This window comes from Zingiber officinale, chromosome 5A (genome assembly GCF_018446385.1).
Source record: "Zingiber officinale cultivar Zhangliang chromosome 5A, Zo_v1.1, whole genome shotgun sequence".
NCBI lineage: Eukaryota > Viridiplantae > Streptophyta > Magnoliopsida > Zingiberales > Zingiberaceae > Zingiber > Zingiber officinale.
Genome location: NC_055994.1, coordinates 114,503,702 through 114,562,496, shown reverse-complemented (window position 1 = coordinate 114,562,496; position 58,795 = coordinate 114,503,702). Strand labels below are relative to the sequence as shown.

The following is a 58,795-nucleotide window of genomic DNA, read 5'->3' as shown; positions in this document are numbered from 1 at the left end:
CATGCTTAAATAAATTTCAAAAATCAAAAGTTAGAATTTATGGTAAATTAAATTGGTATATCAAACATCACCAAGGTCAACTTAGAAAAATACCTAAAGGATATATAGCCTCTAAGTTTTTAACTAACTCAATAGGAAGAAACCTCTATTGGGTTCCAAAATCATATCTAGAGTAAAACTTCTGTTAATCAAGGCTTTCAGAAGAAATTAAATATTAAAATTCCTTAAAATGCTTTGTCTAGAAGTAGTTGATGATTCAATAACCAAGAAAGCTTGGTGCCTCACCACAGCCTGGAAGCTGATTATTGAATTAAATATTTAATTAGCAATCTGATAAAGCATAAAATATTGGTTAATGCTTTTAAAATTCTTGTCAATTATTTGATTTTTTTTAACTTAAAAATAGTGTTAAAAGTTTACTTTAACTTAGATAGTTTCTTTACTTCATTAACTTGGAAATTAGCCTCCTATTTTTTGATATGATCAAAGGGGGAGAATTAGTAGTACAAGTTCAGGGGGAGTTAATTTTTTTTTTAAGTTATTTTTTTGAATTTTGATAGATAAATTCATTCTATACTTAGTATTGTAATTTATTTTTAATTGCAAACTTTATGCTTGAAATGTTAATTTTGTAATTTCTTTAAATTACTTGTTTAGTTTACCCTAACTTGAACTTGGGTTGATGCACATCAAAAAGAGGGAGATTGTTGAACCCCGTGATTGTTTTGATGTGATCAACCAAGTTAGGTTATGTCCTGTTTGATTTTTAATCCCTGTGTCTAAGTGTGCAAGAGCTTAGGAGCGCAGGAAGTCGAGCGGAAGATGCAGCTAGCAAGAAGGACGACACGGGAAGGGAACCGACGAGCTCGGTGCGTCCGAAGGACGAAAGAGATACAGAAGAGTACTTCGGTGGGCGGGAAGAACGTGCGCGACGTTCGAGGGATGAGAAGCCGGGACAGAAGCCTGCTCAAGGAGAAGGCCAGAAATTAGGTTCGGGTGAACCCTATTTCGGTTGGCCGAAATTACCCAAGCGATCGGAGCTTCGGAAGAAGAAAAAAAAGAGAAGCTGGAAGCTATTTATACTCTGCAGGTTGAAGGCACCCTCAACAGCATTATGACTTATGACAGCTATAACTGGTCATTCTATAGACATCACAGATCAATGGACCAAATTTAGTAGGTCACTATTAATTAATTGATGAGTCTCCATAAATTCATTAATTTCAAATTATATAAGTGACCATTGAATTATTAATAGAGTTTAGGGCTTATTAGCTGCATCGACATTAGCAGCTACACGTTGTTACAGCTTCTCCCGACTAGCTGCTACAACGTGCAATGGCTATAAGGCACTAAACTCTATTAACGTGTAGCTGCTAATGTCGATGCAACCAATATGCCCAAAACTCTATTAATAATTTAATGGTCACTTATATAATTTGAAATTAATGAATTTATGGAGACTCATTAATTAATTAATGATGACCTACCAAATCTAGTCCATTGATCTGTGACGTTCATAGAATGCCCACTTATAATTGTCAAACTATAAGACTAGTCATACCAGATACCAGTTATAAATCATGACCCGTGAATATTGATAAAATTTTGCTTTGTTAGAAGGGCATGTCGGTCTCTGGGTGGCCGTCAAGAGGGGATGAATTACCTGAAATTAAAAGAAAATGCTTTGTCAATCTTTTGGACTAAGTTAGACAAACACTTGTTTATAAATAGAAAGTAAATACATAAAATAAAGATAATGATACAAATATTTACTTTGTTTGTACTCAGAGAATTGCTAATCCAAGGTAAATACAGCTTACTAAAATTTCCTTCTCCGAAAGGAGGAGTAGTATCTTACAATGTTGAAAGCGTAGAAAAGTAAAGAATAGAACTACAAGTTGAAGTACAGAAGTTGTTTATAAGTGTTGTTCTGAAATATTGAGACTAGAGCTCTATTTATAGTCTGCTGGTTAAATATGACCATTTGCTGTTTTGATAGCTCCGAGCGTCTGGGCATGGATAAAACTTTATCCACGTAGTAACAACTCTGCCTTCTCAACGAGGCGGGCATCGACGCACCCCTGGGCTGACCATGGGGGTTTGGGCGCTCGGATGCTTCGGCGCCTGAACTGGGACCAGACGTTCAAACAGTCAACATCTTATTGACTGTCCGGTTCTCCTCTGATCCGGCTCCATTCACTTGAGTGATTTCGACCATCTGGAATAGGGTTCACTCTAACCTATTTTCTGGTCTTCTCCTCCAGCAAGCTTCCACTTCGGCTTCTCATATCTCGGAAATGTCGCACGCTTCCTTCTCGTCGGGCAACATACTCTTCCGCAGTACCTCATCCCTCGGGCGCACCAAGCCCATCGACTCTCTCCCGTGCCATCCTTCTCGCTAGCTGCCTCTTTCGCTCGACTTCCTATGCTCCTAAGTTGATGCACACTTAGACACAAGATATCAAATAATAATAGGAACCAACTTAACTTGGTTGATCACATTAAAATTACAATAGGAAACTTATAATATCTCCCTTTTTTATATGGATCAACCCAAGTTAAATTACGGAAAAATAAAACATTAAAGTAAATGAATATGCAAATTAAAATACTAAATATGCAATTTAAAATGTACCTCCCCTTGGATTTGATCAATATTTCTCCTCCTTTGATCATATTAAAAATAGGGGTTAAAAGAACTAAGGGTTACACAATTAGTAATTAACACTTAAAAAAAAACTAGATTTTGTGATTTATAAAGCAATTTTAAAAAATAGTTTTAAAATTATTTGTACTTGCTAAAAAATTCTGAAAATTTTTATAACGGTTAAAGAGACATATTCAAGGTGGTGATAAAATTTTCACGAAAAAATAAAATTAATTTAAGTAGTAATAAATTATTTTTGAAAAAAAAGATGTATTTTCCTAAAAAATTACTTAAAAATATTTTCAAACCTCGAAAAATCTTGAAAAGTTTTCTGAGAATGTAAAAAAGTATGTACTTTTACAGAAAAAATAAATTTTTAAAAATTTAATATTTAAGAATTTTTAATATTTAAAATTAGCATTTGGATAAATAATAAATAGAAAATTCAATAACAGTTAAAGAATTTTAAAAATATTTTATTTGACAGAGAAAATGATATTTTATCATAGAAAAATGAAATTTTCAAAAAATATTGCTACGAAATAATTTTAAATTAAAAATATGTCTTTTATTAAAAAATTCATAAAAAATAATACAACGGTAAAAAAATTTTAAAATTTTTTCTATAAATAAGTAATGAAATTCTCTTTCTTAAAAAAAATTAGGATCTAATTAGGTTTGAGCAAAAATTGTGTGAAACAATTTATTTGACAAAGTTAGACAATTTTAGGAAAAAAAATAAATCAATTTAAAATAAAAATATGCATAAATCATTTAAACTAAGAATAATTTTGAAACTTGATATAAATTCCTTCATACTGGATTGATCAAATACTTTTTAGGACTATACCTTTTTATTACTTTTCTGATTTGACCTTCGTGGAATCTATAATACCAATTTAGTGCTTCATAATTTCTAAAATTTGAAATAATAACATTTGAACATGCAGAATTTTTAAATTTTCTATTTATTCTTTTAAATCTATATTTTCAATTTTTAATTTATCAATATCTTCTATTAAACATAATTTTGTTAAGATTCTTTTTATTTCAAAATTCTCCTTTTTCAATTTTTCAATTTTTCATTTTTGGTTTTCAATTTACACATTGATTTAATACCAAAATATAATTGATCAGTAGGTAAGAGACATACCTCTCTTACCATGTCGGATCTAAAGCTAGATTTTATCCTGCATCAATGTATTCATTTGATGTCGTTCCCCCTTCATCAATGCTAGCTTATGAGTTGCTTTGTTCTTCATGACTAGCTATCAGTGCTAATCCAACATATGCTTCTATTTCAGACTCGAATGATGAACTCTCACCCAAGTGGCCTTGAGATTTTTGTGCTTGTTTCATTTTGACCCTTTTTCTTTCTCCTTTTTGAGATTTAGATAATTTTCCTTTATATGTCCTTTTTGGCAATGATAGCATTGAACCTTTCTCTTGTTTCTTGGATTTTTTTTTGTTTGCATTTCTTTAAACTTGTTAGATTTTAAAAACTTTTTGAATTTCCTTCTGATATATGTTTCTTGGTCTGCATCAATATCTGAGTTTGATTCGGGTTCATCCTTCTTGGTGGCTCTTAGTGCCAGGTTATGACTTGACTCTTTACTTGTCCTTGCACATCTGGATTCATGTAATTCTAAAGTTGAAAATAGTTCTTGTAAGATACTTAGCTCCAAGTCCCTCGAGATGTAGTAGACTTCTTTGATTGAAGTCCATTATGGGGTTTTGGGAAAGCCGTTGAGCACGTAGCGTATCGAGTCCTGATTAGTTACCTTTTGTCAAGGTTAACCAGTCCGGTGATCAACTCTTTGATCTTCGCGTGTAGTTGGGCTACCTTCTCACCTTTTCCCAGATGAACATTTGTTAGTTGATTTCTAAGAAGGTATCATCATGCTTGCTTCACTTCGGATGTTCCTTCATGGAGCTCCAGAAAATTTTCCTAGAGTTCTTTAGCTGATAATTAGCTTCCGATGCGGTTGACTTTTTGAGGCAGTAATACACTTAGCGAATGGTATTCTACTCTGCTATTTGCTAGGAAAACACTTGATTCCTTATTTATCCATTGATTTTCTTCTTTCACTTCTCCATGATGATCCGTAGGGACTATAAAATCATATTTTATTATTTAAAGAATTTCAAAATTAGTCCATATGAATACCTCCATCCGACATTTTTAGTGTGTGAACTCCCCCTCGAATTTTGGTGAGTTGAGACTTGGTCTGGCCATTGATTTATTTGCTTCGGTCGGTGGCCAGTCCTTCTAAAACATCCCTTCTTTGATACCAATTGTTAGTCCCCGGGTGGTCGTCAAGAGGGGGGTGAATTGCTTGAAATTAAAATAATATCCTTTCTCAATCTTTTAGACTAAATTAGGTAAACACTTGTTTATAAACAAAAAGTAAATGCATAAAATAAAGACAAAGGCATGAATATTTACTTGGTTAGCAATCAGAGTATTGCTAATCCAAAATAAATGTAGCTTATTAAAATCTCCTTCTCCCAAAGGCGGAGTATCCTCTTACAACGTTCAAAATATAGAAAAGTAAATAATAGAACTACAAGTTGAAGTATAGAAGTTGTTTATAAGTGTTGTTCTGAACTACTAAGACCAAATCTCTATTTATAGCCTGCAGGTCAAATTTGACCGTTTACTGACGTGGTAGCTCCGGGTGCCTGGAAGGGCTTTGGGTGTCTGAGCATGGATAAAACTTTATCTGTATCGTAATAGCTCGATCTGGATAAATTCATCTTGGTCTAGGGGTCAGACTAGGTCCGAGCACCCGAATGCCCTTGCTCTGCCTCCTTGACCAGGTGGGTGTCGAGGCGCCCCTATGTTGACCCAAGCAGTTCGAGCGCCTAGATTTGGTCCAGGTGTCCAGACAGTCAACATCTTGTTGATTATCTGATCTCCTCCGTTCTAGTTCCATTCGCTTGGGTGATTTTGGCCATCCGGAATAGGGCTCACCCCAAACTCATTTCCTAATCTTCTCTTCGAGCAAGCTTCTACTTTGGCTTCTCGTCCCTCGAAAACACAGCGTGCTTCCTTCACGTCTGCCTGCGTATTCTTCCACAGCACTCGTCCCTTGGATGCACAAAGTCCGTCTACTCTCTTACGTGCCTTTCTTCTCGTTAGCTACATCTTTCGATCTACTTCTTATATTCCTAAGTTCCTGCATACTTAGACACAAGATATCAAACAACAACATGACCTAACTTGACTTGGTTGATCATATCAAAATCACAACGAGACACTTACAGAGTAACTGTGGACTCATGAATACAACTATTCCCATATTGAATAGCATAGCGCCTCTATTTTCCTATATCACAGAGGGAGGCTCCTTTCATGACATCGAAAGGTAAACGATTAGCTTATTAATGGATTGGCACCATTTTTCCGACACTACCTTCATCCTTTCTTTCATGGCATACACTGTAAATCTTGAAGTGTTTCTTCCTCCTAAAGTGGGAATGACAAAGTGGTCATATTACTTTTCACGGTCTAGTGTAAACTTCCATATTCGTAAAGGAATATCTTTAATGTGAACACCAGTGTCTAGCCCCAATCAACATACGTTGATGAGGTTAGGTCGCTCATGGAGTGGTCTAAGTTTGTCAAAAATCTTGTGTACGTGACAAAGTGCATTAGGAATGCCCTGAGGAATGCTCATGGAGTAGCTAGAGGATAATTGCCTCCACAAACTTCTGCTATCTGCGACCAAATGACGTGAGGGAGATGCAAAATAATAGATGTTGTTTGGAGTTTAGAATACTGTATATGTTGATCAAGGATGGTCGCTTATGGAGAACACTATGGACGCAGATCAACCAATATGAAACTAATGTTATATAACATTAGAACAATTTGATCACTCATGGGGGTTCAGAACACTATGAATATTGTGTTTAATATTAAATTGACGATATAATTGAAATATATTGTAATCGAAATACAATTTTATTGACAATATTTTGTCAAGTTGGTATAAATGTATTATATAACTATTATAAAAAATGGTTAAATCCATTGTATACCATATGTAAATATATTGTCAAGCTGGCTAGTTGCACATTGTAGCACCTAGTCGACACTAGCTGCTACACCTTATTTTTCTACTCCCGAGTAGCTGCTATGTAAAGTACGGTACCTAAATAGTAATTAAATAATATGGTTAAATAAACAAATAATCTTAACAGAATTTTTAGAAATTTTTAAAAAATTTATGAAAATTCTTTGGAGCTCGTATGACGTGTTTGAAGGGGATGCATTTATAGGTTTGGGAAAAGCCTATTCGGAATATCCAAAAGTGGAAGTTGATTGAGGAATGTACTTAGAGTTTGATTAAACAAAACCCTAAGTTCATTTTTCCTATTTGTTCTCGCCGAAACTATTCTTCTTCCCGATTTTTCCTTTCTCTTCCTCGCATCAGCGTCGAGCCTCTTCTCTTCCCTAACCAACGCGTCGTTGCCGCAATCCCAACCCGATCGTCTTCCCCATGCATCGATCCCTCTTCTCCCATGAAGTACAAAACCCCGATCCCCTCTTTCCCTTCTTCATCCGACTCCTGCCACATTTCCCTCACGCAATCTTTCTTCCTCGACTATCATCGGCGCCGATTGCCGGCTTGTCCTTGTGCTCTAGCTTCCCCTGCCGACGTTGACTACTATCTAGCGCCGTCGACACCACAGATCCATCATCAGCGTGTCGTGCCCTAGCACTGGCGCATATCTAGCACACTCTTCTTGAGCGTTCCCTAGTGTGGATCCACTGCCCCTCTTCCGATACGGAGTTGTTCCCTAACTTCGATCCACCGCCAGCCTATCCGTGCTTTACTCCTTGAGTGCCATCGCCACTCGGCCGTCGACCATCAGTCTTGAACCGACCACGAGAAGGTATGATGTGCCCTCTTTGCTTCTGCATTTCCTCTGGTTCAACCCCTATTGTTGACATTGGGTTGTAGATATACAACCATAAACTCTACCAAACCCCATCCACCATAGTAGCCGGCGATCCCTCAGGTGTTGAGTGTTGTTGATCATATTCATAATTTTCCAAGGAGGAAGCCAACCTACGTGCCGAAGAGGTAAGGAAGTATGTAGATTAAGCATAAAACACTACAAGTTACATGTTGTGTAGGGTAGATCTGTTGGTGATGTTAATTCATATAGAAATCTAGAAAAAAAATTGTAAGGAATGGTAGAGGCTGTTGGGATACTTTCTTACGAACAGATTATTGTATGCCAACATGAAACCATTCCATTGCAATTTCAGGGGCAAATTCATATGTGGTAATCTAGTAAGTTTATGGTTAGTTGAAGGTCAACCTTATTAAGGGGTTAAACTAATCTAAGGAAGATGATGGATTTATTAGAGTGAAACCAATTTAACTCTAGTTGAGGTGGGTAATCAGTAATCATATTTGATTATGGTTATCCTAAATAGGTTTCGGTATGTGATTTAACTATTTAATTTATATGTAGTTAGCTAAAGCTGTATATCATGTATTGTAGGACTTTGATTCGAGACGGACGTCTTGACATAGGATTTCTGGATACGATCTTCTTTTAAGGTGGGTACCTCTGACTTATCTCCTTGATATGGTCATTTTGATATGTATAGTAGCTTATAGCTAGTAGTAATGATTGTGTTTACTTCTGCGTTGGTATGCCACTTCTTGGTCCTTGTAGTCTACCTGTATTTCTATTTGTTATGCATTCATTCTTATATTCTCTTGTTTGTTGTCATGCTTACTTTTGTTCATAGAAATAGTGACATACATTGCCCTACTATGTAGTAGTCTAGTTATTTGACATGTCTGACTTGTATACCTAGTTTATTGTTACCTAAATCATTGTATGGATTTATTTCCTTTTTGGTACATTTTATATAGAGGTGTATACTATCAATATTTACATGTTTAATATTATGCACCTTCTTGCATGATTGCATGCTGAGCGATTATCGACTCCATTGTTGTTGAGCACATCGTCAGTTACATGACCTGCGCACACACAACCACTCATGGGTTAGTGGTATTTCAGACAAGGTGTGTGTTGCAGTTTGCTCTGTCAGGGCTTCGCTGGTCCGCTCATGGGTAGCGATGACTACAGCGTGTAGTGGGCAGGGATCCCTCCCCTTGACTATGATATAGGGAGATGAGAGCATTGAGCTCCCTCACTATGTTTGGGGTAGGAGGATAAATATACTCCGACAGCATCCTGTCCACTCGGTTACTCAGGAGTAGTGATGACAGAGTGCATAGTTGTCATAACTCTACCCACTCGGTCTCGCCATCAAGTGTGAGATGGCTGACTAGCGTCAGGGGTGACAGATGTCATTTTTGCATCATATGCACTGGATTGCATTTATTGTTTGTGTTTGCTGCATTATGTATGTTGTATTTTGGTGGTTGCATATGATTGACATGTATACAGGTGACATCTTGTATCTGGTCTGACGACCCTTATTTTCGAATAGGAGGTTCTGGTGAGTACAATTTCTTCAACCTTTTCAGTCTGCATTTTTTACTTTTGTTCAAAAAACCGTACCGCATGATTATTACTGTTAGTTATATCTTATTATGCATGTCTATCCGGTATCCGTTGAGTTGTTGAATTCACACCATTGATTTATTCCTATTTCAGTTTGATATCGCTTGGAGTATCCTGCCTACCGGTCCTACGTCACATCCAAGGATGGTTTTGCTTCTTACTTTACCCGCTTTACGAATTTGTGGACTTAGTGTAGTATAAGCTAGTTTTTGTTTTGGAGTTTGCTATGTGGAGTGGTATTTGTTTTGTTGTGGTTGTGTAAGCCTAACCGACTAGCAGTTTTTGCTGTTTTTGATTTGTATAAGCCTTCTTTCCTTTTGTTTTTCGCTGTGTGTTTTTCTTTTACTTTAGTACAGCCGAGTGGGCTGTTTAATATATATAACTGTGTGGTTGTGATATTTTGTTCCAACCGAGTATGCTGACTATATAACTGAGTGGTTGTGTATATATTCCAGCCGTGTGGGCTGATGTATTCTTGTGGATATATGTATGCTTCAGATTGTTACAGACACGGGGGAGTTGTTGTCGGATTTTCATCTGGTAGGGACTCCTCTGGGGTGTGACATGCTACGTCTTGTAGCAACTACTGACAACCAATTGTTGTGATTATTTTTTGGGGTAGATGTTAAACACCGTGTTTGAAATTGTTCTCCAATATTTTCAATCACATAATAAATTCATTTTTTATATATTATTGATATTTTATTTCTTAAGTATGTTGTCGTATCATGATGTAGTAAATTAAAGTGGACTTATGAGTCATGATCAAGCTTATGAACAGCGAACGTGCGGTCCACATTATAGCAGCTAGTGTGAGTTAGCATTTATATCAATGTATAACAACCGAAACAACATTTCTAGATAATACATTAATGCAATAGGAGGAGTTTGTGAAATTTAATTTTAATCAAGTTGATGTTGTAGTAGTTACAAGTCCGTAATTGCTACAACATAGACTTCATGTTGTAGCATCTGCATATCCATAGTTGTTGCAATACAAAGGGAGACTTTATGTAATACATCTCAGATTATTAATGGAATAATAATATAAGAATTATAATAGAAGGAAAATGTCTCTCAATCTTGGTTATTTTAGGAAAAATATGATGGTGTGAATATATCTTATTGTGTGTAAAAAATCACAAGAGGAAGACTTTAAAATATAAAAGGAAGGAAAATGTTTGTAATTTCTCTATTATAAAAGAGAATTTCTCATTATCGCCAAGGGACTATATACATACACCACTCTATATACAAAATATCATAATAGCTATTGTCAACGGTATCATAGAGGTTTGTCAAATCCATCTATAATAACTAATAGTCGCTCGCAGAGTTTGGTAAACTTAGGTTCATAACTCAAAAGGCATGTTGTTAGAACTTGCAACAACAAAGATAATTATAAGTCAAAATTTATCAAGATCTAGTACTAAAGTGAAATAAAACTTTAATAGTACCAGCTATAAATGTCAAATTTTCTTCATATGATTTATCATCGTTGGTATGATAATTCTCTATAGCAGTTGATCTAACAATCGACTTGTCATCGTATTTACTATTAATTAATAAAAATCATTGATTCAGGAAAAAAATTGTACTACAAATGCATAATTAATGGACGTATACCCTTGGTGCAAAACTGGACAGTTGCCCTTGTTGTGTGAGACACCTTGATGACTACATCCACGGTATAGCCTGAACATCAAGGTCGATGTCTCTTTTGATGATTTCAATCTCTTCCCACAATCCTTTGCATTTACTAAAGAAGGATCAACAATAGAGGAGGCTCCATCCATGGATTTCTTCCTTTGACTTTGATTATCACATATTCTATTAATGTTCATCTCTTAAATTTTACTATATATACAATCGAATTATACATCTAAGAAGTTTTCCCCCTCATCAGTCAAAGATACATCATCAATCAGCACTGAAGCTTTATAGAATAACCTCGAGTGTTTTGATATCGAATTCACATTTGGATTATCGATGAAAGTTTGCCCACCCAAAGTATATATTGCTCTAACCTTTGCATTTCTTGTCCATCATTTGAGTATGTACTTATCAGGCAATAGAAACATTTGGTTGATACAAAAAAAGCTAACATATGCCTACATGGAATGCCCTTAAACTCAAATTTCCTATAGCTACAGGATATGTACTCCATATATTTGTCATGCATGAGCACCCTTGGTTTTGCGGAAGAACCACTTTGAAAATTCATGACAAGATAAACCACTATTTCACCACCTATAGATGCTTGTTGCATACAATAACGATGACTCACACTTATTTCACTTTGAAAATCCAACCATTTTTTTGTGTATAACTTAACCATTTGAGTTTCCGTAAGTCAGTTTGTCTAAACCTTGAGATGTTTATTTATACCAATATGATCGACAACTAACTCATTGTATTTTTAGTGTAAAATATCCAATTGAAACGCGTGATAGAATTTATCAATGAGTTCTTATTTGAGATATAATTTTTTAAAAGTGAATGTGAGCTTTCAGATTGCTGACTACTTAATATTTCAGCAGAAAATACATGGCTAAAATATAATGGGATCCACCTTTGTCGTAATTCATATATCAATGACAATCAATCATTTTTCTCCAAGCTAGAACACTTGATAACTTCTTCCCATGACGTTTCAAATTCATTGGGTGTTGAGGAGTTCACAATGACATCCTTTATGATTTGATAGTAGTTATAAAAAGTTTAAAATTTATTTAGTATATATCATAAACAATATCGATGCAATGACCCTCATCAATATTGGATCTTGATCAGTGATGATCACAGTTGTGAACATTTAGGTATCACTTCTATGAACTTCTTAAGCAACCAAACAAAAGACTTAGTTTTTCATCACTTAGAAAGCCACAACCAAACATAGTGATCCGATGATGATGATTAACTCCTACAAAAGGGTGCAAAAATCAACTCATATTTATTGATGTTATACATCGTATCAAATATAACTACATCACCAAAGATGTTATATGACCTCTTAGATACATGATCCACCTAAAAACACCTAGTGTATGTGTCAGTTGAATCAGTCTCATAATCAAAGAAAAAGGTTAAATCCTTCTCTTTCTCATTTGCAAATAACTTGATCAGTGTTTCAACACTAATATCATTTTTTTCATCCCTTATATCTTTCTCAAAGTTTCTAATATCTCTTTATGTACAACCTAGATTCTTAGGTCCTCCATAATCTATCTCCAATAATTGAATTTGTTGACAAGTTGACATATTTTCCTCTGAAAACTATTTAGTTAATACTTTTTTGGTTGCAGAAACATGACGATGTGAGCATAGCAAATGCACCTTTAAAGGAGTGGAGAGTGGATGATTATGACTTTCCATGAACTTTATGATAATCCAATTTGGCACGGTCTGTTCTTTAACAAGTGAAATTTTTTACTTAATCCAGTCCTAACTTCGCCATGTGCTCTTTCTTTTTTTACTTTGATCTTGTGCTTCTTTATCCCTTTTATCATTTGTATGTCCTTCTTTAAAACATACAAATTATTTCCATCTAACTTCATTTATCTTCTTATTTTTCTTGCTATTGCCTAATCTGGCACTAAATCTGGCTTCTTGTGCATATCGCCTATAGAACAGAAATACCTCCTCCACTAATACAAATTCCATCACAGTTCTTGGTTTTTGATTTTTAGCAACTTGGGGAATATATAGTTGATTAGCAAAATAGGTTTCTTTCATTGCTAGAGAATGACATATTTAGTTCAAAATAAATTTCAAATTTTTAATGGTACATGAAGAATAATAAGGAGAAAATATAATATAAAGAAAATTTTTAAATGCTCGTAGAAGTAACTACGCTATTCTAGAAGCCGATTTAAAATCATATAAACCCTAAAAGTTTAAGCCCAAATTACTATCTGAAGAGTCAAATTAAAATAACTTATGATAAGGATGAAGATTCGAAGATGAAAACAAGCGTCGCGGTGAGGTTGATAGATAAAGTGAAGTGGTGACTCACAAACTTAGTATGGGTTAGTAGTGGTCGTGGAAACACGGGCAAACAGTTAATTAGTCTTTCACTTTCACATTGTAGTAATTACACAGGAATAGTTGCTACATGGTGTAGTAGCAACTACTAACTAGTTGCTACAACGTGCAGCAGTAGTTGCTGTTGGACCCCGTGGAGGTTTTGATGTGATCAACCAAGTTTAGGTTAGGTCATGTTTGTTTGATTCCTGTGTCTAAGTGTGCAGGAACTTAGGAGCGCAGGAAGTCGAGCGGAAGACGCTGCTAGCGAGAAGGATGGTACGGGAAGGGAGCCGACGGGCTTGGTGCGTCCGAAGGACGAGAGAGCTGCGGAAGAGTACATCGGTGCGCATAAAGAACGTGCGCGACGTTCGAGGGATGTAAAGCCGGGACGGAAGACTGCTCGTGTAACGACCCGCCTTCTACTAACTAGGCTGTGAGGCCGATCGCTACATTATGCTGTGCTAAATTACTAATGCGGAAATCTGGATTGATTAAAATTTTGCTAAACTGATTACTGTAAAATCTGAACTTAATATTCTAGGTGTACCTAGGAGTTGTACACATGCTAGGGAAGATAATCTACGCCTCTCGGATGTACTGCTAGCTGTAATCAGGCATTTCAATCGATCCATGAATCGATTGGGCTGTCGGATCAATCCAGTGATTGATCCAGCTTGATACTGGCACGGAGAAAACCCTGGATCGGTCGGCTGACCGATCCAGAAGCTATATCGCTTCTGTATGCGGCTGGATCGGTCTACCGACTGATCCAGGAGTACACTGATCGGTCGGTAGACCGATCGGTCGGCTGACCGATCCATAGCAGACGCTAACTCTCTGTTCGCGACTGGATCGGTCAGCTGACCGATCCAGTGGCACAACCCAATTCTGATCGATCTATAGATCGATCTGGTTTCTGATTTCGAATCAAAACCCCTGATTTCAGCACTAGTTCATGGCAAAATCTCATATAAGAGTTCTAAAATCAATTGAACTAAGTTCTAACATCTATTAACTAGCATTCCAACATAATTACTAACAACTTAAACAAATCTTCCATGGTTTAAACATTCTAAGGTCTAAAAGTGCATAAAGGTACTTGAGAAAAGAAACTAAGTTCTTAATTTGCTAAACTCCCTAAGGATCTTCATTCCAGGTTCCTGCCACACACACCATCACTGCATTGACCTTCAGCTTCCTCTGCTAATCCATTTTCCCTTTACCTTTATCTGCAGTATAAGGAAAAAGTATCTGTAAGCTTTAATCTTAGTAAGAAACCATCTACCTCACAAAAACATGCAACGATGCAATCATGTCTTTAAAGAATGTTATTTACAAACATGCACTGAATTTGTTAAAGCATGGCATACTGCAGTTACATGGCATAAATACTGAAACATGGCATGCATAATAAAATCTAAGCATGGAGCTTAAGCTGAAAATAGTAACTGAAACTGAGCTAAAACTGAGCTAGTATTGATCTTAAACTATAATCACATAACTAGATTATGAGTTTGAAAGCTATTATCATAATAAGTGAAAATAGTAATCATGCTGCTTGCCCGGCAACTATACTTGCTATTTGCGCATCCCTAACTAGACCGGGTTTGCAAGTCCGCATTTAGTAGGGTTTACTAGGTTATCTGAACCTAGGGACTGTTGGAAGCCCAAGTGGACATCTGGACCATTCCATTGAAAATAAAATCTTGAATATAGCTACTAATTGCTTATTTTCTTGTTTCTAGGTTATCCGAACCTAGAGCTAGGTTATCTAAACCTAGAGGCGTGTAGGAGCCCACCCATTGGACCGTAGTCCCATGTGTTGAAACTAGACTAATATACTGATTTAAGTGCTACTAATGCATTTAACTGAGCTGTTAAAAATATCTGAGGTGGTATTTAGCTACACTAATCATTTTGTCGAACACCTGGTGTGCTCCAACTCTCCCCTCTAATAGGGAGACCACCTCTAGGCACCCGACAACGTCTAGAGCCTCCAACTGAAGGAGAACAACGTGTCTGGCCCATCTAGAGGTGCTCATCTAGATCCCTAATCTGTTAGGAGGGTTTAAACACACCCCGGGGTGCCGAAAAATCTGCATATAGCTAAACTAAAGGCATGCAATCAAACGAAAGCTACTTATACTGCAGGTGAGGGGTTTCTTACCTCTTACGCTAATTTCCTTACAATTCTATTCGCTAGAATTCCGGTGGAGACGATCTTCTCGCGTCTATGCGTTCCCCTCGCGAAGAAGAGCGTCCTCGTGCCGGAGTTGTCACCGGAAGATGACCTTGGGGCCCTAGGGAGGGAACCCTAGGATTGGCGCCGAGAGGAAGAAGAAGAGGGAGAGGTGCGGCGTGAGGTTAGGGTGAGGAGGAGAAATTGCTGAACCAATTCAAAATAAACCAAACCCCACTTAAATCTTCTATTTATATTAAGTGGGTAACTCGGCCCAACATAAATATAAATATAATTGACTCCCCTTTCTTTCAGCACGGCCCTGCTGGGTTCAACTAGCTACTTAAGTGGTCTAAAGGCTTAGTGGACCCGAGAGGTCCCGGGTTCGATTCCCGCTTAAGCTATTTTGCTTTTCTAATTATTTTTGCTACTTCCGCTACTCTAAAAATTCCGGAAAAACATCTAAAAATTCCAGAATAATTATAGAATATTTCTAATATAGTTTTGAGAATTTTCGGGCGTTACAATCCCCCATACCTTATAAAAAGTTCGTCCTCGAACTTAGAATAATTCTGGGTACTTCTGTCTCATGCTGGCTTCTGTCTCCCAAGTTGCCTCTTCTACTGCGTGACTGTGCCAAATAACCTTGACTAATGGTACTTCCTTGTTCCGTAATTTCTTAACTGCTCGATCTATTATCTGAATAGGCCGATTGTCATAGCTGAGGTCTTCGCGGATCTGTACCGACTGGGGCTCTATCACCTGGGTCGCATCTGGGGTATGCTTCTTCAGCATAGAGACATGAAATACATTGTGGACGGCTGACATTTCCTGGGGTATCTCTAGCTCATATGCTACCTTGCCCACTCTTCTGCTGATAAGGTATGGTCCCACATATCTGGGACTTAGCTTGCCCTTCTTCCCGAAACGCATTACTCCCTTCATGGGAGCTACTCTGAGGAACACTGAATCCCCAACTGAGAACTCTAAAGGTCTGCGCCGTGTATCAGCATAGCTTTTCTGGCGGCTCTGAGCTGTCTCTATCCTCTGGCGGATCTGCTATATAGCTGCTACTAGATCTGTCTGAAGCTCTAGTTCTTTCTGTTCACCACTCTCATACCAGCAGATTGGAGATCTACACCTCCGCCCATAGAGAGCCTCATAAGGTGCCATACCGATAGTGGCCTGATAGCTGTTGTTGTATGCAAATTCTGCTAAGCTAAGATATTTGCACCAACTTTCCTTGAAGTCTAGGGCACATGCTTGGAGCATATCTTCGAGTACCTGATTTACTCGCTCCGTCTGACCATCTGTCTGAGGATGGAAGGCTGTGCTAAATTTTAATTTCGTGCCCAAAGCTGACTGTACACACTCCCAGAAGTGTGATGTGAACCTACTGTCTCTGTCTGAAATAATGGTTCGTGGGACTCCATGTAGTCTAACGATCTCCTTGAGATACAACTGAGCTAACTGTTCCATGGAGTAGGATATCCTGATAGCTAAGAAGTGGGCTGATTTAGTCAACCTGTCGACTATTACCCAGATGGTACCAAAACCATTCGTGGTTCTGGGTAATCCCACTATGAAATCCATAGAAATGTCTTCCCACTTCCATTCTGGTATCTGTATGGGCTACAAAACTCCTCCTGGTCTCTGATGTTCTGCCTTAACCCTCGGCGAGTTGGCGGTCATGTCGAGGCGATGTCTCTCTTCATCCTGTGCCACCAAAAGCGTTTCTTCAGTCGATACATTTTGGTGGAGCCAGGATGTATGCATAGAGAGTCTTGTGAGCCTCATCTAGGATTTTCCTCTGTAGTTCCTCCCGATCCGGAACACATAGCGGTCCCAAAATACAACACCCGCTATCTGATATTCGAACTCTCCACCTTCGATTCCGCTAAACCTTGCTTGATCCTCTGAATTTCGGGATCCCTGAGCTGTCTGGATGTCACCAAGCAAGGAGACTCTAATGTCATAGTAGAGAGCTGTCCGACTATGAGTTCGAGGCCGAAATCTCCTTCTGTAGGGGCGGTGACATGGTGCTAGAGATAATAGGGTAGTGCTGGACTTTCTGTGAGGGCGTCTGCTACCCTATTCGCTTTCTGGATGGTAGAGGATATCTATGTCGTAGTTTTGACCAGTCCTAGCCATCTGCGGTGTCGCATATTCAGATCCTTCCGGTGAAGAAGTACTTGAGACTCGATGATCTGTACACTAGAGCTCCATACAAGTAATGTCTCCAAATCTTGAGAGCGAACACTACTGCTGCAAGCTCAAGGTCATGAGTAGGATAGTTCTTCTCATAATCCTTGAGTTGTCTGGAGGCATAGGCGATCACCTTGCCATCTTGCATCAGCACTGCTCCTAGTCCCAACTTCGAGGCATCACTATATATGTCAAAGCTATCTGCATTTTCTGGTAGAGTCAGAATAAGTGCACTGGTCAATCTTCTTTTCAGCTCGCTGAAACTGTTCTCACAGTCCTCTATCCACTGAAATTTTCTATTCTTTCTGGTAAGAGCTGTCACTGGGGAGGCTATCCTGGAGAAGTCCTCTACGAATTTCCTGTAGTAACCTGCTAGTCCCAGAAAGCTACTATAACGTAGAGCAATTATTATAGGATACCTACTACATTGTGTAGCAGCTATTGTTGAATAGCTACTACAAGGTGTTGCAGCTACCCGATTGATACCTGATACATGTTATAGTATTTATAACTTAAATAATAAAACATTAAAATATATCAAACATGCAAATTATAATACTGGATATAAAAAATTAAAACCCATATAAATATAAATGTCTACTAACTATTTAGCATCATCTAAGTAGTTACCTTGAAAAGACTTACCATCAAATGATTTGTGGAAAATGATGCTTGGTAAGTTTTCTACAAATTATATAACAAAAAATGGTAAGAAAAGGTCATTTGGAGTGTCGAAGTAGCTGCTACAACGTTATAGCAGCCACACTATGGAAGTAGGTGTTACAACATTGTAGCAGCTAGCCGTCAAAGTAGCTGCTACAACATTGTAGTAGCTAGTCGTCGAAGTAGCTGCTACAACGTTATAGTAGCTAATATTCCAAGTAGATGTTATAACATTATAGTAGCTAAGTTTCGAATTAGCTGCTGCAACGTTGTAGTAGCTACTTGGAATGTTAGCTGCTATAATGTTGTAGCAGCTAACCGTCGAATTAACTACTATAGCGTTGTAGCAACTAACATTCCAAGTAGTTGCTACAACATTATAGCAGCTAACCGTCGAATTAGCTGCTACAAGCTAGTACAATGTTGTAGCAGCTAACATTCCAAGTAGTTGCTACAACGTTGTAGTAGCTAGCTATAAAATTAATTAATAGTTTAACATTTGGGAGTCAGGACATCCAATAAAGAGAATCACGTATAAATAGTATATAATAGGAATAGAGGGAATTACAACTTAAAATGAAACGACTTATCAAGTAGCTACTACACGTTATAGCAGTTGCTACAAAGTGTAGCAAGTAACCGTCAAAATAGTTGCTACAAGGTATAGCAGCTAACTGTCGAAGAAGCTGCTATAACATGTAGCAACTAACTATCCAAGTGGTTGCAGGCGTCGGCTTTGCACGTTGTAGCACAAATCCTTCCTTTTAATATATGTTAGGATCACGACAGAAAATTACAACTTAAAATGAAACGAATTTTCATTGATTATAAAATATGGGAATTGATGTTTGTCAAATTTTCTAGAAATTATATAAGCAAAAACCGATAAGAAACAGATAGGTCTTGTACGTTGTAGGATATATTAGCTTTACCAATTCCAACACTAAATTTGTTCACTAATATCCAGTTCATTTACCATACTATATTTAAATTTAAATTTACGTAGTTAAAATAAATTATTTGAGTCCACTCACATATTTTTATTAAAATAGATTGATTAATTAAAGTATTTTAAAATAAAAGAAATAAAAAGACGAAGACTATTTGAACTTTTTATATAAAAGAAATATGTCTTTGATCTAATTTTCATTTAGTCCATTAATAAAAATTTAATTCAAATATTGCTCTATTTGAAAGTTTTTTTTTATATAAAATCTATGTGCTAGGGGAAAATGTGGGCTTAAAAAAAAAATCAAAAGACAAATCTATCATATAGTTTTGGTCAGCGCCACCGATTCATTCCTTCACTTCGCCAACTATAACTCCAGCTCGAATTATAAAGCAACATGCTGTGTGTGGGCATCCCAATTCCCAATCCTCCGTTATCCTCGTCATCTCCTTTCCAGCCTCTCGCCATGGACACCGTCCTCGCCATCTTCGCCCCGCCCATCCTCTCTTCCTCGCGCTCCTGCAATCCGTCCTTTGCTATCCCCATCTCCCTCCCCAAACCTTTGTCTTTCGCCACCTCTTCCCTCCCGCGCCTTCACTCACCTCCCTCGCGAAACCCGGGGCCTTTCCGTGCCCAAGTTAGTGTCTCCGCTGCTCAGAAGACGAAAGATAGGTTGCCAGCCGACCTCATTGTGTCGGAGACCAAAGGGCCTCAATCCACTGTCTGTACCTTTCCTTTTTCTACCTTCTAAATCGTTTTTACTTCTAATTGATCTGATAGTCAAGTGGAAGTGGTAGTCTTGCTTCAAGGCTATAATTTTCTTACTTTCTACCTATCTTCTCGTATAATTTGGAAATATGTTTGTTTGTTCATCTGGCAATTGAAATGAAGAGGCAATCTTGCTTCAAGGCTATAGCTTTCTTGCTATATCTCTTCCCCTTGCCTGAGTGCATTCAATCGATTGTTAGTCCTACAAGTTCACGAGAATCAATTAGTCAAGGAAGTATGGTTATGTCAATTCCCTGATAGCTCATCTTATTTGCAGATTAGGTTAAGCGTAGAAGTTCCTCCAGCAATAAGCCAAGAATGTTACGGAGAAGTCTTAGATGAATTTTCTAAGAAGGCAAAGGTATTATTTTCAGTATGCATTCATTTAAGGGGTCTATTTCTATTACAGGATGAATAGGAATTCATCTGAAGGATAATTTTGTACTTAAATTGTTTTCCATTTTCTGTTTTGATCATTATCACTCTATAGTAATCAGAAAAATTTGAATATGCTACCTAACTTTTACTAAGCCCTCTGGGCTCTGACATATACTAATCTTAAATTTCTTCTTTCTTTCTTTGGAATATCAAGGAATTCAATATTGTTCTCCCCTTTTATCTTTTCATCCGATCCAAGTTTGTTGACAGTTATGTTTTCCAGTACATGCTATTTACTTATTTCCACTTAAAGCATGATTGGAATTGCTTGTACTGGGGAATTGTTTAGTCATTTCTATGCTGAACTAAAGTTGAGAGAAGACCATGCTAAGTAAAAATGGCCTTTTAAATGTCACTGGAAGCTTCTTCTCTTTTTCTACCTTCTGTCTCTAGTACTAGATTCTAATTCCTTTATCTATCTTTTCTTCTTGAATAGTCATTATTGAAGTAGTATGTTGTGATGCCATGCAATTCCTGATAAAAAACCTTATTCATACAGGTTCCTGGCTTTCGGCAGGGAAAGAAAGTTCCAGAAAATATTCTTCTAAACTACATTGGTAGACAGAACATTCAACAAGCTGTAGTTGAGGCAACTTTGAAAAAAACTCTTCCACATGCTATGTCTTCCGTACGTGAACATAACATTAGCTTGCCAACTTGTAGTAGAAGGCAGTCATTTATCCATTCAATATTATGCCAAACTTCTGTTGAAATAACGGGTAGAGATTGTTGTCATACTTTTTTATGAATCCACTAGCTTAAATCTTTTTAATTGGTAGAAATTACCTTCAATGTCATTATTGTTTTAAGTGCCAATCCCTAGAAGTGACAATGGGCATGGGCTGAGCGAGATGTGGTCAGCCTGCATTCCATGCCTAATATCACGCCGGCTTAGAAATGAATGGGCTGGGTTAGGTTAATCTAGTCTTGAGTTGGCGCGACAAGTAGGTTTGGAAAGTTTAGCATGCATGACATGCAAGACTAAAGCTAGTATGGTGCACTTTTACACCTTACAACAACAACCAAACCTTATCCCACTAGGTGTGGTTGACTATATGGATCCTTTTATGCTAGCTATATCTCCTACTATATCATCGTCTATACTTAAAATAAATTTGATCTTGTTTTATTGTTGCTAACCAAGTCTTTTTTGGTCTTCCTCATTTGATATGTGTGTTTGTCATAGTTTCACATTGCCTAATTGGAGCATTTATAGGTCGTCTAAGTACATGCCCATACCATCTTAAACGTATCTCTCAGAGTTTTTCCTGAATAGATGCAACTCCGATTCTCTCATTTATTATTCAGTTTATCCTCGTATGCCCACACATCCACCTTAACATCCTCACCTCTGCAACTCTCATCATCTGTTCATATGCTCGAGTCTCAACATTCAGCTCCATATAACATAGCAGATCTAACTGTGATTTTATAGAATTTTTTTATAAATTTTAGAGGTACTTTACGGTCACATAAAACACTTGACGTTCTCCTTCATTTCAACCATCCTGCCTGTATTCTATGGAAGACATCTCTCTTTATCCCTCTGTCATTTTGCAAAAATGATCCTAAATATTTAAAACTCTCATTTTTGGGCAACTCATCATCTCTTATTTTAACAATTATCTCATTACATCTAATATTGGTAAACTTAAATTCTATATATTCTGCCTTTATTCTACTAAGCCTAAAACTTTTGCATTCTCGTGTTTCCTGCCAAGATTCTAGTTTAGCATTTACTCCTTTACGTGTTTCATCTGCTAAAATAATATCATCTACGAATAACATGCATCACGGTATTGTGTCTCGAATGTGTGTAGTGAGTTTGTCCATAATTAGTGTAAAAAGATAGGGACTAAGAGCTGATCCTTGATGTAACCTTATTGATCCTGTCTGAAAATCGGGAAGATGGCTAGCTAGGGATGTGGCTGTTGACTGATGTAGACCGCGCTCCACTTTGCAACAAAAAAAATGTCAGTGCCGAGCTAGGGAAGGGGTCCGGGCGTTGACCCTTCGACGCTCAAGCCCGTCACCAGAAAGAGGGAAGAAAACAGAGCAACAACAAACACATGTGCGAATAGTGAATAACGTGTACCTCCGCTAGTGCATGGAACCTCCCTTTATATAGCGCCCCAGCAGGCAACGTACATGTTCCTCGAGGCATGGACACGTTCTCAAATTTGTCCTACGAAAGGACCTGTCAGGAAAGTACCTCTGACGCTATACCTTAACAAGGGATATGGGCCAATAGAAGCTTCCGTTGTACGATATGTCGGTTGACCATGCCTTGTGTCAGCAGCACTATCTTCCAGAAGGATATTAAGAGATACGTCAATGATCCTTCTGCTCGGCTGAGCGGGATAGCCGCTCGACTAGGAACTCCTCCGCTCGGTTGGACTAGGTTGCTCTTCCTTACGATAACTGGGTACAGTGGCTTGTCTCCCCCGATCGGGCAGGTAATCCGGTTTGCTTAACGTTCCGCTGATCCACACTAAGTGTTTGACGATCTTGCTGTAGTGCTCCTAGCCAACCGGACATTCTACTCGGACAAGCTGTTTGCCGATCGGGCATGTCCTGCCCTCGATTGGCCACTGCAGGAGAGCTCCGCTCAACCCACTTTGGTGAGCCCATTGGTTCTCTGACGTTGACCTCTTTGACTTTGACCTCTACGTCGGTTGCTATCTCCGTCCTTTGACTCACACTTAGTGGGCCCCTCTTTATCACTATATCATAAACCTTCTCCTCAAGTATAGTTGAAGGAGGCTGTAAGCCCGACTGACTGGACGACAATGCTTCAGGTGATCTTCCACCACTCGGACACTCTTTGTGTCCTGGCTACCGGTCGGCTCATATCTTCTAATCGTCGTTCGACCTGAGTTTATCAGCTTGAGCCCAAGCGCAGTTCGACTATAATGAGCATCGAAGTTTATTGTTGACTCGGAGATCTCATTCGCCGATCGGCCATTCCTTCCTCTGCGAAGCCGATCAGGTTAATGACGACAACACTTAGCAAATTTTTCCATTTTTCTACGCTTTCTCTTATGAGTGCCCTTTCATAGTGGCTGACGTCTTCTAAATTTTTGGAAGACTGTGCAAATCTTTGAGCATTATGGCCGAGCACGCGGTCATGCCTTTTAATTAAGTCCCATTAATGCCTTCTGGTAGCCGACTGCCATGTGCCCCCCTCACTGTCATCGCATGCTCGACGTGACAGACGAATATCTGCTGATGATGTGACAGACGTCTTTTCAAATTCTATGGCTAGATCTTATCCTGATTTTATGCAACCCTTGATCGGACGGCTCGGAGCAATCGACCGCGAGGTTTATAAAACCTCATTTGCTCGTCGTCTCCTTCACATTGTCTTTGCTTTCATTTTCGAGCACGCTCTGTGATGCTTCCCCACCTCATCTTCGTTGGCGACCTTTCTGTAAGATTCTTCTTTCTTTCCTTCGTTAAATCTGTGCGTCGCTTCTTCTCGATTTCTTTATTTTCGATGGCCGATTCTCCGCAACCTCCTGTGTCTGTTCCCGGGCTCTGGTACACTTTCACTGAGTCCAAATTTAATAAGGACGAGATAGACCAGATGAAATCTACCTACCATTTCCCCTCTGACTATTAGATAGTCATTCCCTTCGCCTATGACCGGCCCCACGAGCCTCCAGATGGCTTCCTGTCCTTCTTTAAGGACCAGTTTATGCCGATTTTCGATTTCTCGTTCATCCTTTCTTTTCTGTCATCTCTAAATATTTCCACACCTCCCTACATTAATTAGTGTCGAACTCGTTTAGGTTACTCTGCGGGGTTGTCGTGATATTTCGTCTGCACGACATTTCTTTAGTGTCTCGGGTCTTCCATTACTTTTATTATCCTAAATTGTCCGAGCTAGGGATCTTTTTGTTCCAAGCCCGAGTCAGCTCTGTTTTTTTTGATAAGATGCTTTCCTCCAATAAGCACTGGAGGGAGCACTATTTTTTCGTTCGCCTTCCCGTTCGGCTAGACTTCCCGACTAGCTGGCAGATGAAAGTGATGCAGCCTCCGTCGCTCGGGAGATATCGAAGCTGATCGGACTATCACATCCATCGATTTTTGTTGGAGGGCGTCCTATACGTCTTTGAACTGAGCCCGAACCGCATGTGGCTATCATCCAGCCTAGGTATGCTTTTTCTTCTCCTTATCTTTGAATCTAACTGATTTTTCTTCTTTTTTTACTGCCAATCATGCTGAGGGTACGTCTGAGCGGTAAGAGCAGGCTTGCGGACGGAGACATAAATGCTGCAAGCGTGGTCGAGTTGAAGAGTCTCGGCCTACAGCTGGTCACCCATTCTGACGATCCGATCGGCGAAGTAGGAGGGACCCATGTGCTGACCAGTGATGCTGGAGCAAGTCAGACGGCAGCTAGCGATGCCGCGTCTGATACAACATACCTGCCTTCCAAACGACCTTCCATGTTGCTGATTGCGGTGCCCTCAGAGTCGACCACATTAAGCGAGCCTCTAATATGACGCAAGAGGCATCATGGGGAGACTTCTTCCTGATCGACCACTTCCGCCTTGCAGACCCCCGCACGTACCGGTTCGCGCGTCTCCTCCAAGCGAGGTGAAATTTCATCACCCGCCTTTCTCGAGCCGGCGGGCGTCTTAATCCCTATAACCATATCATCCGACCGGACACCATCTTTGTTCGCGTTGCCGTCGGGGACCATATGCACTTCGCCTGTCGCGTATATGCTACCACACTCCTCGCCGGCAACACAAGTATCCATCATCCGACCATTCTTGATGCCCAAGTCCACGGGCAAAGTGACTTCCGAGACCTCTAGTCCAAGCGGCTAGAGGTATATAACGATCATCATCCACTTGCCCGTTGCTGAATGGAGTCAATCGGACGACGCTGAGGCCCTTTCCCTCGAGCACCAAATTCGGATCCAAGGGTCGCTAGCACAAGTGTGGGCCGATGGTAGGGCCCGCACGGCGGTCATCTCCCCGGGGAGCTCGCGGACAGCCACACCCGAATGGCGGGGTGTGTATATTGCTTCTAGATTTACTTGCTTATTACTCGTTTGACACTTACGATCTTATTGCCACCGCAGTACTAGGTCAAGAGCCTGACCATGTGCCAAATGCTAGCATTTTTGGAGCACAAAGTCCAACAGCTTCGCGCCTCAAGCGACATCTCTGAGGCCTCCCGTGCTCAATTTGAACAGTTGAGCGCCGAGGCGGTTAGCTAAAGGTCGATCTGCAGAAGAGCTCTGAGCAGCTGCAGGAGGAAAGGAGCAGGAGCGTTGAGCAGGCTTTGCAACTGGCGAGGCTCAACAAGCAGGCCAGCTCCTTTGAGCCGAAGCTCAATTCTGCCAACGCCAGGAAACTCCGAGCCATTGAGGACCTGGATATTAAGAACAAAGAGGCTCAGGTCTTGGCTCAGAATCTAAAGGAGGCTGAGGCCGCTTTGATCACCGAGTGGGAGAGTCGATCGGCTGAACAAGCTTCAATGAAGGTCCAGCTTGCCGCCAAGGATGCCAAACTGGCCTTGTTAAGGACCTAGTTGGAGGCATCCCGATCGGCCTTCAAGATCTATCAAGAGGGGGAGGCCGGCTAGTTCGAGGTTTTCAACGTGATTACCTCCGCTCAGACCCCTTTAAAGATCGGCTCACGGACCGAGCGCTATGCCTCTTCAACTTCGGCATTGATGGGACCCACGACCAGCTGAAGGACGACATCTATCTTCCTACCGCAGTGACTAACAAGATTATTAATTGGGAGAAGCTGACCGATTCGCTGCCAGACGACGTGTTGGATTATCTCAAGTGACCTCCCCTCTTTGCTTCGCAGGCCTCCTTTTGTACTCATATTATATGCTATGTATAAAATTTTCTAAATATTAATGAATGTACGTCTGTTCGACACTTCTTCTCTCTGTCAGATTTTGCAAGTATTAATGAGTGCATCGTCGTTCGGCTCAAGTGGGGTTGTGTACTACTTAGCATTTTGTGAAAATTTTCTAAGCATAATTCCCCGCCATTCCGATCGTCAATGTAACTGGTCGCTGAGATGTTCGAGTGATCACTTCAACGTTGTCGAACAACCATATTTTAGCGAAAAACTGCTGCTTCTAGCCGCAACTCGACTTCTTATCATCTTTATTCTAGGCTTTCATAGCTGACGATCGGCTTTATTTGTCGTAGGCTCGGGTTTATAGCCACCGCTTGGCTGTTGTTGGCAGAGACTCCGATTTATAGTCACAAGAATCTGGAACACTTGGGATTTTTATTCATTGTCTTCTTGCATCCACAAGATATACATTTATACAAGTACTTCTGGATTTAACCAAGCACCTCTCACCCGGTCCTATAAGGTTGGAGATGGTTTATGCTCCAGGGCTGATCTGGCTTTCTTCCATCTTTGTCTTGCAAATAGTAGGCTCCTGAACGAAACTTCTGGATGACTTTATAAGGTCCTTCCCATTGGGCCTCCAACTTGGTGACGTCGTCGACCGACTTCACTCTTTTTCACACCAGGTCGCCGACCTGGAATGATCTTGGGATCACCCTCCGGTTGTAGTTCTGCTTCATACGGTGCCTGTACGCCATGAGCCGGACGGCGGCTTTATCCCACGCTTCGTCCACCAGGTCGAGCTCCATGAGTCTTCGCTCGACGTTTTCATCATTGTAGAGCTGCACCCGATCAGACTTTACTCCGACTTCCACTGGAACCACTGTTTCACCTCCATACGCCAGATGAAATGGTGTGATGCCGGTCGCCTCTCTTGGTGTGGTACGATGGGCTCACAAGATGCTAGGGAGTTCATCAACCCAACTACCTCTAGTGTAGTCGAGCCGAGCTTGTAGCCCTCTCAGGATTTCTCTATTTGTGACTTCCGCCTGACCGTTTCTCGGGGGATAGGCTACTGAGGTGAAAGTTTGCGCAATGTCATAGCCTTTGCACCACTCTTTTGAGTTTTCGTCCAGCGAACTGTCTTCCGCTGTCTGAGACGAGCCGACGAGGGGTGCCGAACCGATATAAGATATTCTGTCATATAAATTTGATGACCATATGCTTGGTTATTTTGGCTAGTGGCTCGGCCTCCGCCCACTTTGAGAAATAATCTATTGCAACTAGTAGAAATCTTCGTTGCCCGGTCACCATGGGAAATAGTCCAATGATGTCTATGGTCCATTGGTCGAACGGACAAGACACCGTGGATGCCTTCATCTCCTCGATGGGTCGGTGCGGGATGCTATGATATTTTTGACATGATAAGTAGGTGACTACTGTTCAAGTGACGTCATCCTTTAAGGTGGGCTAAAAGTATCCCGTCAGCAGGATCTTCTGAGCCAGCGATCTGCCGCCCGGGTGACTTCTGTAGGAGCCTTGATGAACCTCCTTTAATATATATTCGATGTCCTTTGATCTGACGCACTTGAGAAACTCTTTTATATAGCTGATCCGACGCCTTGAGAAAGCTCTTTTATATAGCTGATCCTCGATTAGGGTGAACCGCCCGACCCTCTTTTTCAACAAGCAAGCTTCGTCTTGATCTGCTGGCGTGACGCCCGATCGGAGGAACTCTATCAGTGTTGTACTTTAGTCGCTCGGGAAGGTTACTCCATCTATCCTATCGATGTGCGCCACCAGTGAGACCTGTTTGATTGGCTAATGTGTCACGATTGGTGATAACGAACTGACTAACTTAGCCATCTCGTCCGCGGCCTGGTTGTTCGACCAGACGATCTTCTGTATAGCCACTTCTTAGAAATTTGCCTTCAACTTCTTAAAAACTTCTGCATATAACCTGAGTCGGGAGCTACCTATCTCGAATGTGCCCATTAGTTACTGAGCCGCCAACTGAGAATCCGAGTGCATGAGAACTTTTGTTGCTCCTACATGCCCAGCTGCATGTAAGCCGACTATCAAGATTTCATACTCAGCCTTGTTATTTGTAGCTCGATAATCCAGCCGCATGGACAATTGCATCCTGTCTTCTCGCGGTGAAATCAAGAGAATGTTGATCCCGCTGCCTTGCCGAGTAGACGATCTGTCTACATATATCTTCCAAGTCGCGTCCGGTTCGACGTTCTAGACCTCGATGACAAAATCAACTAAGGCCTGAGCCTTAATCGCCATCCGGGGTTGATATTATATGTCGAACTCGCTTAGCTTGGTTGTCCATTTGATTAGCCGCCCGGATGCCTATGGGTTGAGAAGGATCCTTCCTAAGGCGCTATTGGTCATCATGGCGATCGGATGTAAAAGGAAGTATGGACGGAGTCTTTGAGCGGCGAGTACAAGCGCGTATGCCAATTTTTCAAGACTGGTGTAGCGGGACTCTGTATCTTTTAATATATGACTTAGGAAATATACAAGCTATTGCTCAAGGCCGTTCTGCCTTACCAACGCCAAGCCAACCACATACTTGGTGGACGACAAGTAGATCTAGAGCGGCTCGCCAGTGCTTGGCTTGGCCAATACAGGTAAAGAGTTAAGGTACTCCTTGAGCTCCTCTAGTGCCTTGTTGCACTCCATGTCCCATTGGAATTTCGTCGCTCTGCGCAACACTTGGAAGAACGGGTGACTTCGGTCCGATGATTTGAAGATGAACCTTGATAGTACGGTGATCCATTCGGTCAGCCGTTGGGCCTCCTTCAAGTTGCGGGGCAAGGGCATGTCTTTCAACGCATTCACCTTGCTCGGATTCACCTCGATCCCCCGTTCGTTGATGATGTATCCGAGGAAGCGGTCACTCATTGCTCCGAACAGACACTTGTTCGGGTTCAGTTTTATTCCAAATGCCCTTAGGGTTCGGTAAGTTTCTTTAATATTTGCTCAAAGGTCAACGACTCGGAGAGATTTTATTAATATGTTATCGACATATACCTCCATGTTGCGGTCGATTTGCCATCGGATTACCTTGTTCATTAGTCTCTGATAGGTGGCACCGATATTCTTCAATCTGAACAGCATCACATTGCACTAGTAAGTCTCGTCGGCCATAATGAAGCTGATCTTCTCTTGATCTTCACGAGCGAGCGGTACTTAATGGTAACCTTGGTATGCGTTGAGCATGCAGATAGCTCGCAACTCGACGTGGAGTTCACCATTTGGTCTATCCGGGGCAGTGGATAGAAGTCCTTTGGGCAGGCCTTGTTTAGATCACAGAAGTCGATGCAGACTCACCACTTGTTGCTCGGCTTAGAGACCAACACGACGTTGGCTAACCATCTCAGAAACTGAACCTTGCGAATTTGATCGGCTTGCAGCAGTTTTTCTATCTCCACTCGGATGATTTGGTTCTGCTTCGCACTGAAGTCCCTCTTCCACTGTTTCACCGGCCGAGTGTCCGGTCAGACGTGAAACTCGTGCTGAGCTACACTTGGCGAGATGCTCGGGAGCTTGTGGGTCGACCAGGCGAACACATCATGATTTCGCCTGATACAGGTGACTAACTTAACCTTCTTCTCGTCTGTTAGGTCGGCGGCGATGAAGGTGGTGGGATGAATCTGAACTTCCTCCTTTTCCTTATAGACCAACGTGAGTGGTTCCTCCATGATGGCGTTTACCTCTAAACGCTGAATCTTCCGTACTGCCCTCGCCTTTGTTTTGACCATCTCAACGTAACATCGCCAAGTGGCCGGGTCACCTTTGATTTCGCCTATCTCGACGTAAATTTGATCTTCTGGCAGAAGGTGGACACCACTGCTCAGAACTCATTGAGGGTCGGTCGTCTCAATATGACATTGTAGGCAGACGGCGCGTCCACCACAATGAAGTTTGTGGTCCTTGTCCTCTTGAGCGGCTCTTCTCCGAGCGATATGCCCAGCCTCGCCTGGCCGATCGTTAACACTTCATTGCCTGTGAACCCGTAGAGTGGGGTCGTCATTGGCTGCAACTTGCTTTGGTCAATTTACAGTTGGTCGAATGCCTTCTTGAATATAATATTCACCGAGCTACCTATATCAACAAAAGTCCGATGAATAATATAATTAGCTATTACCGCTCGGATGATCAAGACGTCATCGTGTGGGATCTCTACTCCCTCCAAATCTTGGGGGTCGAAGCTGATCTCGGGTTCCTCGGCCTTCTCCTTGCTACATCCAAGATCATGTATTTCTAGTCACCGAACGTGCGACTTCCTCGCTTGGTTGGAATCACCGCTAGTCGGCCCATCAACGATCATTCCAATATCTCCTTGAGCAGCGTTATTTCGGTTCTCCTCCTCTCGAGTTAAGGTCCTAGTCTGCTCAACAGAAGCTTGGGCGGGATTTGTGTTATTTCTCCTTTGAGGCCGACGAGGGCGTTGCTCGTCCGCTTGTCTGTCTTCTTCCCTTCGCCCGGCTAATCGACACCTATGATGTTGTTCCGGCAATGGTGACCAACGTCGATATCCACGTGGAGCTGGTCTGCTTGCAATGGGTGTTAGGTCGTAGCAGTCGCGTGTGTTGTGCGTCGCCAACTGATGGAAGGAGCAAAATAATGACGTCCATGACTTGCCTGTTGCGGCTTTCGGGTGACCGTCGATACATGCTGCACAGCATGTGTCCTTGGCTCCTGATGTGACAGTGCTGCTTTCGATCAGGGGCCTTTCGGTGGTTGATGGTCGGTCGTCGTTCCTTGGGAGTAGCATGCTCAGCAGATGCTTCCATCCTTCGTGTCGCTTGGGCTTCTTCCACATTTATGTATTCGATGGCTCTCCTGAGTAGGTGGTCGAAATCCTTTGGCGGTCTCCGGATGAGGGAGTAGAAGAATTCCCTTTCGGTAAGCCCCTGGGTGAAGGTGTTCATCAAGATTTCCGAGGAGATCGATGGAATATCCATGGCCACCTGATTGAACTGCTTGATATAGGCCTTCAATGCCTCCTTGGGCCCTTGCTTCAACGCGAACAAATTAATACTCGTTTTCTGGTAGCGGTGGCTATTGGCGAAGTAATGCAAGAATGCCGCTCGGAAGTGTTTGAAGCTATGAATCGAGCCGATCAACAATCGTTTGAACTAGCACTGTGCTGATTTGGAAAGGGTGGTGAGGAAAACCCGACACTTCACTCCATCGATGTACTGGTGGAGCGTGACCGCGTTATTAAACTTGGCCAGGTGGTCGTCTTGATCGGTCGTTCCATTGTACTCCCCGATCGAGTGGGTTATAGTGTCTTGGCAGAGGGTCGTCCATGATCCCTTGAGAGAACTGTTGGTTGATCCGCTCAGGTGAATCATCATTCCTTGGTGCTTTTCCCTTCCGTGCATCCCGAACGGGCGCGTCGTCCGAGGAGGATCCTTGTTCCCTATTCGCTCGGACCAGCTCCTCTGATGGAGTATCAAACAACGTTCGATGGAAGGGGATCGGCGTATTGGGCGCCTCCCCATATGTGCCGGTCGGCTTCTTATTCTAACCCCAAACGGATATGTGATCCGCTCTGTCTCTATATTCAGCCTGACCTGCCGCTGATGCCGTAGGCTCATGCACTAGGCGCTTGGGCAGCGCCTGTTACTATTGTTGCTCCACCATTTTTACTGCTCGGACTTGTATTAACATATCTAGCTCTTCCTTTGTCAAAGTCACCGTGGTGAGTCGTCATCTTCGTATTTCGGATGTAGGCTACGTTTCCACAGATGACGTTAATATGATACGCTAACATGATCCTGGTTGAAAATCGGAAGATGACTAGCTGGGGATGTGGTTGTTGCGTTGACTGGATATTGACCGCGCTCCGCTCTGCAATACAACAAACGCCAGGGAATGGGTCCCCGGCGTTGGTCCTCCGACGCCCAAGTCAGTTATCGGAAAGGGGGAAGAAAACGGGGTAACAGCAAACACAAGTGTGAATAGTGAATAACGCGTACCTCCGCCAGTACATGAATCCTCCCTTTATATAGTGCCCCAGCGGGCGACGTGCACGCTCCTTGAGGCGTGGGCACGTTTTCTAATTTGTCCTATGAAAGGGCATGTTAGAAAAGTGTCTCTGACACCATACCTTAATAGGGCATGCATATCCTGACAAGCCAGTAGAAGTTTCCGTCGTATGATCCGCCTGTTGAGCATGTCTTGTGTCAGCGACACTATCTCCTAGAAGGATATTAAGAGATACGTCAATGATCCTTCTGCTCGGTCGAGCGAGATAGCCGCTCGGCTAGGAACTCCTTTGCTCGGTCGGACTAGGCTGCTCTTCTTGCGATAACGGGGTATAGTGGCTTGTCTCCCCTGACCAGATAGGCAATCCGGTTTGCTTAACGTTCTGCCGATCCGCACTAAGCGTCTGACTATCTTGTTGTAGTGCTCCTAGCCAGCTGGGCGTTCTACTTGGACAAGCCGTTTGTCGATCGGGCATTTCCAGCCCGCGATCGGCCACTGCAGGAGAGCTCCGCTCGACCCCCCTTTGGTGAGCCTGTTGATTCTCCGACGTTGACCTCCTTGACTTTGATCTCCACGTCAACTGCTATTTCTGTCCTTTGATCCGCACTTAGCGGGCCCCCCTTATCACCGCATCACCTATGTTTATTGGAAATGCTTCAATTATTCCACTTGAAGTTTTTATTCTGGTCGTTACATTCTTGTACATATTCTTAATTAGTTCAATATATGTTACGCTAACCCTTCTCTTTTCTAGAATTCTCTATACAATTTCTCTTGGGATTCTATCATAAGCTTTTTCTATAATTTCTCTTGGGACTCTATCATAAGTTTGTTCTAAGTTAATGAATAACATGTGTAGATTTTATTTTTGCTCCTGATATTTTTCAATTAGTTGTCTAAGAAGATATATAACTTCTATTATCGACCTTCTAGGCATTAACCCAAATTGATTTTCGGTCACCGTGGTCTCCTTCTATAATGTTTTTTCTATTATTTTTTCCTAAAGTTTCATGGTATGACTCATTAGTTTAATACCAATCTAGATTGCACAATTTTGTACGTCTCACTTGTTCTTATATAAGGGAACTAGAGTACTTACACTCTATTGATCAAACATTTTTTTCGTTTTTAATATCATGTTAAATAATTTTGTAAGTCATTTAATGCCTTGTTTCCCTAGGTACTTCCATACCTTTATCGGAATCCAGCAGTTTTTCCATTGTGCATCTCATTTAAAGTTTGTTATACTTCTAAAGCTTGAATTATACGATAAAAATTTAAATTTCTATATTCATTTGGCCTATTTAAATTATCTAAGTTAAGTTGGTCACTTAAACCTTCATTAAAAAGTTAATGAAAATACACTTCTATGACTATCGTTTATTAGTAACCTATTACATTAATCTATAATACATTTTATTTGAATAATATCTCTTGTCTTTCTTTCTCTCACTTTAGTTATTCTATAAATGTCTCTTTCCCCTTTTTTAATTTAATTTTTGATATAATCGTTCAAAAGTTTCATTCTTTGCTTCATTCTCTACTTTCTTAGCATCTCTCTTGGCTATTGTATATTTTTTAAAATTTTCTTTATTCTTACAAAAATTTAATTCCTTATAAGTTGTTTGTTTTTCATTCACTTTCTTTGTACTTTCTTATTCCACCATCAAGATTCCTTACTTAGTGGTGTCTGTCCCTTACTAACCAAGTATACTCTTAGCTGCTATTTTCAACTTTGATGTCATCTTATCCCATGTCGTATTAGAGTTACCGTATATTCCACCTTGTTCTCTTACGTTCTCCTTAAATATATTTTACTTTCCATCACTTCCACCACTTAATTCTAGGAGTCATACATATTTTCTTTCTATTGATACTATGTTTGAGACGTATATCCAACATTATTAACTTATATTGGGTAGTTAAGCTTTTTTCAGGGATGACCTTGTAATCTTTACAAATTTTTCTATCCTTCTTCGTAACCATAAGAAAGTCAATTTATGATTTATTATTCCCACTTCTGAACGTGACTAATTATTCTTCTCTTTTCTTAAAAAAATATATTAACTAATATAAGGTCATATGCTACCGTAAAATCTAATATAATTTTCCAATCCAAAACCCCCCATCTACCCTCTCATATTCCTTATTTTTCACTTTGATATGCTTATTTAGATCACCTCCTATTAAAATCATTTCATTTGGTGGAATATTTTATAATACTTCATCTAAGTCGTCCCAAAATCTTGATTTGGTAGCTTCGTCTAATCTTACTTGTTGATTTGGTAGCTTCGTCTAATCTTACCTGCGGTGTATATATGCTAATTATGTTTATAGTTTGGTTCACCACTATTATCTTAAGGGTTATAATTCTATCCTCTTTTCTAACTACTCCTACAATTTCATCCTTTAACAAACTATCTACAACAATACCCACTTCATTTCTTGCTTTACTTTTTCCCGTGTATCATAACTTAAAACCTGAGTTCGCTATCATCTTTGCCTTCTTGCCTATTCATCTTGTCTCTTATACACACAAAATACTAATTAATCTCCTAATCATCGTATCTGCTACCTCTTTTGATTTACCAGAGGGTTACCATATTCCATGTTTCAAATTTTAGACTATTAGTTTTTTAATCAGATTTGTTCTTATTCAACCTATAGTGTGAGAACACTTGCTTATTTAACACCACACCCAAGTTCTAGCGGGCATTCCTGATACATTACAGTTGAACCATGCAACACGAACTCTTGTATATTTAACACTACACCCGAGTTTTAGAGATGTAGCGCTCCTTGCCGAGATGTTGTAGTTAAATCCTGCAATGCGTTCTTTCCGGAGAACAACCTAACATTAGCACAATAGTTTAATGGATCCATTCATTGAACATTTGTTATAGTTTTAACATTGGTTGACAATATAACGCAATCCTCCTCCTTTATCCAGACTTGGGATCGATCATGACTCGTTCGTTATGGGTGGAGTTTGCACTTTTATACCTTAAACACCCAAAATGCCCCATCCTTAAAAATAAAATAAAATTATAGGGGTCCTTTAGTCTTTTTATTGATAAAACAATTGAAAGAAAATTTGAAACATAACTAAAGATATCCTACAAATACCCTTCGTTGCAACCATTTCATCTATTCACTTTGACCAATTTATTATGTCTATTCTTCTCTACTCTTTCATTACTAATTTTATTTCTTTTCACTCTTTAATATTTATTCTCTTATCTCTTCCTTATTCTATCATTTTTTGCTATTTAACTTGAGTTTTGGGGATTTGGAGCTCAGAGACTTGGAGTTAAGAAAGTATTGACATGAATATATTCCCGACCATGTGAGCACTTGCATCATGGCCTATAGTTTGAATCATAGGTTTGGTTTCCATTGTGACCATGTTGTGATCTTGAATCTCAACCAATGCTGACATCAAGAGTATAAATAAAAATATCATTTGACATAATATCTTAAATGTTCGTACAATTTTCTAATATATGTCATAGTGGCATATACTAAAAAAAACTACTAAAAGAATAAAAAGGACAGTCGGTGCATGAAGCTCCCGTCAATACGGGTCTTGGGAAGGAAGGGTTTATTATATGCAACCTTCTCTTGCTTTGCAAGAGGCGGATTTTGTAACTCTAACCCGTGATCTCCAAGTCACACAGTGGCAACTTTACACTTACACTAAAGCTCCCCTTAAAAGGGTAGCCCGGTGCACGAAGCTCCCGCCATGCAAGGTCCTGGGGAAGGATCCATTGTACGCAACCTTACCCTACTTTTTGTAAGAGGTTGTTTCCATAATTCGAACCCGTAACCTTTTGGTCATATGGTAACAACTTTATCGTTGCGCCAAGACTCCCCTTTTACACTAAGGCTCCTCTTAAAAGAATAAAAATAAATAAATAATTTTTTTTTAATGTAATTGCACTTTTTTCTTAATATGTTCGCTGGACCATTCTCTAGAATCTAAAATAAGTAATAAGGATCAACATAGTTATTAAATAGGGTTTCTCTGAGTTAAGGTCAAACAATTATCAAATAAATACAAATGTCAAAAGAAATTTAGGCAATTGAGGATGTGCATGAATGATGAAAGACCAAGCAATAGTGGTTCATCATAATATAGATATAATCATATATCATAACAAGCAAAATATGGGACATACACCTAAGACACGAGCGACTAATGGAGAAACTCACAATCTCCTGAAGTTGGGTACACACTACCATAACACCACAAGTATGCCATTGCCCTCAGAAGGATGATGAACCTGCTATTGCCACATCTAACTCAGATTATAAGTAGGATCACCACCCTCCCTCATAGCAGCGTAATGAATGTCTGGGTATATAAGATGGGAAATACAACATAGATTTAGTCAAAAGAGTAATAATCATAATGTTAAGTGAAATATTAGAATTATTGGAAAAAATGATTAATAGAATATATCTTTATTCAAGTCTTCTTAGCTTCATATTGCTATAGTATGATCATTAATTAACCAAAATTAAATAAAAATTTAGGTTTAATAAACTAAAATCATAACTTTAAAATAACAAAAAAACTTAGTTTTAAATTAATTAGAAATCTTAGTTTTAAACCAAGTATAAACCTATTTAACATTAACATGTTGTTAATATATTGTTAATTGTATTTTTTTACTAGGGGGCGTTATGAGGATACTTTTATTCAAATGGAGTTAATGTGCCATGAGGGATTGAGTGAGAATTTTTTTATGCTCAGGAAAATTTTACTAATAAATCATAATGAGGTTTGACAAAGGATGCCGTTTTGTTCATTCAGATAGTGCCGCTTAGGGCCTATGTATTCCTCAAACAACAATCTCCAATGAAGGGCATGCTCTTTTACTGACTGCTGGCCACAGATGAACTAAGGATGTCTGGTTCTATATGGCATATGTTGCAATCGATTAAATTGACTAAAAGGAATTCCCTATAATTTAGCATTAGATTTAATAGATCATATGATTGCATGGTAATGACTTTTATTTGGGCATGTGGACGAAGCATCTCATGTTCTTATATCTACAGTCTAGTTTGTAGTGTGCACTAATATGTGTTAGGGCTCATGATATGTAATTGTTTAGGATTCTATAATTTTAAATGTAGTAGTAATAGTGAAACATATGTAAGATCTAATATTTTTAATATGTTGTAGCTTATATATATATTTAATTTGTATTTGATGTACCATGGGAGCTAGCCAAACCTGGGTGTGGGTACAATCTGAATTGGCCCAGACCAAGCTTGGATCATGCTGGGTCAGGTTCTCTGTGATTGTTCTATGCTCGACCATGGTCTGCTAACACCTCTACTGAAACTTATATGGAGTTGGATGTTTGATATGATGATAAACTTTAAATAAAATGTAGATGGAGAAAATGGTGCCATTGTATTAGGCATAGACCTATTTGTCTACTCTTCTGCTTGTTTTACAGTATAAGAGAAATGCTTATAAAATATGGTGGATGAAGGCTCTCTTAAAATCTCTTCTCTGAGGTTATATTTCCTATCAGGAAGGATATGTGAATGAAATAAGGTGGCAGAAATAATTTTTCCAGTCCTTTTCCTCCGTTTTCTAGCAGAAATAGAGGGAAGGAAGCACCAGAGAATTTTTTTTTCTCAAAATTAGCCCAAATATGCTCCTGCTTGATGGAGACAAAAAAAAAAGAGACTGTTCATGTGCAATGAAACTCAAATTCAACTAAAAAAATTCTCCAAATTAATTTATTTTTTCCTATATATTTTTGTTTTATGATTTTCTTTTAATGTTTTGAACAAATAAATTTTAAATTTATGTTTTGTCCCTCTTTAATTTTCACCAAGGAAAGGATTTAGAAGAGAAACTCTACTTTCTTTCCATCCAAGGAAATCAAATCTAGGAAAATAGTATTCTATCTTTTGCTTATGAATTATCTTTCTAATACTCTCTTTCTTTACCTAATCATTTCTCTCCTCGTAGAAAACTAGGTCTTGGATTTTTCATATCACTTTGAGGATTACCTATGGAATTGATATATTTCATTTGCCCATACTTTTTATTGTTAATTCATGTTTGCATAAGCTATCACACATGATTAAATAATTAAATTCTATCTACTTTATAAAATTCTGGAACAAGTATATTCTGCCATCATATTTATGAAATCTTTCTTATCCATTTTAATAAGGTGGAGGGAAGGGCCTTGAAGGACTCTGTTCGGATTGTAACCAAGTTCTCTGATATGTTGGATGCCTTTTCACTCCAAGATCATCTGAGGTTTGCTATCCTAGTTTTCCAAACTTTAAAGTCACATCACTCCACCTTTTTGGATTCTGTTGTATCTTCTTTAAAATCTGCTTTTGCTTGATCTGCATAAATCTTAAGGCCATATTTTTTTCTCCATACCTGTTATATAGATTCCATATTAGTCTTTCACTGCACATATATTGAGGACTTTAACTTCAAGGACTTGTACTTCAGAAGGATTTGTTTGCAAAATTGCATAAAACAGTTGGTCTTTCTTTTGCCGATAGAGATAATATCAATCAGCAGTATGCTCATCATTGGGTTACCCTATCTCTTAGGGTTTGAACCATGGTTTAAAATCTCATATTGTGTTAGGCGAAACAATTGAAACGTATTGCTCCATTAAATTATTGAAACTCACTACTACTTGGCACAACAATGCCTCTTGTGTCATTGTGTCAATCATAATATACCAACATTTCACATCCCTTATCAAAAGCACACCGTAATAGATGAAAAACGAAGTTAGAATATACAGTTGTCTTCTTAATTTTCTTCCTACCTCCAATTTGTTATCGACACCATGTATCGGAATGTCAACATGATAACATGCGACATCCGTTAAATACCGAAACTTTGATATCGTTCAAGATTTTAAACCTTGGTTTGAACTTTGAAGATCCAGTATTTATTACAAATCCCCAGCACAGATTGATAACCGGGCTTCACTTGCATTGGTAGTGTAGGAAAATTTGCCAGCAAGCAAAAGAGACTTCTATTGCACAATTGAGGACTTCATGTGACATCAATGTTGATTGTTGAAGCTGTGTGCTCAACTATATGTTCTTTTTTCCTTGATTGTTTTTTTTTTCAAATTGACCTGGTTTGTGTTAACATATACATATTATCAATAAGATAAATTACTAACTCACCTGTGTAGTCTTGTAGTTATTTCATATTAACATACAGAATGTAACTTGAATGTACCTTGCTCCACATCCATGAAAATATTACATAATGAAAAGTCATATTTGTTGCAAGTATTACTCAGAGGAGAGGTGCCCACAGTTTACAATCAGCCATGTAGCCATTCACATTTAGTTGGGAAATTATATATCAGTGTCTTTGTACTTGTACAGTATTACCTACTGTAAAACTAACAAAAGTTTCCTACGTACCTTTAGGCATTGATAATAAAACCTATTTTCACAATAATAAGAGATAACTGAATCATGTTATCTTTATTGATGAAGAATCTGTCGAAGGAAGAAAATATTTTGGCTAAAATTTGCATCATACAGATGATTCTTGAGACTTGCCTGTGATAAATCAGGCGAAGTAAAAGAAACAATACTGAATATTCTGTGTATGCCTCTTGTGAGTTTTTATTAAATTTACCCTGCTGAATTGAATGAGGTAGATTTTGAAATTTGAACAAGTTGATTTCATAAATTAAATGAATATTTCAAGCAATTTAATTATAAAATAGGTCTAGGATTTAGCATTATAATTGAACTTCCTATTGTGACTGCCAAGACTAATTCTTTACATGCCAATTAAAAGCTGAAGGTGGTGTAATCTATCAATTGGTGGTGATGATACATGCCAATTAAAAGATGATGGTGTTATGATCTCCCTTTTGGTGGTGTTGGTGCCATCCTGACGTAGATGTGCTAGGAAATGACCAGAAGAGGACAAAGAAAGGCAGGGTGACGGGGAGGAACGACAAGCTATGCAGACACTCAGATTGTAACACTTATTAGCAGAATATGTACAGATATAATTGATAAAGCTTTAGGTTGTTAAACAACTTATCTTCAAGAAAATGTTTACTGGATAACTGTGAATGCACTTGTAAGTGTATTTGTAGGTTTGGACAAGGATCAAAATTAGTTTGCTACAGGTTATTAGGAGTCAAATACCCTCCTACATGTATAGCAACACAATGGACAAGAAAAGCTAAAGCATAAAAAACACATGAATATAAGTTCACACAAGAGGGAGATATTTTTTTGCATAGTAATATTTGATTGCTTTCGTCCATGATTACATGAAGATAGACCTTATTAGGTTGCCAACCTCATTACAATTTATATGAGATAGTACGGCATCCCTAGTACACGAAGTTGGGACATACATGAAGATCAAGTAATGTTGGGTCACCTACCTAAGTGAGATCTAAGTCTGGAATGTAAGTGAGCCTAGATCAGTGAAATTCAGCAACCTTTCAGGTGGGGCACATTAAATTGTCTACGGTCTTTTACCTCAAATTATTAGCATGCTCGATCATAGGCATATTCTGTTCTCATATTCAAACCACGGCTTAAAATTTCGTGATGTGGCGTGCCAGATGAAACAAGCAAAATTAGGGTTCCACTAGCCATTCGGCACGAGCAACCGCTCGACACTGACACCTCTAGGTCGTAGAGGCCACTGCGACCTCTGCAAGTAGCGGCGGGGATGCCCATGGGTGCTGGTGGGATTGCGCCCATTAAATTATTAAAACTTAGGTTAATAAATAAATTTTAGGTTAATAATTTCAATCAACTCCCGGCTAAAACTATCTCATTAATTTAATGTGTGTGTGTGTATATATATAATATTTAGATTAAAGTTTTATTTTTAATTAATATATTTTATATTTAAAAAATACCAAAGTCATATCGGCATGACATGATACAGTACAAAAATTGTATCGTTTCGGTTATAAATTGAAATCGCATACAGGTCGAGATTTTAAACCATGATTCAGACAAGGGTGAATTGCTCTTTCCAAGTGCAATTTTGGTGAGCTCACCTGGTAGCTTAATCCTTATCTCATATGTGTCAGTTTATCACGCTTCATAACACATCAATTTGGCTCCACATTAATGATATCTATAGAATGTTAAAGTGTGTGTGTGTGAGAGAGAGAGAGAGATAGAGAGAGAGAGAGAGAATCCATTTAACATTCTTAGATCAGGGGAAAATCTCATTTGCTACTTTGGAAGGAAATAAATTTAACTTGAATTGGTACATAGTCAATACAGGTGCATTTTCACTCAGTTTAGTTAATAAATGCAGTCAATCACATTCTTCATTGATAGTAAAATACTTAACTGATTGATATGCTACAGCTAACTGTGTCTTTTATCTCACATATTAACTACTGTCTGGTTAACTTTATACTATCTTCTCTGTAAAACAAGAAATTGAAGTTCAATCATCCAGGTATGATATTGTGGCTGACGTGTCTCCCGAGATCAAATGGTTGGATAAATACAAAAACTTGAAGATTGTTGTTGAAATAGACAATGTTGTTAAAGCTGAAAGTGCTTCAGAAAGAGAGCTAAATCGCCGCTATAAGGCTCTAGGTTCACTTAGGATTGTTACTGATAGGGGCTTGCAGGTACCAGTTAAATTAGATATATTTTAATAATATTTTCTTTGCTTTTATATTTTTTATTTATTAAACCAATAAAGTCCTTTTTCTCAGCGAATGTATTTATCTGGTTGATAGAAGTTTATCCATAGCCTTTTGACTTTCTAAGCAAATTTGCCTCAAGATGTATCTCATATAGTCAAAGGTTAAACAGGCATAACCTTTTTGTACAACATTGGATTATATAACAGTTATATCTCATTCTTAACAAACCAATTCTAGACTTATCATGCTTCTATGATATGTTAGAATTTAAAAAAGGGCTAAACAAACCTAATATTTTTGTAGAAATTTGGATCATACAACAGTCATTTATCATTCTTCACCAAATAGTTTGAGATTTATCATGCATGATATCTTGAAATTTAAACTTAGCCCTATCTTTTTGTAGAAATTTGGATTATACAGCAGTTACATCCTTGACCAAGTAATTTTAGACTTATCATGCCTCTGTAATATCTTGGAATTTAAACTACTGCAATTTGGACATATTTTTTCTATTCAATGGGCACAATCACAGAACTGTAGTCCCCAGGCATGCAGAGTTCTGGAACATCACAACCTTCAAGTCTTGCACTGCCCTTTCTCATATATCAGCTCTCCTTCTTGTAGTGTTGTTTTTCCCTGTCGGGGTTTAAGCTATGTTCTCTAAATATTAACTTTTTGATTAAATTATCAGACTTGCTCTTTCTCTTTGTTATCAAATTTTATTTTATCAAACTATTTGAGTTTACACCTCCATCCTGATTGTATATTTTTTATATTGGAAACTAGTTAGATTCTTAGTGCTAATACCTCAGTTAAGCAAATCTGCCTAGTTTCCCTAAAATTCCTAGAAATGCAAGAGTTACTTGAATTTTCACTCTTAAAACATTGGCTGGTTATGAAGTTGAAATTACTACTGACATTCTGGAACTTAATAGATTGGTGACCTTGTAGTCCTTGATATTTTTGCAAAAACAGTTGGACAAAATGAGTCTGAAGGTGAAAAAATTCCATCTGCTGAGAGAAAAGGTCTGTTATGTGCTATTAACATTTTCAATTTGTTATTATACTCATCTTATGCTTAATTAAGTTTTTCTATTTTGTTGTCTAACAAAGCTTATCATTTATTCTCTAGGATTCTATTTGGACACAGAAGAAAGGCATAATCTTCTTGCTGGGTTTCTTGATTCAATATTAGGGATCCAACAAGGCCAGACGAGGACATTTCCACTTCAGTTTCCAGAAACATGGGATCAGGACAATCTTAGAGGTGTTCATGCTCAATTTACTGTGAGTACATGATATTAAGCATAGAAAGTAACATAGTTTCATAATTCAACCATCAGTCTATCTGTTTTCTAATTGGCCTCAGTTCATAAAAATTTTTTGAGGCATATAGACAAATGAAATAAATGCTCTGTTCTGTTACTATGTCTCCTCTCTTTCCTAATTTAGTCAATGTTTTACCAATTTCAGGAAACTTCATTTCAAATGAAAGTTCCCTAACCAACTTTTCATACCTTGGCTTTCTTTTTTAAAAAATCATTTAGTTAGATTTAAGTTGTTCAGTTATGCTTCGATTTAGAGGACCCAAAACTAAGTAACTTATTGCTTGTTCTAAAGGGATTGCTGCTTCCTTTTTACTAAGAATCTTTGTATATATTATTCATGATGTCAGTGCATGCAATTCAAAAAACAAATCAGGGATACCAATGAAAAATATTTGTGTAATTGGCTGTTCACTCTTCAAACTTTTGTTTATGCTACTCATATTATGCTGTATCTTGTAGAAGGTTTCACTTTTTTAAAGATTATCTAGTTGCAATTGTGTTTAAAATTCTGCTTCATCAACTGCAATAATTATATTTATAACTATTTAATTTTTAGGTTGAATGCAAAGAGCTCTTCTATAGAGTTTTGCCAGAACTTGATGACACTCTTGCTGAAAAGCTTCTTCCTGGATGCAGTTCTCTGAACCAGGTTTCTCTATTTACTCTACTTCTATCTAAAGGATAGTATGAGTAGTTTTGTTCATATGAATTTATTGGTTGCAGAACTTCTTTTGGGTTATCTCTTTGTTTTGTATTAGATGCAACTTTAACATTGTGGAATCCTGACTTTTCATTCTTTTGTGTGTTTATTTGTCTCATAGGTTCGGGAAGCAATATTGCAGAGATGCAAACAAGTGGAACAAACTGCAATAGAACAAGCAACAGATAATGCAATTCTGGATCAACTAAACAAGGTCAGCTGTTTGAGATACATTTGTGTATTCCTTAATATATGTAATTTGTGTTGGAAAGTGGAAATTCTGGGTATTATTGATTTAAAAACTGTGATGGCATTAGTGCTTCATCTATTTGTAGCCTTCTTCTCATTTGTATTTCATGTTTTTTTGGTTTGACAAATTTTTATTATCTCAATGTCTTCAGATTATTGAGGTTGATATTCCTAGGTCCTTATTGGAGGAACAAGGAAGACATCTATATGGAGCCAAATTATTGCAGCTACAGGTGAAAAATGAAATAAAATTATCTTTTTGTCCATCTCACTTGATTCTCACAAGTTAAATTGGACAGGTGGACAATAAAATAAATGAAAGTCAACTAGCATCTCTTACAAGTGAAAGGGCAGTAAATCAGTTTATCAAAAAAGAGGAGGAGAATATCTCCAAGATAATAAAACAAATGTTAGCTGTTAGTGAGATATTCAAGTGTGAAAAATTGCAGGTTTGTTATCTACATTCCTTTTTTAGTTTAAAACCATTTTGGATGTTGAATTCAGGTGTTGATTCCCAGCTTTACTATCTATACAGTTCTTTAGACTGAAATGCTACTTAGCTAAATATTAGCATTTTTCATTGGTAATAAGTACTGTTTTCCAAAATCTCATTGGATTTGGAGAACTTCAGACTACCTAATTATTCTTTTGTTCAACAAAAGAATTTTTGCTATGGTTAGCATCTTGTCCTTGATAGGACAGTTTCTAAATATATTGAAGCCTGTGTTGTCTAAAGTTTCAGAGATGAGCATTATTCAAACTTGCTACTTTTCAAGAACTAACAGTTAGTTTGCTTTGAAGATTAGCTGATTCTCCAGCAAATTAGTTAGCTTGCTAATTATGTACTATAGCTTCTGAAAAATGTATTTGATAATTCTGTTTAAATGTGGGTTTGTTTCCAACCCAGGGCTTTTGTTGCTTTTGCTAGGAAACACATTGTTCTTGTGGCTACCTTCTCCATCCACTAGCAGATTTGATTTATGCTTTTAGAGGTTATTTTATTGAATACCTTATTATGATCCTAGGCAGGATATATTTTTTTATATTTGAAGATTGTAATCTGTATAACAACTAATTGTTTCATTTTCTCAGAATCTCATATTAGAAAATAAACAGATCATTCACCCAGATCCTTTCTTGCTATCCTTCTCTTGCTTTTTTGCTTAATAATGATGCTGATGGATGCGTGACTCATGTAGCTTGTAGTTGCTTACCAAGTAATTATATCAGTATATTAACATGTGTCCAGAATATTTTTCTAGCTTTACTCAAGTATCAAGAAAAAAATAATTCAATCTGATAAACCTGACAGTAAGTTGGCATTCTGCAGTATACAACCGATGAGCTTGTTAAAGAGGTTGAGAACTCCATCGCTGAGTTCAAACGCAATAATCAAGAATATGAAGAGGAGCATGTGCGAGAGCAGGTTCTTGTACTTCTCTTAGTTTCATTGCAATCTTTTAGATGATGTTAGAACAGTATGACGTAATTATCCTTATGGGGAGGGCTTCTGCTTCTAGTTGGCGTTTTTTTTTTCAAATGTGGGGTTGTATCATTTAGCAATTACCCAAATAGCATCTCTGATCTTGGACCCCACATTTCAAAATGGGCAAATTTGTTTTTTTTTTTTCAGTGGAGCTCATGTTTCAAAAATGATGTATTGAAATTATTAAAAAAAAATGTATTAAAAGAATATTTTCATTTATTTTTAAAATAAATATTGTTTATTTTAAAAAGAATAATCAATTTTATTCTATTAAAAAAAATGATAAACTCAGTTAGTCTCATTGGCTAGCCTTGGGGTGACTGGCCTGACTCACGGAATTTTCTCACCGGTCACCAGGTAAATCGGGAAGCGCTCGCGGTGGGCAACCTAGAAGTCCAGCATTCTTTAGTTGCACGCCTCGATTTTATTCTATTAAGATGTTTCAAGAAATTGCTTGGTTGGTTAAAATTATAAAAGTCAAAGTATTTTCCTTTTTTTTTTTTTGAAAAGAGTGGCATGTATCAATCAATTAAACTAGGTATTGTTTTTTAAAATTTACATTTTTTTTAGTTAGTGAAGTTGTTTCACCAAATAACTTGACTAATTAAAAACAATTAATGTATTTCTCAAATGTAAAAAGATATTCTCTTATAAAAATAAATGAATATTTTAGTCTTTGTTTTTATTTTTTCAATTTTTTTAATGTCTGAAACTGTATTTTCCCGCAGCGGAGGGCACTCTGATAATGAAAAATGAGGGTTTGTTTTGAATTTTTAGGAACATAGACAAAGTTAGGCATTTACTGATTTCAGAGTTCTATTTGGTTGGATATTTGCTCCATTTACCCTTAGTATGATTGCCCATTACCTGTATTTGTGAAAGTTTGTTCACAACTTGGAATATGGAATTTGAAACAGTTGATCGAAAAAGTCTCAATTTTATATTATGCTTAGACAGATATCATGTTAGTCTCCACGGGGTGTCCAGTTGACTAGAGGGTGACAAATTATTATAATGGAGTCAGGATCAATTCCCAACGGGCACATGCCCTCGTGGAAAAAACTCCTCCCACCCCCTAGCCACTTAGAGGTTAGCTATAAGTTGACATCGTGATATACCTCTTTTTACATAATGTCTGAGGTGAGCATAATCATCTTTTACTATAATTAGACATATATTATGTTGTAATATGTTGCCGGAGCTTTCATACCTATGCATAAATAGTGGTCATTGATGCTTTTTTTTTTCTTTGAAAATGTAGGTTGAGGATGCCCTGGAAGGGGCTAAGGTGCTTGAATGGTTGAGAGAAAATGTAGACATTCAGTATGTGTACAAGTGAGTCGGAAGGCCCCAACAATGTGTTTTCCCACAAATTCGGGAAGCACGGCAGTCATTTGCAAATCAGAGGATAACCGTTTTCTAAAGAGCAGTCAACATGGTCTCTTGCCGTACTACGGCTGTAGCATCAGTGTTGCAAAATTTTGAATAGACTGACTATGATCTTTGTAATTTACCATGAAATGATATTCACTTGTTGCAGACCTTGTGAAGAGATTGATGCTGTCTTCTAAGAAATTGCTGTAGCAGAAAATGTTAGGTGTCTTTGTGCTGCTCAACAATGGGATCAAAATGAGAATAAAACATAATAGAATTACATAGAATGTTATTTTTGAACTATATGATTAATTGCATCGGTGAAGAAAAGTTGAATGATCCATTCTTTTTTGAGGTGAGGCTCGGCTCGGCTCGTCTTATCTTATTCGTGTTGTTTGATTTGTGCCTAGTGCATCACGTCTAGCTAATCGCTCTATTCGCTTGGTTCTAATTGTTCAAGTTGCTCAGGCTTTGTAACTAGCTAATCGCTCTACTTGCTTGGTTCTGATTGTTCGAGTCTTCTTAACCTGTTCATTCCATGTAAATAAATCAAACCATCGTTTCTATCAGCTAAATTTGTCTGCTTACATTTTTTTTTAAAGTAGATTTATCTGCTGAACTAGCTTGATCTGTTTTGGGACTTTCACGTCATCTTGCGTTTTTGGCTTGTTTGTTAAATTGTAAATATTAGATGGTTATCGTGAACTCGTTAACAACGATTATATATTTACAAAAAAAAAAATCACTATAGTCCTTTAGTAATGATACCATAAAATAAATTGACGATTAATAAAGAAAAAATATATCACCAATGTCACATTTATTGTTAGACATTATCATTAATTATGAAATTTAGATCAACGGAATATATTGATAATTTTTTTTTTAAAAAAAATAGTGATAATAGTTGAGTTTATTAATTTTTTTTTATCAAAATACTTGATCTTCATCGTATGTAATTCATTGAGCTAGTCTAGCCTCTGTACTTCAAGCTATTTATCACTTTCATTCCACCTTATTCACTTGGTTCATTCAACTCATTCGGTCTAGGTAGTTTAGCTGATAATTTTGACTCATTAAGATCCATTGGTCCGACTTGTCAGCTTGTTCAATAGGTTAGACAAGCTCATTCCATTTGGCTTGACTGATTGCCCATTTTATTTTCTTAATGCGTCTAATCCTTTCAATACTTTTGACTCAATTAGCCTAGCTTAGTTGTTAGTAAACTCGAGTTACTTGATCCATTTACATTAGAATAATATAGAGCATCTACCTATTATGGCTATAGCCATTTTAGATGCTTAATATACTACCGTATAAAACTATATATTAGAGCATCCACAATGGAAGATATTTAGAAGGGATATTTCTCTAAATATCCCCCACTCTCAAATATCTCCTATTGTGGGAAATATTTGATGGGGTAATAGAAATCATCAGGCACTGATTTCCCCTTATGGGGCCCACAAACAATGGACTGCCACTATTTTTTATTTTTTTAATTGTTGGTGGGCCCCACCATTTACCTTAAATGGGGATCCATGACTTCATTTTTTTTTATTTTTTAAATTTAATTAAATTCAAACGATTAAAACATTAAAAACGAAACGTACGTTGAAAAAATTACACGTTCGAGGAATCAACGTTCGGAAAATTAAACGTTCGAAAACGTTCAAAAAATTAAACGTTGGGTAACGTTCAATTTCTCCCTATATATACATCATTTCTTTCATCTATTTTTATCATTTCCATACCCATTGCCTACAAAAAATTTAGCGAGATGGATAAAAATTCTGGTCATTATTTTAGGGATTTGTTCAACTCTCTAAATATCGACGAAAATTCTAGTGAGGAAAGTTCTCGAGTCCGTCCTAATTTCTTCAATCCTCAATTTTCATTTCCCACTCAACATCTACCAAATTTCCAACCTTTTCCGTACCCACCACCATATTACCATAATTTCCAAAGTTATCCAAATTCTTTAAGTGACGACCCTCGAGCTCTGTTTTATACATATCCTTCATAATATTGGCAGAGTAGTCAGCATTTCATGCAAGCCCCATCTCATGGAAATAATCAGCTTCAATCACCAGAGATTCAATCAAATGAATCGAGAAGAGCTAGTGTTGATGCAGCTGACAGTGATAAAGGTACACCTTATGCAGTTCTCGATTCACAATTTCCTCCATTCTCATTTGAAATAAGGTCTGACGATATTATTCTAAATCAAGCACCAGAGATGGGCAACGAATCAGATGAAGATCATAGCAAGCGAACAGTATGGACAGTAGCAGATGATAAGCTCCTTGCAGCGGCCTACACAATTATGAGTGAAGATTCAATAGTTGGTAATGCCCAGAAGAGTGAGTCATTTTGAAAACGAGTTGTAGCATACTTCAATACCAATCGAGCTAAGGGAGCTAAAAAGAGAACTGCGGAGAAAGCAAAATCACATTGAGCTTCATTGAAAAAGATCGTAAATAGATACAATGGAATCTACAATAAATGGTATAATGATCGACCAAGCGGATGGAGTGACGAGGATTTGATGGTGCGAGCTCATGAAGAATACAAGAGTACTTTTAAAACTACTTTCCAATATGAGGATGTGTGGAGAATCGTGAAAGATAGTCCTAGGTATGCTCCTCAATCCTCAGATCGTTGGGCTACAAAAAAAAGCAAGAACATCAGAATCATGAGGTGCACATACTGACTCTTCTAATCCTAACACAACTGCTGATATAGATGATAGAGAAATCTGATCTCGTCTAATGGGACAGAAGGCAGCAAAGAGGAAAGACAAAGAAAGAGTAAACCTACTTGATGAATTGAATCAGGCTATGCAACGTGGCAAAAACGCTTTGATGAGAATTTGATACATAACAAATCTAAGATATAGTAATAAATTTTTTTGCCATCTTAGTTGGTTCATGCGACACTACTAATTTCTTTAGCGCTATTTTCAACCGTACCCTCTAGAATGCCACGTGTGCCACGTGTACGTTAGGTCCCATGTAGATATATTATATAGACATCACCAAACAATTAATAGAGGGTGTTCAATTACTATATTTAATAATAATTAACAAAAACAATTTTTTAACATTTAAGACCTAATTATGGTAAAGTTCTTTTAGGGGGAAAGAAAATCAAAGAAGTCTTTTTTTTTAAATTTATTTAAGGGACACTCTACTTTGATATATTATCAAAAGGATAATCCCTCCCTTTATATCTTTATCATTCTGTCTTCACTTAACTGTTCATTCAGGTTTCGTTAGTTTGCAGATCGATTCATGTTAAACCCTAAATCGATTGATTGATCGGGGCGGGTGGAAAAATACACAATAGATTTGGTTTTTGTGCTTCTCAAACAAAATTCAAACATTTCGAATCCTCTTCTTTGAAATCCCTAGTTCGCCTTTTACTATTTTACCGATCATATCCACCACACCGCCTCGCCTGCCACCTCCTAAACTTCCTCCTGCTGGTAGCTGTTCAAAAACTCTTTTTAATTAATAACATCTCCAATTGTGAAGTTGGCACGTCGCTCTAGTAGATTAATGAAGTGGGAAGTGATGTAGATAGTAATGGTATGAAACATAGAGTACTTCTCAATAAACTTAATAGATCTAGCTTGGTAAAAGAATGATATAATTGTAAAAATTATATTAAATTAAATAAAAAAATTTATTTATCCTAGGTCATATTGCTATAGTGATGAAAGCAACTTAGAATAGAACTAAAACATAGGTCATGATGATACCATTTTCATCTCCATAGATTGACACAGTTGGTACTTACACGTGATGTTATTGTAATAAGTCACAAGGTCAATCCTCAGTGTATGCGCAATGTCTCGTTGGTCACCTGATCTCCTACGGAATGGTTGTTATGTTTGGCGAAGTTCCTCGTGATTTACCTCAGTTCTAAATCGCATGGGGTAGTCTTGGAGGGGCTCGGAGTGAGGGTTATCACCTTTTTACTGTAATGATGATGTCCTTTTTGCCCCCATAGGTATAACTGAGTTGGTACTTGGGTAGTAGATTGTCATATGAGAACAGAAATTAAATTTTCTAGGCAAGAATCTCTTGGGGAATAAAATTCCTCCCACCTAATGAAGTCACTCGGTCACCATGATTTACTCTATTCATTTCACCGTAGGGCCCACGATGAGGAGCGCTTGGAGTGGATGAGTCACCTTTTTGTTACATGATGGTGTTCTTTTCACTTGCTTGGGCTCCTCATCTCCCAAAGCTACGTCTACCTCCCCCAAAAGTCCAATCTCCGACAGTCTAAGAAGTAAAACATGTTAAGGTTGACCAACATTACTAGTATGAACACTCTAATGCTCAAGTTAGAATTGGATCCAAAAAGTGAAGGAAACATGAAGAAATCAAAATGCTAGAGAGAGTTTCATGGAGAAGATTCGCCTCTGCGCATGAGAAGAAAACCATATCCCCTCCACTTACCTCTATCCATCTTTATATATCCCTGCGGAAGAAAATCTCCACGCAGCCCACCATCTACTCGCCTTAGGGGTGATTAAGGCACCGAAGGCGATAATCGTTGGACCATACTTATGCCACTGTCGAGCCATTGGCTAGGTGTCACCTTCTGCGGATCTGTTAGAGGTTGTTGAGCTATTGGTGCGTACAAGTTGTCAGAGGTTAAGGCCGACAAGTGTTGGTGCAGTTTGCACTAACGATCTAACTCGAGTTTTGATAAATGACAAGTAAGTTAAGTTAGATTTTGTTGTGATCTAACCACATGATTAAGTGTGCAGTACGAAGTCCAGATAGGTCGACGGGCCAACCAGATATCTGGCAAGAAACCCAGCTAGGTCAACGGGCCGACCGAATAATTGACACGAAGTCCAGATAGATCGACGGGCTGACTAGATATTTAGCAAGAAATTCAGCTAGCTAAGTCGACAAGTGGACCGGATAACTGATATGAAGCCCAGATAGGTCAACGGACTAACCGGATATTTAGCAAGAAATTCAACTAAGTCAACAGGTCGATTGAATAGTTGATATGAAGACCAGATAGGTCGACGGGCTAATCAAATATCTGGCAGGAAGTCCAGTTAGGTCAACGGGCCAACCAGATAGCTGGCATGAAGTCTAGATAGGTCGACGGGCTGACCGGATGTCTGACAAACTGGTAAGTTAATGTAAGTCACTCAAGGAAAGTGACTAAGTGAGGACGCATTCCGGTTAAAGGGACAGTAGACACCGATCCAGTTTAGCTCTATTTGGGATCCCTAAGCTGAGACCTTGACTAGTTCTTGGTCCTGGGAGGACAGGAACTAATTACTACTCTTTATTATTAAATTATTATTTATCCTAATACTTGTTTTGCAAGTTATTTGGACTAACATTGTAAAGCCCGAAAATTCTCAAAACTATTTTAGAAATATTCTATGATTTTTCTGGAATTTTAGGATATTTTTACAGAATTTTTAGAGTAACGGAAGTGGCAAAAATAAATAGAAAACGAAAACGACCTAAGCGGGAATGGAACCCGAGACCTACGACTTACGGATAATGTTAGTAACTAGTTGAACCCAGCAGGGCCGTGCTGAAAGGAAAGGGAGGCAATTAGATTTATATTAGAGTTGGGCTGAAGTTACCCACTTAATATAAATAGAAAATTTAAGTGGGGTGTGGTTTATTTTTAATTGGTTCGGCAATTTCTTCTCCTCACCCTAACCTCACGCCGCACCTCTCCCTCTTCTTCTTCCTCTCGGCGCCAATCCTAGGGTTCCCTCCCTAGGGCCCTAAGGTCATCTTCCGGCGACAACTCCGACACGAGGACGCTCTTCTTTGCGAGAGGAACGCATAGACGCGAGAAGATTGTCGAAGGGATTGTCTCCACCGGAATTCTAGCGAATAGAATTGTAAGGAAATTAGCGTACGAGGTAAGAAACCCCTCACCTGCAGTATAAGTAGCTTTCGTTTGAATGCATGCTTTTAGATTAGTTATACTCAGATTTTTGTTGACATCTAGGGTGTATTTAACCCTCCCCGCAGCTTTAGGGATTAGTCGAGCACCTTTAGATGGGCTGGACGCGTTTTCCCTCTTCAGTTTGAGGTTTTAGACATTGTCGGGTGCCTAGAGGTGGTCTCCCTACTAGAGAGGAGAGTTAGAGCACACCAAATGTTCGATAAAAAGACTAGGACAGCTTTTGATTCAGTGGGTATTTATTCAGCTCAGTTAAATGCCGTATAAACGTATTGATCCAGTTAATTAGCTTTATTACAGTTTTCATGGGACTAGATGTCCAATGGGTGGGCTCCCACAGTCGTCTCTAGGTTTAGATAACCTAGCTCTAGGTTCAGATAACCTAGAAACAACAAAAATAAGAAATTCCTAGCTATATTCAGTATTTTATTTTCAGTGGCACTGTACTGGATTAAATATCCATTGGGTTGGGCTCCCACAGTCGTCCCTAGGTTTAGCTAACCTAGTAAACCCTACTAGATTCAGAATTTGCAACCCCGGGTCTAGTTAGGGATGCGCGCACAGCAAGTACAGTTGCCGGGCCCAAACAACAGCATGATTATTATTTTGAATTATTATGTATATAGTTTTCAAAAGTTCATAAAATAGTTATATGAATTCGGTACAGTCACTACAACAAAAATCACTTTTCGCAGCGCGCAAATTCACTTTTCACAGCGCACATTGCATGCTGCACAGTTAAAAGCTGTTGAAAGTCCTGTATTATTCGCGACGCGCATTGCGCACTGCAGAAAATACTATCCGTGGCGCGCATTGCGCGCTGCAGAAAATACTATCCGTGGCGCGCATTGCGCGCTGCGGAAAAAGACTATCCGCAGCATGCAATGCGCGCTGTGGATTGTATTTTTCGTGAAATAAAAAATAATATCCGCAGCGTGCAATGCACGCCGCGGATAATAGTATCCGCGGCACGCAATGCACGCCGCGGAAAATAATATCCGCGGCACACAATGCATGCCACGAATAGTAATTTCCGCGGCGTTCATTGTGCGCTTCGGATACTATTTTCTGCAGCACGCAATGCGCGCCACTGATAGTCTAATGAATGTAAAACAAAATAATTTCATTATGCTAAAACAATCAATAAACATTTCACAATAAATTAAATACAAATTCAATCCACACACAATTAATAAAAGTCATTTCATTATACCAAAAAACAATTTTAAGATCCAAGAGTAGCTATTACAAACTTCGATTAAACTAGTTATTACATATCAACAATTAAACTTACGATCCACACAAATTAGTATATTATGTATCAATCACACAATACTATAAATTTCGATAACCATGCAACCGTGCTTCCTATTGCATCATCAAGAAACTGCATTTCATCATTTGGTCGAATTAGGTCCACCTTTTCCACCAAAACTTTATCAACCCAAACTTTCCAACATGATCCACCAAGAATAACGTGATGCACTTTTGTGTTTGGATCTATGGATGCAATTCGACCTTCTGCAATAACTAATTCTTCAGCAGACTAATGAAGCAACTTACATTTAGTATTAGCACAGATATCTCCACGACTCACATTTCTCAAATTTGACTGTAAATAAACAATACAAAGTTATTAATTCAATCATATATATTTTTGTAATAATTTTATGATAATCACCTGAAAAACACTTTTTTTGGCACCAATATTGCTATCGCTATTGCTACCAAATTCATTCCCAATACCGCTACAAATGCCACCACTAGCAATCTAATTTTACAACCAAATCGTGTCAAGCAATGTCATCATGATAATTCAAAAGCATTTAAGTGTACATATCAAACTTATTTTATATATATTGTTTACTTACTAACCTGTTCTGGAGGATTTTGTTATCTCATACTTTGTAAAAACATAGACCTCATTTCTTGCATTTCTAGTTGATTTTGTTGCCTCATTTCTTGCATTTGTTGTTGAACATTTTGTACTATAATTTGAAGTTGTTGAACCGTTCTATTTTGTTGTACAGAAGCTCCAACTTTCGATGTGTTACTCCAAAGCTCATTCCGCGTACTCTACCCCGAGCTTCTTTGCCAAACACAATGCTAATTGCATCATCAACAATATTAGTTGTGTTTTGAGATTCGGGTGGACATTCTAATATTTTTTTCGGCAACAAAAAAAAACTTTCAATATATTATCATTAATATAATAAATGACTATATAGAACATCAACATATCATGCATGTAAATGAAATCGACATATAATAAAGAAATCAACTCATGTGAAAATTCTGAAATAGAATAAAGAAATGCACAGCTTCATACACCACGGGTGTTACAAAAATTATTATCAATGAACTATAAAAATTTCTGCATGTGAATAAATGAACTATACTGAACTTAGTTCAGTTCAGAAGTCAACTAAATTCAAAGGGTGTTACAAAAATTATTATCAAAACTAAGTTTAAACAATAAGGAATTTTAAAACTCACTTCATATACTAAGCAAGATTAAAACAGACAGACAAACTTTAGAGACTTATGTTCACTAACCATATGAGAAAAAATCTCAGACTATTATCAGATACTGATTTAGTTCCAAAGACAGAGTAAATACAAAGGATGACACAAAAATTATTATCAAAACTGGTAAATAAATGAAAAAAACCTACAATAGCGAATTTGAATAACTAATAACTAGCAAAAATAAACCAAAGCAACAAAAACATAACACGGTACGAAGTCAGAAACGGCAAACACAGCTGCAATTGCATAGGCACATATTTCGAAAATTAAACACATTTTACATACATTCTTACGGATCTAAAACAGGTTACAAGCACTTGACAATTACAATATTTCTGCTTCATAAATTGAGAGACTGTTGACAAGCTTAATGCCAGCAAAGATCACAGAGAAAACATAAAAAAATCAATGGAAGTTTTAGCTGCAGCATTGCATGAAAGGTTTACTGACTCCAGAGAAAATTAAGAAAAGCTTTTGTCACAACAATCTGAAATTGAAGATTATAAGCTTCAGAGTGAGCGATTAAATTCAGAAATCAAAAACACGAGGAGATCTTAAGTATAAAAAGTCATTGATTTACAGTAGCACTCTTACAGCAACAGAGTAACAGATGATGAAATACCAGCAAGAGATGAATAAACTAAAATGGAGATCTTAAGTATAAATGCTTATGAAAAACCATATGAGTGGAATAAAATACCAAAGAAATCTAAAATGAGTGTGTCCAACCTTTTCTTCTGGCACAAAAACATCCTTATATAAGTGATATGCATCTCTACATTCATCCTCTTTTTGAACTCCTTTTGAACTACCTTCATCTTGAGATTGTGAGTTATAAGTTTCACCATGGAAAACCCAAATAGTGTAAGTAGGATCAAACCCCTTAATAATTAAGTGGTCGTACACTTGGTCAAATTTCATATATATATATTTTTTTACAATGCTTGCAAGGACATAAGATTACTTTACGTATTTTTGCATAGTTCCTAGCTTGTGCAATAAATTTTTTAACCCCTTCTTCATACTCGGGTACAAGCCTTGAAGGCAGATGCATCCATTTCTTATCCATCTCGTGAATAAACCTTTTTCATTTATATGAAATAATTATGAGATTTTATCAAAATATATGTATAAGAAAACATCACATAATAAATAAAAAACCTAAATATAAAAAATTGATTCCTACATCATAATATTTTGTAACGATCCAATTAATAATCATTGGCCACAATCTAATATAAAACTAATTACATCTGATGTGAAAAATATAAAGAAGATGTTCATTATATAACTTAGATGACCACAATCTAATATAAAACTAATTAATTGCATCTGATGTGAAAAATATAAAGAAGATGTTCACTATATAACTTAGAATTGAGAAGTGGTCACTGATATAAAGAAGATGTTCACTATATAACTTAGAATTGAGAAGTGGTCACTGTTTTATATGTATCCTTTTGCCTATAAATATACCACAAGCCATACAACTCCATTTGAAGAGGTTTCATCCACAGTTTTATTGGGAACAACTGAATCAGGGATCTCATGATGAGCATTCTCTCTAGGTGGAGAGTTATTAAGAAACTCTAAAAATTCATCCAGCAGTATTCCATCAAATTCAAGAAAATCATGGTTGGAAGATGTCTCAATGATAGCAGAGGTCATAGCTTGCTCAGTCATAGGATTGAACAAAGTAGTCTGACAATCTAAGGATTCTAGACCAAGAGGAAAAGAATCTTCAGTAGTTGTGTCATCATCATAATCCTCTTCGTTAAAAGGTGCACCATATTGCTCCCCAATTTTAGGACCTGAACCACTTTTCTAGAAGATTTTGCAGACAACATATGCATCCTAAAAGAATCTAGCATCAACCAGTTCCTTGCTTTCTAGTCTGTACTCATACATCATCCAGTCAGTTCTAATGCCTTTTGGAAGCTTTCCTACATGAAAAACCAAAGATTTCCTCATCCCAATGGTAGAAGAGTTGTGAACAACATCTTTATCCTTTCCAGTAACTTTCTAGTAGCCATTTCCAGTTGTGCTATTTTCTCTAGAGCCATTAGGATATTTTCTATCTCTAGCACAGAAGAAGTACCACTCAAGGTCTTTGTTATGCAATTGAGATTTGCCTGGGAGATCCCAAGGGGCAAATTTGTACAATTCAATTTCAGTAATAGCTTCAAAATGGAAAGGCTTTTAAACAACAAACAGGTTATTAAACAACTAATTCTCTTTCAGAACAACAAACAGGTTAAATAATATTGCTCTTTTTAAGACTAATAACAACAAACAAGTTATGAGCATAGAATTGTACCAGATTGTGTTCCTCGACAGCTCCCTTCTTCTCATTTGACTTCCTAGCTGTCAACATTTCCACAATGATTTCCTTCTTTTTCTTCAGTTCGGTGCAGGGCTTCGTCGGCTTTAGGTGGAGCGCCTGGAAGCCCACCATGGCTCTCAGCAACAACAGCATGCCCTCCACCCCTTTCCACTTGGCTCCATCACTCGCAACATGCTCGCCACTATCTCCATTGTGCTCACACAACCCCTAAGCATCAGCTCTGACTCGAACGTGCTCGGCCTCTCCACCAGTCGATCACATTTGCCTAGTGAAACCCTAACAACAAATCACTCGAGGAACAACGCGCTCGCCGCCACCATCTTCTTGGCTTGCCTCCATGTGTCGTCGAACACAACGAGGTGGACGGAGGACAAGCGAACCCCCTCAGTGGAGAAGAGGGAGAGATCCCTAACGCCGAGGAAGAGGAAGACAACGAAGGGGTGAGGCCTCTTCCCCTGCCTTTAACCCGACCGGCGCTGGCTCCACCATCGTAGCCTTCGTCCTCTACTCATAACGAGAAGGAGGAGGACAACGATAGCGGATGACGAGCGGCCTTTCTTCGACCTCGAGTTCGCTGTCGTTACAGATGACGAGGAAGAGGATGAGTCGGGAGAGAAGAGGGGAGGAGGTGGAGAGGGAATTTAACTTCACTGTGGGCACCGATGGAAGCTACGGTGTGCATCCTCTTCCTCGTAGTCAGTTGGCAGAGAGTTTACGGGCAGAGAGGGTTTGAGGCAGAGAGGGGTTGTAGAAAAATTCGGCGGAAAGAATTTGAGGAAGAAAGAATTTGGTTTTTTTTTTGGAAGGCAAAGGGTCTGTGGGCGGAAAGAATTCATAAAATCTTTAACAAATTATTTACAGCGTACAAATA

At 38.4% G+C, this 58,795-nt stretch overlaps 2 protein-coding genes across 2 annotated transcripts; one reads left to right on the top strand and one right to left on the bottom strand.

Annotated features, from left to right (window-relative positions):
- Positions 1-19,609: 19,609 nt before the first annotated feature.
- On the top strand, positions 19,610-47,374 carry LOC121981420 (trigger factor-like protein TIG, Chloroplastic). Its single transcript, XM_042533935.1, has 13 exons — positions 19,610-19,954; positions 20,279-20,362; positions 20,939-21,067; positions 38,483-38,571; positions 41,752-41,929; positions 42,886-42,976; positions 43,083-43,237; positions 43,835-43,927; positions 44,100-44,192; positions 44,380-44,460; positions 44,527-44,676; positions 45,558-45,653; positions 46,975-47,374. The coding sequence occupies exons 1-13, from the start codon at positions 19,631-19,633 to the stop codon at positions 47,050-47,052; spliced, it is 1,641 nt and encodes a 546-aa protein (XP_042389869.1). The 5' UTR covers positions 19,610-19,630; the 3' UTR covers positions 47,053-47,374.
- Positions 47,375-54,597: 7,223 nt separating this feature from the next.
- LOC121979915 (NAC domain-containing protein 82-like) lies at positions 54,598-58,035 on the bottom strand. The gene is made up of 5 exons (XM_042531890.1): positions 57,898-58,035; positions 57,456-57,602; positions 57,057-57,404; positions 54,733-54,822; positions 54,598-54,663 (listed from the first exon to the last, which is right to left on the bottom strand). Exons 1-5 carry the CDS (start codon positions 58,033-58,035, stop codon positions 54,598-54,600), a joined length of 789 nt encoding a protein of 262 aa, XP_042387824.1.
- Between the last annotated feature and the right edge of the window lie 760 nt (positions 58,036-58,795).

What these genes read in the sequence shown, in the direction of transcription:
- LOC121981420 (XM_042533935.1), top strand. Translation starts at nt 19,631, where the DNA reads ATGCTGTGTGTGGGCATCCCAATTCCCAATCCTCCGTTATCCTCGTCA. An exon ending in AATTTTCTAAGAAGGCAAAG is followed by an intron (nt 20,363 to 20,938) that starts GTATTATTTTCA and finishes TTATTCATACAG; the next exon opens with GTTCCTGGCTTTCGGCAGGG. An exon ending in TCCATCTGCTGAGAGAAAAG is followed by an intron (nt 42,977 to 43,082) that starts GTCTGTTATGTG and finishes TTTATTCTCTAG; the next exon opens with GATTCTATTTGGACACAGAA.
- LOC121979915 (XM_042531890.1), bottom strand. Translation starts at nt 58,035, where the DNA reads ATGGTGGGCTTCCAGGCGCTCCACCTAAAGCCGACGAAGCCCTGCACC. An exon ending in CTGTCGAGGAACACAATCTG is followed by an intron (nt 57,603 to 57,897) that starts GTACAATTCTAT and finishes AATGGCTACTAG; the next exon opens with AAAGTTACTGGAAAGGATAA. An exon ending in CCAAAAAAAGTGTTTTTCAG is followed by an intron (nt 54,664 to 54,732) that starts GTGATTATCATA and finishes GTTTATTTACAG; the next exon opens with TCAAATTTGAGAAATGTGAG.